This window comes from Brassica napus, chromosome C8 (genome assembly GCF_020379485.1).
Source record: "Brassica napus cultivar Da-Ae chromosome C8, Da-Ae, whole genome shotgun sequence".
Classification (NCBI taxonomy): domain Eukaryota; kingdom Viridiplantae; phylum Streptophyta; class Magnoliopsida; order Brassicales; family Brassicaceae; genus Brassica; species Brassica napus.
Window position 1 is genome coordinate 9714578 of NC_063451.1, and position 72089 is coordinate 9786666.

Below are 72089 nucleotides of genomic sequence, written 5' to 3' on the forward strand. Positions count from 1 at the left end.
TAATGATGCACCCGGATGATCGCGAGAAGACAGCCTTCATCACAGATAAGGGAACCTACTGCTATAAGGTCATGCCGTCCGGTTTGAAGAAAGCCGGAGCAACCTACCAACGACTTGTAAACAAGATGTTCGCAGATAAGCTGGGCATCACTATGGAAGTGCACATCGACGACATGTTGGTTAAGTCGCTCCATTCCATTGATCACCTCCGTCATCTTCAAGAATGCTTCGAAACTCTCAACAAATACGGCATGAAGCTGAACCCAGCAAAGTGCACATTCGGAGTCTCTTCAGGCGAGTTCCTCGGCTACATAGTCACGCAGCGAGGAATCAAGGCGAACCCGAAGCAAATATCCGCGGTCCTGAACCTCCCAAGTCCGAGGAACAGTAGAGAAGTACAACGACTCACGGGCCGGATAGCTGCTCTAAATCGTTTCATCTCCAGATCCACCGACAAGTGCCTCCCCTTTTACGATCTCTTGCGAGGAAATAAGAAGTTCATTTGGGATGAGAAGTGCGAGGATGCATTTACTCAACTCAAGCAATACCTGACAACACCTCCAGTACTCGCTAAGCCGGACGTCGGTGATGTTCTATCTCTCTATGTCGCGGTGTCACAAGCTGCTGTCAGCAGCGTTCTGATAAAGGAAGACCGCGGCGAACAAAAGCCCATTTTCTACACAAGCAGACGCATGACCGGACCAGAGACGCGATACCCGACTCTGGAAAAGATGGCTTTAGCAGTTGTCGAGGCAGCAAGAAAGCTTCGACCGTATTTCCAGTCACATTCAGTGGAGGTACTGACTGATCAACCTCTCCGAACGATACTCCAAAACACCAACAGATCTGGCAGACTCACGAAGTGGGCCATCGAACTCGGCGAGCTCGATATTACCTACAAGAACCGCACAGCGGCGAAGTCCCAAGTCCTCGCGGACTTCCTGGTCGAGTTGGCCCCAGAATTGGAACAAGATCTTATACTCCCAAGCTCAAACTGGACGCTGCACGTCGATGGATCATCGACCAACAAGGGAGCAGGAGCCGGAGTCCAACTACAGTCCCCGACCGGAGAGCTAATCAGGCAGTCTTTTAGCTTTGGCTTTCCCGCGTCAAACAACGAAGCAGAATACGAATCTCTGATCGCCGGACTCCGCTTAGCAAAAGCCGTAAAAGCTAAACGACTAAGCGCCTATTGCGACTCTCAATTAGTCGCCAGTCAGTTCAGCGGCGACTACGATGCCCGCAACGACCGAATGGATGCCTATCTCAAAATAGTGCAAAGCCTGACAGCAGAGTTCGAGTTCTTCGAACTCATCAAAGTTCCCAGAGGCGAAAACGTCTGCGCCGACGCCCTCGCGGCCCTTGGCAGCAAGCTTCGTGATCAAGTTAAACGAACCATCCCGATACATCGTATCGAGAAACCAAGCATCGATATTCCTACCGACCAAACCCTCGTTGCCCCGGTCATCGAACCCGCTACTCCAGATGACGACGGATTTGGTCCTGATTGGAGAACTGAGTTTATCGACTACCTCTCGAAGGGAGAACTCCCAAACGACAAATGGGAAGCTCGCCGACTAAAAACACGCAGCGCCCATTACGTCGTTCTTGACGATGAACTACACCGCTGGACCGCGAGTAAAGTACTCCTAAAATGCATTCATGGCGACGAGACAGCAAGGGTTATGGCAGAGACGCACGAAGGCGCTGGCGGAAATCATTCGGGCGGACGTGCATTAGCAATCAAAGTAAGGAGCTTAGGCTTCTTCTGGCCAACAATGAACGCAGATTGCGAGTCTTACGCGAGAAGCTGCGACAAGTGCCAACGGCACGCACCTAGTATCCATTGTCCAACCGAAATGTTGCGAACAACCACCGCTCCATACCCGTTCATGCGATGGGCAATGGACATCATTGGACCACTTCCCTGTTCCCGCCAAAGACGCTTCATCCTCGTCCTCACCGACTACTTTACCAAATGGATCGAAGCTGAAGCATACGCTCAAGTCACGGACAAAGAAGTCCGCGGTTTCGTCTGGAAAAATATTATTTGCCGCCACGGTTTACCTTATGAGATCGTTACCGATAACGGATCGCAGTTCATGTCAGGCAACTTCAAGGAGTTCTGTGGCAAATGGAACATTCGACTAAGCCCCTCCACTCCTCGTTACCCGCAAGGTAATGGCCAGGCAGAATCCTCCAATAAACTCATCATCGATGGCATTAAAAAGCGTCTGGATCTGAAAAAGGGTCACTGGGCCGACGAGCTCGATGGGGTCCTATGGAGCCATCGCACAACGCCGCGAGGATCGACTAAATCGACACCTTTCTCCCTCGCCTACGGTGTAGAAGCCATGGCTCCCGCTGAAGTCAACGTTTCAAGCCTCCGACGCTCCAAGATGCCTCAATACGTCGAACTCAACAAGGAAATGCTACTCGACGCCCTTGATGAGATAGAAGAACGACGAGATCAAGCTCTGCTGCGCATCCAGAACTATCAACACCAGATCGAGAGTTACTACAACAAAAGGGTCCGTGCCCGACCTCTGGAACTCGGTGACCTCGTCATGCGCAAGGTGTTTGAAAACACTAAGGAGCTAAACGCCGGTAAACTCGGCGCCAGGTGGGAGGGACCTTATCAAATCATCAAAGTCGTCAAACCCGGAGTATACCGACTTCAAACTTCACGTGGCGAAGAAGTTCCCCGATCATGGAACTCGATGCACCTAAGACGTTTCTACTCGTAGGTGTATCCCAAAAAAAAAAAAAAAAAAAAAAAAAACCGAGTAGATGCACCCCGTGGTCACTTCTACTCGACCGAGTAAATGCGCCACTCACGGCCACTTTTACTCAGGAAAAACGAACTACGAATGGCTTGATCCTCAACCGAGGTACGTAGGCAGCCTTAAACAGGTCCAGCTGTAACAAAATCTTGTTCTTTGTCTCAACTTCTACTGAGTGGATGCCTGTTATCAAACCCAACGGCTCCCGTGTCTCCAGCAAGAGATACGCGGACACTATCGTTCCATTTCCTGGCTATGTCCTGATCAGACACTTAGCCTGAGGACCCAACAGTCGCTAGTCACCTATGCCCAAGGAGCATTGACCGACTAAACGGAGTGAATCTTTAACCTTTCCTCGACTAAACGAGTAATGGACTAGCTACCCAATTACTCGATTGTCATTGAGGAAACGGACGAAAGAACCTTCCACTCTTAGATCCAATCCCTTGTTTTCGATGTAGAACGATGCGCCTAGACGTCGTCTCAATCGAAACGTGACAAGAGCTGAATAAATCCCCTAGCGGTTCATTTCCTTATCTATTTGCAAAAGCCAAAGGTCAGGAATCTATTGTTCCTAAGCGAACACATCGCGAGACACTAAAGATAATGACATTTACTTTAACAAAGTTTGCAAATACGGATGAGAAACACAACCCACAAATTTAAAGTCCGCTTAAAACAGCGACTTGCCAATAAAATAAAAGCATCTCTAATCGTACAACAACAGGGTCTATCAAGACCACAAACAGATAAGAACATAAGTGAAACGTCAAGGAACAGAATCTTGATCGTCAGGACCCTTGGTAGCGGCAGCAGTCGGGTCCTCCGCCCGAGTAGGAATAGAGGCAAGAGAGTCTACAACGGGAAGTGGAGGAACATCTGTATCCCAAGCTTCGTAGATCGTCTCCTCCTCAGCGGGACGTGGCAGCGACGCCTCCTCGATTCCATCGTTATCCTCCTCCCCATCCTCTCGTCCTTCGGAGGAAGAATCTGAGACAAGCACAGGATCCTCGACGCCCACGTTCTTGGTCTCTCCCTCTCGAACCAGAGTGTCGCCTATCTTGAGGCCGTCCTTTCCAGGAAACCCCTTCAGATTCTCATTCTCTGGGCGCTCGTCAAAACCGCTTCCCACCGGGGACTTGACAGGCTCTGTAGGGATAGACGTGACATCAACCAGTGGCTCCTCTGATGGCTCCTCAACAACTTCGAGCGAGGTAACGAGCCGAGAAGCCATCTCTGGCCCGATCAAATTTACGTTCGACCCATAGGGATCGAATGACGTTCTGAACCGGTCCTCGGCGAAACGAGAAGGAAGGACCAGCGGAGAAAGTGTAAGGTCACTATCGGACAGCGGCTCTACTCGGAGTTTCATAACCTCCGCCTCGTAAAGTTTCTCCTGCTCAGCGAAGACATCGATCATTTCTTGGGGGATCTCCGTCCCACTCGCCTTTATAACCTCGAGGCACTTCTTCGTTCCCGAAGCTTGACCATACAGGTTCTTCGCCTTCTCAAAAGCCTCCAGACGAGTAAAATGGTCGCGCACGCGATCAAAACGGCGACTTGCCTTCTCAGCCATAGCAGCCTCGACTCTTTCCCTCTCACGAGTAACCTCCAAACCCCGGGAGTCCCTCAAGCGTTGCCTCTCTCTGATTAGTTTGTCTACCGCGGCATCTCTCTCTTCGACTAGCTCGGTCTTCTCCTTCTCCAGGTTCGCAGCCGTTTGCTTCAAATGACTTTTCTCTCGGACGAGCTCCTTCCTCGCCGCGCTGGAAGACTTAAGCTTGCCCTCCAGTTCTTCGAACTTTACTCGAAGAATCTCTTTCTCCTCTGCGGCCTTCTCGTTGGCCTTCTTATGCTCCGCCCTTACTCTCTCGATGACCTTCAACCTCGTCTGGGCAAGCTTCTCCGAAGATCCCAACTGGATCATCGTCTGTTTCAGAGCACTATCGTATTTCTCAACGAGAAAGTTCATACTCCCGTCACTCTGCAAAAACGACAAACACAGACCACGTGAGACGAATAAACCCGACGAATCGAATAATGAGATAAAGTATGAAGGGTAGCGCAGTTACCCGAGCTCTCGAGGAAGCAGCGTCTATGTATTCGTTCTTAAAGTAAAGGTCGTCCAACTGTGGCATCTCCTTCATCCCACCACGAATTTGGCGCGTCAGCTCCGCGCACCTAAGAGGATTAAGGATTAGGGGGGTCGTCTCGTTGTAGGAAAACTCGATGCGATCGGGGAACTCGATCTTCTTCCTCCTCGCAGTAGAACCCTCTGAACGAGACTCTTTCCTCGCAGACGGATCAGGAATAAATCTCTCACCCGTAACAGGATCACTGCCCCGCGCTGAGACCTCTCTCTCCTCAGGAGGGGTTTCAAGAGAAACGTCGCCTCCCGCGACAACTTCGACGAGGCCCGTCTCCGCATCAGAACGACGCGGCTCTGCCTCGACGGACTTCTTCTTCTTCTTCTTCTTTCTGGGACGTTCTTCAGGCGCCGCTTCGGAACGGTCAGACTTGACGGAACCCCTTGTAGCGCCTTCTCGTCCTACTGCCGGCGCCTCGCCGCAATCAATGGAGGAAGTAGCCCCTTCGTAAGGTCTCTTCCTTCCTCTCTCTCCCTTCCTTGCTTCCAAACCCTCGGAGTTTTTGTCGAGAGAAGCGATCTCTTCAAGAGGAAGCCCTTCGGTTGCTTTCCTCCTGGGTTTCTTGCTCTTCTTCTTCTTTTTGGGACTTGAGGCAGGAGGCTCCGCCCCAACGTCTTTGTCGACTAAACCAGGAGCTCCTTCCTTGGAAGCTCGGCCTGCGTCAGAACTGGTCGACCCTTGCACATCGGCAGGAATCGACTTCTTCGAAAGCAATTGCAGCTTCCCCTTCAACAGTGCACTCAAAATCCGGCACTCCGTCCATCTTCCTAGCCTCGTCCAGCAGTTTCTGCTGTTTCCGAGTAAAAAGGGACAGACGCGACTTACGGGGCCCGAGTACAACAGGAAGCCTCGATTCCCAATCAGCTGTAAAAAAAAAAAAGAGAGAGACTAAGTTGTTGATAGAACTTCTTGGAGAAAGACCGATGAACTCACCTCTAGCAATCCGAGCTTCTTGACGTCTTATCCACTCTCGACTAAGATCAGGCCAACGAAGATGACTGTGAGCCGCGATCGCCTGAGCACTCTCGAAGAATTTCTCCGGGTATGCGATCGTATTCGGGTGATGAACTGCAACAACAAGATACACGCCGTTAGGATACTCGAATAAGGCATGATGACAACAAACACTATCTACCAAGCGTTTTGTTCCATAGAACGTGGTAGTCGTCCCCAGGTGGCTCCGAGAAGGCATGCTCGTCAGATTTGACGTAAAAATATGAGCGCTGCCAGTCCTTCGTCTTGTTCGGGTGCCCTGACAAGACGTTGTAGCTCGAGCACATCTTCACTGAAAATATTCCATGTGGCTCCGCCTTCGTAAAAGTTAACTCTTTGAATACTCTCACACTCATCGAAACATCTATCTCCGCTGCCATCACCATTAGCATAACCGCGATGCGCAGTGACCCGTTAAGCAACTGACAGATGGCGATGTCCCGACGGAATGCGTACGACGTGATCAGTCGGGGAATTGGAAACCAGAGCTTCGTATGGTCTCCAAAATAAGACTCATAGACACACTGATAGCCAATCGGAGGCGACCAAGGGAGCTGTCCCTTGGAAGGAATGATGTATGTAACGCCGGCGCCTCCACTTCGCCTCAATAAATCCCTCACCGTCTTGTGGGAGGAGCAAGAATCGAAGACATTCCCCCATGACTGAGCCCGCGGGTCACGAAGCAATTTGGACGGGAGTGGGCCGAGTTCTTCGAAGATCCCACCAGGATGATAGATCGTGGGTCGGCAGTCTATCTGGTCGAAAGGAATCTCCCGACTAGCTCGTCTCAAAGATCTTGAGGCTTGGCTAGACGCTTCAGAGCCGCTACCGCTCACGTCACTGCTCCCGACTTCAACGCAATCCGCGCGTTCGTCACGGATCATCTTATGAGCTTCAGCGACCAAAAGGCGTTGAGATAGGGTCATATTGTCTAAATCCCGAAGAGCATCGCGATGAATCAAGTCGAAATCATCCAGCGGTCTGTCAGCTACCCGTTCATCTCTAGTCGGACTCGGAGAATCTGCAACGCCCTTCCCTTTTTCTTCTCGCGACAAACGACCTCTCAGAGGCATGATCCTGGATTCACGGGACGACTACAACCGCCAGACGATACCGACAAGCCTGTGTGAGGAGAAACGTACCTAGAGAGAGAAAGTAAGAGTAGAGAGAAGGGAGAGAAAGCGGAATACCTGAACTTGCAGAGAAGAATGACGAAAGCGAAAGGGAGGAGCCTATTTATAGCAAAAACAAGGGCACATCCTCCGAAGCGAAATCATTAGGTCTACAGAAACCTAAATGGGTCTCAAAGGCCGCCTAAATACCCAAAGGCTTACTCGCGAGGGTTCGGTTTCTCGTTCAAACCGATCTCTAATCGAGATGCCAGACCGAAATTAATCCCCGATTTTGGTCTAAACCGGTTTTCTAACGTAAACCGATGAGATAAGCTTGAGCTCTTATATCGGGGTAATTCGCCTACCGAGTAAAACGTGCCTCCGTGACAAAAACCTCGGCGAGCAAAGCAGATCATGAAGAAGTACTACTCTAAGCGACTAGAAACGTCAATAAAACGGCGTGCGACTAAACACGCTAGGACCTGATATACGAACGAACCTGACCCACAAATTCACTGAGACCGCTATGCCGCTCACAAGTGAACTGGGGGGGGGGGACTTATTGTAGGAGATGGATTACATCCCTCCACAAGGCCCATCGAATAACAGGCCCTAGCCCAGCTAGCTTGACCAGTTTAGTCGGCTTAAGCGGCTAAAGATGTCGGCTCGACCCCAGAGTACTTTTAGCCGATCAGCTAAGCCGACTAAATACGCTCGGCTTATAGAGAACAGTACCAAGGCCCGCATACTCGGCCTTTAACGACAGGGCCCAAAGGACGACACGATTAGGGCATCACGGACGAGGACACTATAAGAGGGGATGAGGAGACAACGAAAAGGAGGACTTTTGGACAACACACGCAGAGGCGGCTAGATCTAGGGTTTCCTAATCATCTCTTTGATCATGTTGCTTAAACCTTTGATCTTGTCTCCTTATTTCCTGTCAATCTTGTAACCTCTTGTTTGATTCTAATAAAAGCGTCTTTAGCCACCCCATTCCTACGTTCATCATTCTAATCAACCGAATCCTGCACAAACATTGATCAACAATCTTTTTGATAAAATCCGTAGCTAAAGGCTAGCCTTTCAATCTGGATAAAGAAGCAGAAGCTCTCAAGAACACTACTCAACGGGTAGCGCGAATGATAACCCTTCAACTCCAATAGCCCGCGCAGCAAGATTCTAGTGCCCCCATATATCAGAAAAGTTATTATTTATTGTCGAAAATTCGACTTATTGATAAGATTACAATTGCTAAAAACTAGATAAATATGGTAAAAACAAGATATATTTAATTTCTTGAAACTAAATAAAGACTAAACTAAAAACTAGGTAAATTAAATATGAGATGCTAAACATTTTTGGAGAGGCCGAAAACAGGAGAAACTAGATACTGGTAGAGACCACCGTTCTTCTCTGGCTCTGAACCCAAACTAGCTAGCCCATGGCCAACGCAAAGATCACGACTAGCCATGTACCCTTCGATTCTGCAACTTAGCTCAAGCGAGTATGGACCCGAAACTTGAGACCAGTTGTGACCAATGTGCTTAACCGGGTTCATACCCCAACCAACTACCCCACAACCACCGTAAAGACCACAAGGATACATGAACATTTTGTGAAGATGTAAGATGTCCGCCCTGAAGTAGTCGCTGACGTAGTTGATGAAGCAGATGTCGTGTTGAGTGGTGAAGACCTTGTGGAGTCAAGGTGCTGAGCTGGAGTCGTGTAGACTTAGAGAGTAAGAGAGTATCTTGGAGATAAAGAAAGAAGAATAAACTTGAGAAGCAAGTTTATGACTTAAAGAAAGAGGAATAAGTGCATTCCAAGAAAATGAAAGTTGCACTTATTGTTATGGAAGATGTCCATACATGTTTCCTTGGAGACTAGGGTTTCGGGAACGTGGAGAATAACTATAAGATAGCTATGGGTTGTCTGTATAGAGACAGAGACACATAGGCTGATCTTATAGAGAGAGATAAGCTCTTGGAAGTGTTCTGGGTCGTGCTGAAGCAGTGGCTGAAGTACTTGACGGAAGAGAGACACAAGTGGGTAGCTTAGGAATCTTTCAGTAGCAGTTGTTAGGATGTAACAGAATGTGTAAAGCAGATTAAGCAAATCTTGTAATAGAGTGTACAATGCAATTTCTAATAAAGCTTAAGTATTACTTGTAGTTGTTTTTTCTCCTTGATTTATCTTATGCAGTACTATTGTGTTTGCATTTTGCACTTACATTTTGAGATAGTGCCTCCCGCTTAACCAGCTCTGTGGTCAAACCATCAATGCGTAATGATGTAGAAACCTTAAACAAGCTGCTGAAACAGAAATATACCGCTCTCGGAGGCATAGAAACCCAGACTGCTGGAGCAGTACATAGAAACACGGTGTATGCATTGATTTTTTATTTAAGAGAAAAAATCGTTTGATATAAAATGAGCATAACCAATGAATTTTAAAACTTTCAGGCAATATATTTAATCAATAATTATTTATAAAATGAAACATATTACGGGTAAGTTTTGTGATTTTTCTTTTTAATCTTGTTCGACCAAGGGCACGCAGTGTTGGACCTGACTAGAAGCTACTCAAGCACATTCTTCAGTCCGGTCAAAGATCAGATAAATAGTTTTAAAGGCCCAAAATTGTCCTCATTGGTATTCTAGGGTTTCAGGTTTGAAACTCAAGTAAAGGATTTTGAATATTTTTCCCGAAAAATAATAGTTTATGGGCCAAAACTTTTATGTTTAAGGGTCCAAAATGTTCAGATTCGGCTCTGAGGGCACTTTTGATGATTAAACTAGACTTTGATCCATACATCTGTACGGATAACTTTTCATTATAAATATATAACTTTGATAATATCACAAATATTTTAAATATATGATTTACGTTTTAATGTTATATATTGTGTACAATTATTGTTGAATAAAATATCACTGAATATGTTCTGATTATTGGATTTGCTATGTTATTATTATGGTTTTCAAACTTGAAATAATAATATATTAGAATACAATGACCAACATGATGATTAAAATGTTTAAATAATTATGTAAATTTTAACTTAAACAAATTTTAGTGAATTGCATCAAAAGATAAATTTATTAAATGTTTCGGGTTTTTTTTGGCAATCTTGGAAGGTTTCTTATGATAATAATTATCTAAATATCACAATTAACTGTTATTCCTTAAATATAGGTTTGTTTTGAAACACATTTAATATATAACAGATAAATGATTATTATTTTAGGAAAGCAGATTCTATCTGATATTCTAATTAAATGTTATATATTAAAATGTTAATGTAAATGATAAAATAAGACATGTTAAACAATTAATTAAATGGTTCTATAGTGATTTCTAAACAATAGATAAAAATTAGGACCATAAATTAATAGATTAGATACAAAAAGATACTTAGGAGAGTGTATTGAATATGTAATTTGAAGTGATTAGAATTTTAATGAGTTTGTAGATGATTGCAGGAAAATTGGAAAATTTGGTGTGATTTTTGTTAAAACACTCTAGAATCTCATCTAAAACAATGATATTTAGATTTTTATTTTTATAACTAAGGAACTCTTTTCAAACACTCTAGAAACACTTAGGAGGGTGTATTCAATTGAGAGTTTTAGGTTATTTGTGTCAAAATGACAAATCCACTGTTATTGAAACATGAATTTTAAAAACTCATTTAAAATCCAGTGTTATTGAACTTGACATTTTATAAAATACTCTGAAATCCACTGTTATTGAAAATATTTTAAGTTGTGGAGTTTTAAAGTTTTCAAGTGATTTTAGAGTGTTTGGGTGGAGTTTCTCAGTTTAAAAAATTAAAACTCAAATCTCATAGTTTTAGGTATTATTCTAGAGTGGTTTAACAAAAATCATTTTATTCTCTGCAATTCCTTAAAATCATCTAAAACCTCATTGAAAATCAAATCACCTCAAATTTTAAATTGAACACACCCCCCTTAAAGTACTCTATAATCTCCAACTTAAATTTTGTTCAGTAACAGTTGATTTCAGAGTGTTTTATGAAATGATAAGTTCAATAACACTGGACTTTAAAGCATTTTTTTTAAAATCCACGTTTGAATAACAGTAGATTTGTCATTTTAATATAAATCACTTCAAATTCGAACACCCACCCCCCCCCTCCCCCCCTATATAGAGATGGTAGAATAAGTGAAAAACTTCAAATTCTTATAAAAAGTGAAATCTATAATCCTTATAAAAAGAGTGAGTTTTTCTCGTGTTAACCCCCTAGGGTGAGCATGTGGGTTCACATACCTAATAATAATTTGAAACTTATATTATGTTTTTGGAGAAAAATAAAAAATCAGAAATAATAGTATCTAATGAAAAATAGTAGCCAATAAAAATTAACCAAGTTATATTTTGTTTATGAGAAAAAATGATAAAATAGTATTAATTGCCCGAAAAAAACTTTGACGTTGGTAACCCTTAAACCCTAAGCCATAAGCCTTAAACATTAAACTCTAAGCCATAAGCCTTAAACATTAAACTCTAAGCGTTAACAACCCTACAGTTTAGGGTTTGGAGTTTTTGCTGACGATGTGTAGAGTTTAAAGTTTTAGATTTTGGGTTTTGGGAACGGCGTTAACAACGTCCTAGTTTTTATTTCTTTTTTTCTAGCAATTAATACTATGTTCTGATTATTTTTTTTATCTTATTTTTATAAATAGAATATGACTTGACAAATTTTTATTGGCTATCATTTTTTGATAGATAATACTATTTCTGATTTTTTACCTTTTTAACAAAAGTGGAATATAAATCGTCATGAACCCACAAGTTCATCTCAACACAAGAAAAACTCTAAAAAAGTGAAATTTTGAATATCATTGAACTTTGTGTATAAATAAAGATGTATAATAGAAAACCCCCATGAGGGTCACAGTTAATAACTTAATATTAATCAATAGTTTGTATCCTACACAAATACAAACATATGATTTAACACAATTCCCAATCATAATATTCTATCTATTTTTCTGGTCAGATCCAAACTGATGGTGAAAACATCTGTCTGGTTTTCATAATACAGAGAGGTGACAAGTAGCTCTTATGTTATTTGTCTGTTCTTCAGTACCATTGGAGCCACCAACATCCAAACTGCCACAATCATTAGTTCCACATTAGAAACATCAAAAACCGTCTTCGTTTCATATGAAAACCGGTAAAAAGGAATTTTTTACTTACTGTAAATGCAAACCGCAAGCCATTCGTTTACTATCCTAACCCAAGTACTTGTCCACCCAACGTCAATAGTCCACCTAACAAGAAACGAGCTTTGTTTATCAAATTTGAAGTTTATTTTAGGAATATGAATAATGTTTGTTCCCAAGAAAACTTACCTTTTCATGGAATGATGAATATTCCAACCAATAAGTAGCATTGCAAAGTACATTGCTCCCGTAGCAAACACAAAATGGAAGAATCCGTATCCGTAAGGAATCGCGTCTTCTTCTTGGTTCTCATCTTTTCTAAACTGTAAGGCCACTCGCTATTAATGATCAATTTTGTGTATATTTGCTGCAAATTGACAGTTATAGATGACAATAAACCTGAAAGCATTGTGAATCTACTCCCGTGGAGAATGTCGCGATTACCATCGCAAGCAGTGCAACCACAAAGCTCTGCACAACAAATATATATATATATATAATATATATAGATCCTTAGTACCTTTTTTCAAAATGATCTAAAATTGTGACAAAAGATTCTTGAAAAGGTGCTGAAAACAAAAGAAAAGAAAGATTCTTGAAAACTTTTGAGATTGTTTACTATGATGGTAAGCCAGTCCGTTCTGCTAGAAGATTCAGCATTTCTGTTGCAAATTTCTCCTACTGGCTCACTGCAAAAAGAAATTAGTAATGTCACAAGACTCATAACACTTACTTTCTTGATCATGCATGTAAAGAGAGACTACGCTCTAGCTAATTGCTCCATGGTATTAAAGATATATAGATCAAATGAAACATGCCTTCTAATGGCGCACCAGCAGATGAAAACAACATAAAGCCCCATAAGCGAGGGAGTCAAGAATCCAGCATTTATCTGTTAAATGCAAAGCAGAAGGAGAAGTTTTCAAAAATCTAATCTACATATATGACCGAAATAATACTATTGAGGTAACCTCATTGACTCACTTTGGGATGTAGAGAGATACTTGCCATGAGTTGGATTAGGAACAAAGTCCATGTGATGAAAAATATGTTGAGAAGGCATGATGGATCAGGCACATACCATATGTACATCAAAATCACACCTAATATGCATAAGGTATACGCAATAGTTGCTAGTAGCATCACATGGACATGGCTGCAACATAAAAGTTAAATTAGAAAATTAACAGTCATTTTGATATGTGTCCCAAACTATATAAAGAACAATCTCATGTTGTCTCACCATCTCTCTGCGTCTTTTTGGGATAGGAAAAATTCATTGAGCCATGTAATGAAACTGATGATACTAATAAGCTGTATCAAGAGAAAGACCCTACAACAACAAGAAAGAGAAGAAGTTTTAGGAGATCTGGTAAGCTTTTGAGTTAAAAACATCACACAGATTCTAAGATAAGATTAGAAACCGTACCCTGCACCAAAATGTGCAATCTCCCCTGAGAAGAAAAACAGAACAAAGACAAAAGTCATGTTACACGTCAATAGTAACTGAAATTAGAAAGCGGAAAACGATTAAACTAAGATAATTGAGGACGATTAGCCTTATACCGTAAAGGTCAATGATAGAAGAAGGCAGCAAGAAAGGGAATATGATTAATCCAGGCCACATTAGAAGCTTAGCAAACCACCATCCTGAATGCCATTTATCTCTTGATGAATGCGTCTTTGACGTAGCGACGGTTGAGAGAAACATAATGAAATAAAATAGCTTGGGAAACAGTTAAGGCAAAAAAAATGTTTCGGAAGAAATCTTAAACATGTAGCATGAAAAATGTTTATACGCCTGGTCGAATAAGGATACAAAACATCCCAAGCTAACCCGTAAAACTCCTTCAGTCCCTAAACAGTTTAGCCCATCTTTACAATTCTTAAATTCTGCAATATTGAGTTAACACAATCATTATTAATCTGAAAAACATTATTATGAAAATTTTGTGATGCTAAGAATCAAGAAACCATACTTTTCATCTCTGTCAAGGCACCTCGGCCATAATCACGGACAACCCAAGCCAGCAGATTCACCAAGAGGAACATTAGACCATACACATATCTAGCCATCCATGGATTGTAGCCATTACGAAATTGGATAAACCATGAACCATTCTTGATTACTTCATAGCCATTGTTCTCACTGCTTGCACCGGTCTCCATAGGTATTTAAACTTAGCAGACTCTCTTCTTCACGACATTGGAATATCAAAAATATTTGGAAACTAAGCTGTTTAATACAATCAATCGCCAATCTCACTCGCGGTCTTCGGGAGATTATCAGTAAATTATATATTTTGAACAAGTATCAGGCTGGACTAAAAACATCCACGTATAAAAAAACCTAAAAAACATGAAAGTTATCACACATGCTAGATTCAATGAGAAAAAAATATATATATCAAAAGCCCTTTGTCAAAATATATATATATATATATATATATATATATATCAAACATATATACTATTGAATTCCCAAAATTCAATGTTTAGCAGTAACTAATATGAAACATTTTAAGTGTAAGGAATCACAAACCAGAGTAAAACAGATAAAAGCTCTTAATTAAATCCAAAGAATTTCCTCTTCTCTTTCTCGTGCTAGCTAGTCTGATAAAACTTCCGAAGCACCCTCTACCTTTAATGAGTAACAAACGAGTAATATAGAAATCTTAAGTACTTTCTTAAATGACTAAAATAGATCGTACTAATGAAAATGGAATATTAACTAATAATTATCAAAATGTTAAGCAAAATAAAAGTATCAAAATCAAAATCTCTGAAAAAGGAAGAATCCTTTTAAGTAAAAACCCAATAACTAAAGCTTAAAGTGAAGATAAAAAGAGAAACATGTTATGGAAGAATCCTTGATTTTGGGGGATCAATGTATACAATTTGCACTCCAAATGAAACGTGTACGTGCATTATTGGGCTAAAGAATCTTTTGCAAGTGAGCAAATTGTAAATGCTATCAGCGACATCACCTACGCTTTTTGCCTTTATTTTTGTTTTCTTTTTTACCAGAAAATCAGAAATCGTTCCCTTTATTTAATTTTAGCTTGAAGAAAAAGAAAACTTGATTTTTTTTATAGCTTCACAGGTCCACTTCACGCCAACAATTTAATTGCATTTTTAGGATATATATTATAACAAAAAAAAACATGTTCTAAAACTCGGCCGCCTAGCCGAATAAACGTCCGACTAAGCGTTCGACGGAGGATAACCGCCGTGATTTTGGTCCAATCGGTTAAGCTAGTCGGAAACCCGAATAATAATCACTTAATAATCCGATTAATCGCCTTTTAGGCGGATCAAAACCGAAAATATTGCTTATTTAAAAATGTTTGGACCATAAAAACAAGCCCAATAATTTTAAATGAGATGAGACTTTGTTTATGTATTTACAGGAGACTCTAAGAGCCTTCTTAGTGTTAGTTTGTGGATTTTTAATTTTCTTTTTTCTAATTCGTGTGAATTAAAAAACATAAAAAGGTTGTACGCCCGAGAATCGAACCATGTACCAGTAACAGCAACAAATGTGTCACCAACCACCGGACTATGTCGTCCAAACGTCTTATTTTTACATGTATTACTATATATTCGCATATTTATAATTAAAAATATAAAAACTAGGCTCCGCGTATATACCGCTTAATCCCTGATTTTTCAGTAACTCGTTAGGTCCGAAATTGCCGCCCGACTAGCGCCTAGTGTAGTTCCGAACATGGCAAAAAAGTAAAGGACCAACCGTAAGTCGATAATGATTTTATGATATATTATCAATACAAATAATAATACTCCTTTTACTAAAGCTACATATCTTAATTATTTTATTTTCATGATATATACATATTTCAAATTTTCCCAATTTACCCAAATTAATCAAATGTAATTTTGAAAAATAACAGTGAGGAGGTTATTATTAATACTAAAACATATTCCTATATTTTATATTCCTTACTATATGTAAGAAAATAAAACAAAGATGCATCTTTGAAATAGATAGGAGGTATCAATTTTCTATTGCATATGGTGATGAAGTAGACTTAAGATAAATTCCAAAGTTATTAGTTTAGTTTTAAATTAAACCACATCTAAACAACATATTTGCAAGAAAATTAAATCCGTAAACTATTAATACCCTAATTTGAAAAACTACCATTAATATTAAAGTACAAAAGTAAGTAATTATTCTAGTCCTACGCTCATCACAAGTAATTATTCTTTTACTGAAGGTTTACATCGTGTTTGTTAAAAAAGAAAGTTACATAATATGTTTTATTGTTATATATATAAGGAAACTGAAAAGAGAAAAGCTTAAATGAAGCATAGAGAAGAGAAGAACATGCACCTGGAATATCTGGCATGGGTCTTACTAACACTACATGTCTATATATAATCATTACCCATAAATTGAGGTTTTAATTATGTTTAAGTTACGTCTAATCTGTTCGAAAAGCTAGATAATTACTTTACTTAGCAGAAAGCAAAGAGGGAAAGAGTGGAAAAGTGAGAGTATTGAGTGGTCCCCCTCTGCCTCAAATTCTTTTGAAAAATTAATCAATATTTTGAGTATCACAAAAAAAAAAATATTTTAAGTGTTTCAGTTCCAAGAAAACGTAGGAAAAATATACAAAACTCGAATCCCCATTTCATTTTCCCAAGAAAATTAGGGACTCGCCAGATTAAAATATCTAACTTGAAAATCATTTTATCGTCACCAACAGCAAAAGCACTCACATGCATGTATGTTATAAGTCGAGAGATTCAAACAAAAACGAAGGGAGATGGAAGAGAACCTGTAATTTTTCTGGTGCAAAAAGCTTCTTGAATCTATGAAGCGATCGGATCTGGAGATTTAGAAAAGGTTTATTATATAATCTTTTACCTATAAATGAGAAACCCAAAAACGACTTGAGAGAAAAATGGAATTAATGATTTTAGGTTTTGTTGTATCGTCTGAGTTTTTGATATTTAAGCCATTGCTCTCTCTTTAAACACTTGTTTACTATATATGATGTGTATGCCTGCTTAAAATATAATTTGTGAAGCTTATTTATTACTTTTACAATATTATTTATGCTTCTTGATCGTGAGCATATTCATTTATGAAGACCCTCAGTCTATTTTTCTTTTTCCATAAACGTTAATTTTACTTGTACACCTCTCATTGGGTTGCCTAATGCGTATGATTCTCTCGAAACTTTTTAACTTTCAAGTAAAATAACAATATCTGACCATGATATAAAAATTCTAGAATTTATGCTCTAGGTTTTTTTTTTTTTTTTTGTCATCAACTTATACACATTCATATTTGACTCTGTGAACCATGTTGGGAGATCTGCATCCATGTGAACGAAGAAGGACGGTTGCTTCCATACGCTGCGTGCTAGGCTGTCCGCCTTGGTATTGTGCGTTCTTGAAACATAGATGATCTCTGATCGGAGGAAACTTGCTTTCAGGATTTTTAAATCTTCCAAATAACTTGCAAAAGCTAGCCATTCTTCTGGTTCCGAAACCATCTTCACCAGTTGAGAACAATCCGTTGCAAACGTAACCTGAAATTGCCGTAAATTCCTCATACATTTCATTGCCCAGATTAGCGTTTCAATCTCTGCATGAAGAGGAGAGAGACAAGCTCTAACATTTCTCGCCCCCATCAGTCCATCAAATCCTTCTAGTGTATACTAAACCATCCTTGTCTGGAGAAAGTATCATTCTCTTTCCAGAAACCATCTGTGAAACACCATCTTCCTGGAATTGTCGGTAGTATCGTAACCTCCACGTTTTGTGCAGTCCTCTGTTCTTTCAATATTTATGCCTCAGCCCACAGTGTTGATTCTGTTTCTGACCACTTAAGAGTTTCCCTAGGATCAATAGCCAGGTTGCTGAAGACTTTATTATTCTTTCCTTTCCAAATATACCATAATATCCATGCAAACTGATGATCGTCCATTTGAGGTAAGACTCTCCAAAAAAGATGATCCATGTTTGTGAAAAGATAAGATGTTGGGAAAATATCTGGATTTGATGGTATCTTCGAGAGAGCCCAAACCTGAAGTGCTGGAGGACATTCGAAAAACACATGATTTATCGATTCTTCAGATGCTCCACATCTTGCACAACATATGTCCCCTTGTAATCCTCTTGCATATAGATTTTTCTTGACTGCTATACATACAGTCACCAATTTCCATAGAAAATGTTTTAACTTTGGTGGACACCTTATTTTCCAACAGAACGCCTTTAATACATCAGACTGTAGGTCCAAAGAGTAATAGCGGTCTTTCCTTGTCTGGATAAACTCGTTCTGCCTGATATCCAGATTTAACTGTATATTTCCCATTTTTTGTGAAATGTCATCCATCCTTGTCTATCATCTGAGTCCTGCTCAGTAGTATACTGTCTATAATTTTCGCATCTTATGGGTCCACCAAATCCCTAATCGCCTGCAAGTTCCAAGTTCGCGAAGTGGAATTAATGAGAGAATCCACTGTGAGGTCTGGGTATAAATTGTGTTGGTTTTTATTGGCTGGTCTCAGGTGAGTGGTTGAGAGCCATGGATCGTTCCATACTGAAATAGATGATCCTGATCCCACCCTTTTGATTAGTCTTTTGTTTACCAGAGATCTAGCAAATACTATACGCCGCCAGCCATATGACAGAGAATTTGAACGGATCGGTTCCAGGGGTGAGGAATTCCTGAAATACCGACCATTGAAAGCTCGAGAAAATAAGGTGTTTAGCTTCTCTATCAGCCGCCACAACTGCTTAGCTAGCATCGCTGTGTTGAAATCAGTTATATCTTTAAACCCCAAACCTCCATCATCCTTATCGACACATACTTTGTCCCAAGATTTCCAGTGCATACCTCTTGTACTTCCACCTGGGCTCCACCAGAATTGTGCTACCGCACTCGTCAGTTTTTTAACGGTTGCCTTAGGTAAACGATAGCAAGACATCACGTGATTTGGTAATGCTGTAACCACTGATTTGATAATCACTTCCTCGCCTCCTTTTGTGAAGGGAGGCATAATTTCAATCGCTGACAAAAACCTTTGAAAAAATCTTATACCCCACATTACATAGACTAATTGGCCTCAGCTCCGTCATTCTGGTGGGCCTCTCCGTTTTTGGAATCATACAAATGTTAGTAATATTTAACCTTGGATCCAAATCTCTAGAAACCAGAAAATTATTCACCATGTCAACCAAATAATCCTTAATAACATGCCAAGAGTGTTGGAAAAAAAGAGCAGTCATGCCACCTGGTTCTGGCGTCTTCTCTGGATGCATCATAAACAAAGCCTCTTTGACCTCGGATTCGGTTGCTATTCTTAGCAAGCGTTGATTCATCATAGGTGTAATACCGGGTGTTACCTGTGTGAGAAAATTATCAAACTCTGATGGGGTAGTGGTACTAAATAAATCTTCAAAGTAGTCTACTGCCACCTTTTCCACCCCATTGTCCTCTGTAATCCAATTTCCAGCAGCATCATATAGCCTCACAATCCTATTATGTACCCGCCTTTGCTTGGTTAAAGCATGATAGAATTTTGTGTTGAGATCCCCAGATGAGTACCACATATTCCTACTTTTCTGATGCCAATATTCTTCTTCATCCTTATATGCATCTTGTAACTTCCTGGATACTTCCAAAATATCCTCCTGTGACCTGTTATTATCTGTTTGTACCTCTTCGAGAGCTTTCTGTAAATCATATATTTTTTCCTTTCCATAAGGGAGATTATTTTTTTCGCCATTTAGCAATTTCATGACGACAATTGCCAATTTTTTCCACTATACCTTCAGATTGTCCTTCTCTATAATTTGACCAACCGATTGTAATTGAATCCATAAGTCCTTCTTGTCCAATCCATCTCTTATCAAATCGAAACTGACCTTTCCTCCTCGAAACTTTATCTTCTAAGTTGGCCACCACTGGACGATGATCAGATGCCACCATCCCTAAATATTCTATGTAAGAACATGGAAATAGAGTGTGCCACTCCTCGTTTGCAAAAGCCCGATCTAGACGACATCTGATCATTATTGCTCCTTTTCCTTTTCCTCTTCTTCCTTGCCATGACATTTTGTTTCCCCGAGCCGGGAACTCCAATAATCCACTGTTTCATATCATGTTGTTAAAAGGAATAAATGAATCCGAACTTCTCAAAGATCCTCCCTCTTTTTCATGGTTTCCAGTGATCTCATTTAAATCACCAACAATGAACCACAGTTCGGATCGTGAGAGCCCATACCTAGTGAACCTCTCCCACATTTGTTCCCTCCGTTGTTGAACAGGGTCACCATACACAAAAGTTAGATAAACTACTTTTCTAAGAGCCACTGTTTCCGCATCTATCATCCTGTTGCTGGATTATAAAATCTTGACTTGATACTCATTATTGTAAAAAAGAGCTAATCCACCACTCCTCCCAACTGGGTCCACTGTAACTAGGTTATCAAATCCAATATGTGATTGAAAGTTTTGGACACTCTAAATCTTGCTTGGTTTCTGATAAAAATAAAAAACCTGGTTAATGTTTATACCAAATTTCCCTTAGATAACTGATAGTCCAATTGCTTTCCATCCCTCTACAATTCCAACTAAGTACTCTCATTTAAAAAAAAAAAAGCGTTTCCAAGCTAGAGAAGCAGGTGTAAAGAAACTTTAGAGCACCATCAATGCAGGTGCTTGATGGAGTGCTTGTTTTTGGAGCCCACCATAAAAGAAGAAAATGGAGCGCTAAAAACACCAGATTTGGCGTCGATGCTTGAGCTGTTTCGTGGACCCCACTGACACGTGGCGGTCCGCGATTGGTTCGTTTTTAATTTTTTTTTTAAAGAGAGAAAAAACCAAAAAAAAAAAAAAAAAAAATTAAGCACCCCAACTGGGGTGCTAGGGTTAATGGTGCTCTTATATGATGAACAATTTTATACAATCCTGTGAAAAATGATGTCATGAGATACCCATATTGCAAACCCGATAACCTGAAATATTGCATTTTCTTTGCCATTATAAACCAAGGACCCTTCAAAATATTTGCTCCTTTCGAGAAACCTCTTATTTGACAAGCTCCATAATTTTTGTTGAGATGAGCTGAGTATATGAGTATGAAGAGATAAGGAGTTGGAGAGAAGAGGAGATGTAGAAGCTTAGGGGAGTTTGGGAGAGCACGGTACGGCCATCCGTACAAGACCGTACATACCGTACAAGCCGTACCATTCAGCATAGACCAAGACTCACCTTGCATTGCCCAAGTAACACGGTAACTAAGGAGGAGTTAACTTGGAGTCTCATGGAGAAGGGATCAGACCGTTGAGAGGATAAGGGAAGAGCATGACAGGCTGTGACAGGCTGTAAAGAGCCAAATCATGTAAGGCTTCCCATCCGCTCATTCAAAAAGCAACCCTTGACTCCACATGCTTCAATAGTGCTCCTTTCACCTCTTGTAAACCCTTATGTCTCTCTTATAAATATGTAACCTCACTCAGTAATAAGATTAAGCAATTTCCGAGTCTCTCTTACCTCTTGAGACAATGATTCTCTCTTAGACACTAAACCTCACTTAAACTCTTATAAACTTTCACAAACTCTCTCTAATCTTTACTTAATCTCTTACTAGTTCTTATTACTCTAAAGGATCTATAGAAATCATATGGTATCAGAGCCAGGTTCATTAGAATCTGGGGTTGATCTTTAGAGTATTACAAGCTGACGGTGTTGAAGCTACACGCGGGTAGCTTTGAAGGTGGTGAAGCTGTGATACGTTCTGGTTGAAGCTGTATTACGATCTGTGTATTTACGTGATTCAAGACTCAAGATTTCATCAGATTCAAGCTGTTCAAGTCAAGCTAAGCAAAGATGGAACATGGGATGAACATGAGGATGAAGGTAGCGGTTACTTTCAAGGGAAGCAACTATCTTGTGTGGTCTCGGATGGTGAAGACTACGGTGGGAAGTAAGGGCTTGTGGGGGCATATCATGACAGGAGAGGCTCCGAAGATCATTACTCAGGGAGGAGATCAAGAAGAGGTCTCCAATGAAGTGGCTGTAGAGAAGTGGCAACAAGAGGACATGCTGGTAATGTCGGTTCTTCATGAATCCTTGGAGCCAGCTATCTTGGATGCCTACAGCTACTGTGAATCAGCTAAAGAGCTGTGGGACACGCTGAAGAAAGTGTATGGGAACACTTCCAACCTCAGCCGTGTATTTGAAGTGAAGCAAGCTATCAACAGCTTAGTTCAAGAGGATATGGAGTTCACTAAGCACTTGGGCAGGTTCAGATCATTGTGGTCCGTGTTGGAGATGCTGAGGCCAAGCACAACAGATCCTGATCAGTTAAATGAAAGGCGTGAGCAAGATAAAGTCTTTGGGCTTCTTCTTACACTGAATCCGTCCTACAATCATCTCATCAAGCACATGTTGAGGGCAGACAAGCTCCTGGATCTTGAAGATGTGTGTGCGCAAGTCCAAAGGGAGCAGGGGTCTATGGGATTGTTTGGGGGCAAGGGGGAGCTATCTCTTGCAAATCAAGCAGCTCATGACGATTCAACTGAGGCTCCACAAGCAAACAAGGCATCTCACGGGAAGTATGAGGATAGGAAGTTCAACGGCAACTGTGATCATTGCAAGAAGCATGGCCACAAGAAGAGCCAATGCTGGATACTACACCCACACCTCAAGCCAGCCAAGTTCATGAAGGAGCGAGAGGCAAGGGCAAATGTGACTGAAGGATCAAGCGGAGCTGGCACTAGCAAGTCAAGTGAAGGGGATGGGCATGGAGGCAATGATGGGAAGTCTCTTGTTGCTTATACCGGTGCATCAAGCTCACATGACTACATAAAGAGATCAGACCTTGATGCTCTCTTCAAAATGCTTAAGGAGAATGGTAACACCTATGGTTACTCTTTTGGTGCATCTATGATTGCATATAAGGATGATAAGTTGACTAGGAAACTAGTGAATGCTAAGGATGATTATAGAATTGCGCATATTGCTAGAACTGATAGTATGCATCAATCACTTAGTAATCTATGTCATAATGCTAAAAGAGTGTCTAAACCATTGATTGTTGATTCTGGTGCATCACATCATATGATAAGTGATGAAAATCTAATTAAGGATATAGAACCTACTCATGGGCATGTAATGATTGCAAATGGAGATAAGATACCTATTAGAGGAATAGGAAACCTTAAACTGTTTAACAAAGAATTTAGAGCTTTTTATAAGCCTGAATTCACATCAAACCTATTATCTGTTAAGAAATGCACTAATGATTTACAATGCAATGTCATCTTTAGTCCTAATGATGTGAAGTTTCAGGATATTGAGAGCAGCAGATTGATTGGGAAAGGAGTGACTAAAGGAGATCTCTATTTGCTTGAAGAGCTTACTTATGTTCCTGATTTTAACTGTTCATTTACTACTGCTTCTTTGTTGAATAAAAATGCATTGTGGCATTCTAGAGTAGGACACCCTCATGTTAAAGCTTTGAACTTAATGGTACCAGGTGTTGTGTTTGAAAACAAAGATTGTGAAGGTTGCATTTTAGGCAAACATTGTAGAACTGTGTTTCAAAGGTCTACTACTGTTTATGACAATTGCTTTGATTTAATTCATTCAGATGTGTTGACTGCTCCTTGTTTACCTAGAGATAATTATAAGTACTTTGTCACATTCATTGATGAAAAATTAAAATACACCTGGTTAACCTTAATCCAAACCAAAGATAGGGTACTTGATGCATTTAGAAACTTTCAAGCTTATGTAACTAACCATTATCATGCTAAGATTAAAATTTTGAGATCAGATAATGGAGGAGAGTACACAAGCCATGCATTCAAGCAACACCTATCACAACATGGAATCTTGCACCAGACGAGCTGTCCCTATACTCCACAGCAAAATGGTGTTGCTGAAAGGAAGAACAGACACCTTATGGAAGTGGCAAGATCACTTATGTTCCAAACCAATGTTCCAAAGAGATTCTGGAGTGATGCTGTGGCCACTGCTTGCTACTTGATAAACAGAACACCAACCAAGATTCTGGATGAGAAGGCTCCATTTGAAGTGTTAAACAAGTACAAGCCAGCTCTGGAATACTTGAAGGTCTTTGGCTGTCTATGCTTTGTGCTCAAACCAGGAGAGATGCACAACAAGCTAGAAGCAAGAAGTACTAAGGCTGTGTTCATAGGGTACTCAGCTACACAGAAAGGATACAAATGCTATGATCCTATAGCTAGGAGAGTGCTTGTATCTAGAGATGTGAAGTTCTTAGAAGATAGAGGATATTATGAAGAAAAGAATCAAGAAGACTTGAAGGACTTAACATCAGACAAGGCTACAACCTTGCAAATCATACTTGAAGGTCTTGGAATCAGTACATCCTAGGATCCGAGAACTAGTGATGGAAGACATCACGCAACTACACCTCCTGAAGCTGTTTCACAATCACACCTTGATCATGAGGGAGGAGAGGAGCCTATGCAAGAGGCTAACAGTGATGAAGGAGGAGTAGAGAATGAAGGAGAAGAGAGCATAGGCTCTGATGATCATGATCATGGTGTGATACAAACACCTTCTCAAACTGAAGTAGTAGAAGAACAAACACAGCTGCAAGAAGAAGAACCGGTTGTGCAGCCATTGAGAAGGAGTACAAGGATAAGGAAGGATCCTTCTAGCTGGGTAAACACGATAGTGTACTACAATGCCTAAGCTGTGGAGCATCCTTCTCAAGCCGTGTGCTCCTTTGCTCAGTATCCTGAAGAGCATTGTGCTTTCATGATGAACTTTGATGAGAACTACATACCAAGAAGCTATGAAGAGGCAATACTTGATAAGGAATGGAAAGAATCAGTAGGAGCTGAGGCAGGAGCTATGATGAAAAATGATACATGGTATGAAAGTGAACTACCAAGAGGGAAGAAGGCTGTATCTAGTAGATGGATTTTTACAATCAAGTACAAGGCTGATGGGCAGATTGAGAGGAAGAAGACTAGACTTGTAGCAAGAGGATTCACTCAGACCTATGGAGAGGATTACATTGAGACATTTGCACCAGTGGCCAAGTTACATACCATTAGGATTGTTTTGAGCTTAGCTGTTAACCTTGGATGGGGATTAAGGCAAATGGATGTAAAGAATGCATTCTTACAAGGAGAACTTGGAGATGAAGTCTACATGCATCCTCCACCAGGTCTGGAACATCTAGTAAAGAAAGGGAATGTGCTGAGACTAAAGAAAGTTATCTATGGGTTGAAACAGTCACCAAGAGCCTGGTACAACAAGTTGAGCACAACACTGAATGGCCGAGGCTTCAAGAAGTCTGAATTGGATCATACCCTCTTCACTCTCACGACTCCCTCAGGTATGGTCGCACTCCTTGTGTATGTGGATGATATCATTATCACAAGAAGTGATAAGGAAGGTATCAAAGCAACCAAGGAGTTTCTTAAGTCCATGTTTGAAATTAAAGACTTGGGAGAAATGAAATACTTTCTTGGAATTGAGATTTGTAGATCCAAGGAAGGATTGTTCATGTCCCAAAGGAAGTATACACTTGATCTCTTGAAAGGTGCAGGTGCTTATGGAGGCAAGACAGCAAGGATGCCTATGGAGGATGGTTACAAAGTACCAAGAGAGGGGGAGATTGAAGACAGCAAGCCATTTCATGATCCTAAACTCTATAGAAAACTTGTTGGAAAATTGATTTATCTCACCATTACAAGGCCTGATATATGCTTTGCTGTGAATCAGGTGAGTCAACACATGCAACTCCCTAAAGAACATCATTGGCGCATGGTGGAGAGGCTGTTGATGTATCTGAATGGCTCGCCAGATCAAGGAGTATGGATGGGGTGTAATGGAAGCACTGAAGTGGTGGGCTATTGTGATGCTGATTGGGCAGGAGATAGAGCTGGCAGGAGATCAACAACTGGCTATTGTACATTCATTAGAGGCAACTTGGTGACTTGGAAGAGCAAGAAGCAGAAGGTGGTATCTTGTTCAAGTGTAGAAGCTGAGTATAGAGCTATGCTGAAGCTTACTAACGAGCTAGTATGGATCAAGGGTATATTGAAGCACTTAGAGATTGATCAAGCCACACCAATGACCATGCATTGTGACAATCAGGCTGCGATCCACATTGCCTCCAACTCAGTGTTTCATGAGAGAACAAAGAACATTGAAGTTGATTGCCACAAACTGAGACAAATGATTGTGCTTAGAGAGATCTTGCCATGCTATACTAGGAGTGAAGATCAGTTAGCAGATATATTCACCAAGGCTGCAAGACAAAAGACTATGGAGTCCATTCACATCAGATTGGGACTCATAGATCTTAGGAAGAAGAAGAACTTAGCCCCTTTGTCATGAGATCTTTACTCTTTTTCCCTTATCAAGGTTTTATCCCAATGGGTTTTCCTTGGTAAGGTTTTTAATGATGAAGGTCTCATGGCTGTCCAAGCTTAGACTTTCACAAAGCTAAGCTTGAGGGGGAGTGTTGAGATGAGCTGAGTATATGAGTATGAAGGGGCTGTTTGTTTCCCCATTTGCCATCTCCATCCAAATGATTCATTTTTATGATCTATTCAAATTATTCATTCAGATTTTTGTGATTGTTTGTTTGTCCATCCACATAGCTCATCTAGATGAATCATCTTAATGGATCTTAAGTTTGTTTCTTTATTTTCATTTCCATTCAAATGAGTTTAGTAAAGAAATTACCAAAATATCCTTGTGTTGATTTAATCATATGTTTAATATTAATTTTAACTATAGTACACTTAATTATTTAGATTAATATATTTACATTAGAATTATTTCAAAATTAACGAGTTTTCTTTTTGCGGTTTAGGCGGGAAAATAAGTTTTTTTCGGTTTTAGCGAGAAAACATATTTTTTATGTTTTGGCGGAAAACAAGATTTTTCGGTTCTGGCGGGAAAACGATATTTTTCGGTTTTGGCGGGAAAATACAAATTTTTGGTTTTGGCGAGAAAACAAGTTTTTGCGGTTTTGGCGGGAAAACACGTTTTTGGCGAGAAAACACGTTTTTGCGGTTTTGGAGGGAACCACGCTTTTGCGAATTTGGCGGGAACCACGCTTTTGCGATTTTGGCGGGAAAACACATTTTTGCGATTTTGGCGGGAAAACGTATTTTTGCGATTTTGGCGGGAAAATGCGTTTTTGCGGTTTTGTCGGGAAAACACATTTTTGGCGGGAAAACGTATTTTTGTGTTTTTGGAGGAAAACACATTTTTGCGATTTTGGCGGGAAAACATGCTTTTGCGGTTTTGGCGGGAAACCGCGTTTTTTGCGGTTTTGGCGGCTTTGGCGGGAAAATGCGTTTTTGCAGTTTTGGCGGGAAAACGCGTTTTTGCGGTTTTGGCGAGAAAACGTGTTTTTGCGGTTTTGACGGGAAAATGCGTTTTTGCGGTTTTGGCGGGCAAACACGTTTTTGGCGGGAACACATTTTTACAGTTTTCGCGGGAAAACGAGATTTTTCGGTTTTGGTGGGAAAATACAAATTTTCGGTTTTGGCAAGAAAACACGTTTTTTGGTTTTGGCGGGAAAACACATTTTTTGGTTTTGGCGGGAAAACACGTTTTTGCAATTTTGGCGGGAAAACACGGTTTGCGACTTTGGCGGAAAAACGTGTTTTTTTTTTGTGTTTTGACGGAAAAATGTATTTTGGGGTGTTGGCGTGAAAACATTTTTTTTTTGTGATTTTGGGATGAAAACATGTTTTCGGTTTTTGCGGAAAAACACGTTTTTGCAATTTTGACGGGAAAACATTTTTTTGCAATTTTAGCGGGAAAATGCGTTTTGGGGTTTTGGCGTGAAAAAATAGTTTTTAGCACGGGAAAAAGCGTTTTTATAGTTTTGTCAGTTTTCGTTTGTGACAAAAATGATATTATATTTAGGTTTGTAATTTGTGAATTACATTAGGGGTATAATAGACATTATACCATTTTGAATGAACCATCTCCATTCAAATGATCCAAATTGGTTTAGCTGAATAGACTTTAAAATTAAGCCTAAATTTCCAAAAGTCATCCGGATGATCTATCTGAATGAGTTGCACTTTTGGTGCCTAAACAAACAAAATTTTCATCTTCATCCAGATGGCCCATCCAGATGGAGAAACAAACAGACCCGAAGAGATAAGGAGTTGGGGAGAAGAGGAGATGTAGAAGCTTAGGGGAGTTTGGGAGAGCATGGTACGGCCATCCGTGCAAGACCGTACAGACCGTACAAGCCGTACCATTCAGCATAGACCAAGACTCACCTTGCATTGCCCAAGTAACACGGTAACTAAGGAGGAGTTAACTTGGAGTCTCATGGAGAAGGGATCAGACCGTTGAGAGGATAAAGGAAGAGCATGACAGGCTGTGACAGGCTGTAAAGAGCCAAAGCATGTAAAGCTTCCCATCCGCTCATTCAAAAAGCAACCCTTGACTCCAAATGCTTCAATAGTGCTCCTTTCACCTCCTGTAAAACCTTATGTCTCTCTTATAAATATGTAACCTCACTCAGTAATAAGATTAAGCAATTTCCGAGTCTCTCTTACCTCTTGAGACAATGATTCTCTCTTAGACACTAAACCTCACTTAAATTCTTATAAACTTTCACAAACTCTCTCTAATCTTTACTTAATCTCTTAGTAGTTCTTATTACTCTAATGGATCTATCGAAATCATAATTTTCGCATAATATCTTGTTTGAAAACGTGAGACATGACAGTCCCAATCTAGCTTGCCTATCGGCCTTTACACATACATGACGTTGCCTACTAACCAGTAAAAGATGTATACAATCAATCATAATTCATTGACGAGCCTGCCATGAACGAGACATAGAAGAAATCAGATCATCTCCTTCTCCTCTCGTGTTACTTTCCACCGTCCAATATACGTACCATATGCTTTGACTTAAAGAGGTCATGCTACCAGAAGTATCATCCCATGCTGACCATAAGAATATATAGTGTTTGTATTCTGCAACTTCCAGTTTAATTCCAAACACAAAGAGTTCTCGATGTTTCCAGCGCCCCTGTACACCGCCAGCGTAACCCTTAACATGATTCTCTTTGAGTTGATTCAACCAAAAACATTGTAAACAAGAGACCCATGAACCAGAACCACCAACTTTATTCCATAAAAGAACCATGAATGGAGCTCTAGGCCAATACAAAGAACTCAAACTAATACTTAACCATAAAAACCAGATATTACTCAATGAGCTTATTAAAATAACAGAAATGAAAAAACCATAACATAAAACCATCACACGAGCCCTCACTTCTTCATGTTTGTAATCCATTAAAATCTTCAGTTTGTTGATAGGAGGTTTAGGGTTTGAAGTACCCTGCTCCGCTCCGTGCTTCGTACCATCGCCAAGCTTCGTACCCTCTCCTTGCTTGGAAGTAGTCTTGCTCTGGATGCGTTTGCGCGGTGAGATTAAGGAATGTACCATTCTCATCTTAGAAGTGCCTACCACAAGTGGAACGCCTTTGAAAAGCTTCTTTTTTGCTCCTTTGTTCTTCTCTCCCCCAACTGCATTCTCTATCTTTTCCAGCTCTCCCTCTTCACCCTTCTAAATGCTAGCGACAATATCACCTTGTACAGGACCCTGGTTCCCATCAGTCTCCTCATCCGTAACATCCTGAAACTCTTCCTCTCCCTCATTGGTCACCACCCCCTCTTTCAGTGAAGGATTATTCTCATCAGTGTCCATTTCATCCGCTTTCACCAAATTCTCCTGTTCCAACATAACCTCATTGACTACATCAATTCCATTCTCTACCTCCTCATTCCCCATACATACCTGATCGGCTCCTAGCCCTTTGACAGGTGCCAATATCACGTCGCCGTCTCTCTGGATAGACGCTTCCCGGTGTGTTTCTCTTAAACTATAATCTAATCTCTCTTAATACATTTACATAAGTTACTTATTTATGTTATTACACAAAGAGTTGTAACTCTTCATGTTGTGTCTTTTAATATAAAGAGTTGTGTCTCTTATACTTGCAATGATTCGATCTCTATATAAAGATCAATCATTTGTTGTAAACAATATCACAGAATCTCAATAATACAAAAGTATTTTCAGAAAAGTTTATAAGCCTGAAACGTCTATCTTATTTTTTCTCTTGAACTCGTGTGTAACATACAGTGATCGTTGTGTAACACAAGCGGTTGGTAAAAGATTAACATGGTATCAGAGCTTTACGTTTGAGAGGACGAAGAAGAAAGCACTAGTAAGAGAAACACTTGGCGTGGAGAAAAGGAGGCTAGAGGATTTTTGCATACGATTTCGGAACCACACGAAACGATGAAGAATCAAGTAATCTCCATATTTGATGGAGAGAAGTACGACTTCTGGAGCATTAAGATGACAACCATTCTCAAGACCAGGAAGTTATGGTCTGTGGTTGAAGAAGGCGTAGGAGCCCCACCAGCACAAATGGATGAAACCCCTGAAACAGCAAGGGCAAGATCGCTTAGAGAAGAAGCGATGATGAATGATACATTGACTTTGCAAATTTTGCAAACTGCCGTATCAGATCATATCTTCTCACGGATTGCAGCAGCATCAACATCCAAAGAGGCATGGGATGCATTGAAGGAAGAGTATGAAGGCTCTCCTCAAGTTCGTTTGATTAAACTTCAAACGTTGCGAAGGGAGTACGAGAATCTGAAGATGTATGAGAATGAAGACATTAAGGTCTTCACGGATAAGATAGTTGAATTGGCAAATCAATTAACTTATCATGGTGAACAGAAGACAGATGTTCAACTCATACAAAAGATACTCATCTCTCTCCCAGCCAAGTTTGATAGCATAGTCAGTGTGTTGGAGCAAACAAGCGATTTGACTTCAACAAAGATGGCATAGTTGATCGGGATTTTGAAGGTTCATGAAGCAAGGCTGGCTGCAAGAGAAGAAAGCACCAGTGAAGGAGCATTCGATGCTCGTGTTAAACACAAAAATTCTTGTGTTACACAAGACAACTCAAAGCTCTGAGGAGGCAAAAAATGGTGTGGTTACTGCAAGAAGAACAACCATACCGAGAGCGAGTGTCTGAAAAAACAGAAGAAGGATGATGCAAAGAAGGATCAGAAGTAACAAGGAGTGTTACAATTGTGGCAAGTTAGGCCACTTTGCAAATCAGTGCTACTCAAAGAAGAAAGAGAAGGCACATGTAAGTCTCGAAGAAGACTTGAATGAAGATCACATGTTGTTCAGTGCAAGCGAAGCATCAACAACAGTGATGGAAGGTGTCTGGTTAGTAGACAGTGGAGCAACTAATCATATGACAAACGAGGAGAATTACTTCTCAAGGCTTGATAGGAGTATCAAGGTTCCAATAGAGATTGGAAATGGAGGCACGGTCATGACAGCCGGTAAAGGAGATATTACTGTCATGACTAAAGGTGGCAAGAGGACCATCAGAAATGTGTTCTTGGTTCCGGGTTTGGCAAAGAATTTGTTGAGTGTTCCACAAATTGTTTCAAGCGGATACCGGGTGAAATTCCAAGAGAAGAGATGCATCATAGAGGATGAAAAAGGAAGGAGGATAATGGATATCCCAATGACTCATAAAAGCTATCGAATCAAGATGAGTTCGGCTCAGGTAGAAGAAACCATGAGCGCTAGTGAACAAGGAAAGATGGAGACATGGCACAAGAGACTTGGTCATGTAGGCAACAAAAGGTTGCAAAAAATGCATGACAAATACTTGGTAAAGGGATTACCAAAGTTTAAAGTTAAGAAGGAAGCGTGTGTGGTGTGTAGACTTGGAAAGCAATCACGCAAAAGCTTCCCAAAGGAATGTGGGAGCCGAAATTTGCACTGTCAATTTCTGTTTAAATAAAGAAACTAGGAAAACCCTAATTTCCCAGAGGTCCCGGATATCTGCTAATACCACACGCCAAGCAAATCAGAACACGATAATGACAACGATAAAATATAAAAATCGTAAGAAGAGAGCAAAGAGAAGTCTTATTTCGAATTTGCGTATGAGCTTTTACAACAAGGTATAACCTGGGCTCGAGAGCTGTCCGTGAGATTCCTAGTTTTAGCAACCCTAAGACGGCTAAACCTAATTGACTCGCAGCTCGAAATAACAAAAAACGGAAAGTTGCCTAATTGCTCTAAGTGCTAAGTTTTCTCTGAAAAAGTCCCCTCCATGCCTCTCGCCTAGGACCCCTTATATACTAGCCCCAAGGTCGGTTTACGCCTTTCCTCTTCTGCACTTAAGCCGCCATAGCATAAAAATGGAGATATTCCATTTTTTCCGATCTTCGTAATTATCTTCAAAATTTCGTACTTATCCGCGGAAACTTGACATTTATCTTCCCTTGCGAACCAAGCGTAAACCGACATGCGGTTTACGGGCTGTTGGTTAAGAAATCGTAAGTTGGGCCTCGAGTCATGTCTTAGGTCCCTTTGGGCCGTCTTTCGACTCGAAGCGTTTATTACGGCTTCTTTCGATAAAGAATGAACTTTCCACTGTTTTTACGGTAAAGTTTTATTGATAACTTAGAAATGGCGGGGAACGTGAGATGGTTTCGCTACGGTATTCGGGAGATAGCATCGAAGGGTAGATGAGAATGCATGGACTGATGTCGTATTGACGTTTCGGAAGAGCTTGGTCGCTACGTAGCGACCGAGCACTTTGGTTCGAGCTCAGTCGCTACGTAGCGACCGAGCTTCGGCTCGAGCTCGGTCGCTACGTGGCGACTGAGCTCCTGCTCGAGCTCGTTCGCTACGTAGCGACCGAGCTTTGGCTCGAGCTCGGTCGCTACGTAGCGACCGAGCTTTGGCTCGAGCTCGGTCGCTACATAGCGACCGAGCGAGCGCTCAGCGACCGAGCTCCTGCTCGAGCTCGGTCCCTACGTAGCGACCGAGCTTTGGCTTGAGCTCGGTCGCTACGTCGCGACTGAACTTTGGCTCGAGCTCGGTCGCTACGTAGCGACCGAGCACGCTACGTAGCGACCGAGCACGCTACGTAGCGACCGAGCACGCTACGTAGCGACCGAGCACGTTACGAAGCGACCGAGCTTTGGTGAGAGCTCGGTCGCTATGTAGCGACCAGCTTTTGCGCTGGTTGCTACGCGGCAACCTTGTTCGCGTCTTTCTTTGATTTTTCGTAAATGTGTTTTCTCTGCAAGATTCTTCGTAAAAATAAATCTTTTTCTAAGATTTATTTTTCGTAAAAACGTTCAGGCCAATTTTTACGGACTTTTAGACATTGATTCCGTCGTGACCGATTTTGACCCCAACAGTTAGCCCCCCAGCTCGTTAGAACCATGAGCTTCTAGCATGAGGCTTTAGCGAGTGGCTTGGCAAGTTAAGTGAGTTAGGCGGAATTAATGGTCGAAAAGGTTTGTGGTAAGTGGTCTTCTCGCTCTTCTAAGAGTAGAACGCGATAAGATTGGGGCTGCGCCTTATGACGGCTGCCTACGTACCCTTGTTGAAGGGATCAAGCCTTTCGTAGTTCGTCTTGGAGTTAAGGTTCTTATGACTTGTTTTCCAGCGAGACCTTTACGGTCTAGTTTTTATGTAGCGGTTATCAGGCGTGTTGGTGCCGATGGCATTTTATATGGGTGTAGAAGGAAGATTACGAGTTGTCATCTCGTAATCTAACTCTGTGTGAACTTTTATATCCGTGATCTGTTTTGGGAGTTTTCCGCAGTGTGTAAATCTTGCGGGATTTCTGAAGACGCTCGAATATTGGCAAAGAGACAAATTTTGGGATCTCATATCAAGGTTTTTGATACTATGCCTAGAGATGTTAGAGACCAGTGCGCTGGGTTTAGGGCAAGACCTAGGTTTACTCCTGGTTTTAGAGGGTGCGATGACTAATTCGACTTACGTATCCCGTTTCAGTTTCATCCTGATTCCATACCGATTTAAAGTCCGCGATAGGTTCTCGGCTTATACGACTTGTATGGTTGGAACCGAGCATCTCTCCAAGGACAATTTTTAAGCCTCCTTGAAGTGTTGACCAACAATTTTGGGTTTCTTTTATAGCGCTATTATCCTTGTGTCGGATGTACGAGAGTCATCTCCACGAGATGGCTAAGTCTGTTTAGGACGTTAAGAGTTCGTTGTGATCAGCAACAAATTTAATGGTAAAAAATACCGTTTCGGGTCTTCGCGAAGGATATGTTTTGAGAAGATGTTAGTGCGTACAACTGTCTGGTCTTCCAAGAAAGTGTTTTTATCGAGGAAGGAAATTTCATCGAAGAACGAATCTTCAGGCGTCTGCGACGTCTCGCGAGGCTGAAGATTTGTTATTCTTTCGTATGCTGCGTTTCTTGCATGAAATGTTCGCGGGCTTGAAAATGTTTTGCGATGTTGCAAGGGCTTAGTCTTAGCCTTGCGTTTGAGAAACGTTCTTGTTTGACTACGGATGTTCGCAGCCAAAATTGTTGTTCCGGTTTGGATGCTAATAATTTGATTTGCGATCGAGGAATTAGGACTGAGGTGTCGCGTAAATTTTTTTCATGGGAAGAAGCGTTTTCCTTCATAGTGCTTTGTGAAGTGTTGGCTTTCCGAGATCTATTTCGTGCATTTTTTTTTTTAGGATGTTTCGTATAGCTCTAGAGGCTTTGTTACGGATTTTTCCTTACATGCCGCGTATTATGGGTTAAACGTTGCGGGCTTAAAGTGAATTGTGGAGCGTATTGAACTCGGTCAATTTTCGAAAAGTTTAAATCCTCCTTTAACCATTAGGTTGTTAGGACTGAGTTTCGTTACGAAGAATTTATCATATGACTTCTGACTGTAGGCTATACGATAATTATTCTCTTAATAGTCACACGACGTTTTTAGACAAATCGTAGATTGTCGTTTAGCCGTTAAGTGATGGAGCTATGGTTTCTCAAATAGTTTGGCTTGGCGTGAGGGATGTGTTCACTCAGATAGCCGAGGATGTTGTAGGTCAAGGATTAGACCATGGTACTTTAACATTTAAGGTCATGTTAGTTTACGATCGTCCTTAAAGGGGATGGCAAATATTGGTTTGGACCTTTAGTGGAAGGCGTAATTGATCGAGGGCCAAAGAGAGCTTGTTGAGATTGATAGGCCAAGTTTGCCGGGGTTATCCATGCTAATATGGCCGATAGTCGTAGAAAACGATTCTCCTCTCTAGGTTTCAGTTATACGACGAATATTTCATACAATGTGACCTATAGTCTTATGAAAATCGAATCTTTTTTTGCTTGAGGAAGACGAAGCCCAAGAGGTTTGCTACATAACCAGTGTGGAGTCAGTGGCGGGACGACTGCCTTCTCGGATGTGACCGAGGGAAAAGAAAAGAAGAAGCCAGCGAGCCGCATGGTTCTTCATAAGCCTGTTATGTTAACTTTAGAAAGTTTCTTCGTAAGACTTGGCCTGATTGTACGAAGGATTTTTCGCGTAAGTAACGGGGACCGGTTTTACGAAGTTTGTAGATCGGTGATATGTAAACATATGTTAAAGTAGCGTTGTTTCTGTGGGTATCACGAGAAACGTTTCTGCCGTGATTTTGATCCTAGGTGAAAGTTGCTTGGAGTTACTCATGGAGTGTTACCGAAGTTTATTTCATTACGATCTAGTCGCAGAATGTTTTTCATAGGTTTTATGAAAGGATTCTCATGACACATTCGTTTCTGGAACGAACTGGTCGACCAGAGGTGGATCTAGCCACCATCGGGAGGAAAGCGTCTCTTTGTGCACGATGCTACATCTATTCTCGAGTTTTCTTCGTCACAAATGTTTTTGATGCTTTTCCGTGGCTAACTTGGTACAACGGAAACTGAAAGAAAAGCTTTGGTGAATGAAGATTTCTCGTAGAAATTTTTAAATGAAACTGGCTTTCTAAAACTGGAAAGGGCTTCAATAATTTGGCTAATCGTCGAGTTTCAGTTCGATATTGGTATATGTTTTCTGTACGCATGATTGCGACAAGAAATGATGTATAGTCTTTGAGATTATATTCATGATCGTATGGATATGTTGCTAGCGTTTAGACGAATTTTAGATTGTCGTTTGCCTATTTGAGACGATTTGCTTTGACAAAATCGTTTTCTTGACGATTTGCAAAAGTTTTTGAAGTTTGAGAGTATACGAGTATAGTATACGTACCTACTCCCCCTTTTTTTTTTTTTTTTTTAACGAAAGAAAATAGTTGAACCGATACTTTGAAGGGTTGTGTACGTTTCCTCTTCTAAGGTTTGAAATGATCAATAATCATGGACGATTTAAAGACGACGCTTGGACTGTGATTTGGTTTGTTTCCACTTTGACGACTTTGAATATGTCGGTTCCGAGAAAATTGCTAGAAACGAATCGGTTTTAAGACGACGTTCAGGTCTCTAGTTTTTTCTCTCTTTAGGAAGCGAGCTTGATATGCGTGGCGATCGTTTCTCGATTTTCGGAGAGTTTAGATCGGTTTGCAAGATCTGGCTGAACAGTTATGGAACGATATATCGAGACAAGAAAAATCGCCTAAGACTTAGTTTGCTAAACTATCCACCTAGGTTTTACGTTCCCTAAAGTTCTATGGCAGTCTCAAAGACGTTTTTATTTCTTAGTAATTTGAAAATTCCAAGTCTGATTTCAAAAATCTCAAGTCGGAAATACCTTAGTTCTCTTGAAGACGCTGTTTTGTCTCTTCTCAGTTTTGCTTGCTTATTTCCCCTTCCTCTTCTCGTGTATGTTCGCCATTTTCGATATTGGTCTTTATCCTTTAAACTTGACTTTTATCTTCTCCTTAGATACGACGTTAATTTTTATAAAAAGGTTCAACGTAATCATATAGTTGAGGCGGCTAAGTTGTTAAGTTAATCGTTGCCGTTTTATATGATTAATCTGAATCCAAGCGAGAAAACAAGTCTTTGCGGGTTTTTTTTATCGTAAAATTTCAATGGTAACTCCAATCAAGACGAAACAAGAGACGTTTCAATCGAGATTTTAAGGAGAACACAAAGATGGAGGTAAGGGCGAGTAGGAGCAAGCGAAGGAGTTTAGACGAGTCCTACTTGTTTTTGTCATAAAATCTCAACGGAAACTCCGATTGAGACGAAACGAAAAGCGTTTCGATGAGGATTCAAAAGAGAACCTAAAGGAGGACCTTTCTGAGGCCTGACAGGTTCCTATGTAGCGAGTGAAGGTCAGACAGGTCGCTACGTAGCGAGTGGAAGCAAGCAAAGAAGAGTCCTACTTGTTTTCGTCGTAAAATCTCAACGGAAACTCTGATTGAGACGTAACGAAAAGCGTTTCGATGAGGATTCAAAAGAGAACCTAAAAGAGGACCTTTCTGAGGCCTGACAGGTCGCTATGTAGCTAGTGAAGGTCAGACAGGTCGCTACGTAGCGAGTGGAAGCAAGCCAAGAAGAGTCCTACTTGTTTTCGTCATAAAATCTCAACGGAAACTCCGATTGAGACGAAACGAAAAGCATTTCGATGAGGATTCAAAAGAGAACGTAAAGGAGGACCTCTCTGAGGCCTGACAGGTTCCTATGTAGCGTGTGAAGATCAGACAGGTCGCTACGTAGCGAGTGGAAGCAAGCCAAGAAGAGTCCTACTTGTTTTCGTCGTAAAATCCCAACGGAAACTCCGATTGAGACGAAACGAAAAGCGTTTCGATGAGGATTCAAAAGAGAACCTAAAAGGGGACCTTTCTGAGGCCTGACAGGTTGCTATGTAGCGAGTGAAGGTCAGACAGGTCGCTACGTAGCGAGTGGAGGAAAGCCAAGAAGAGTCCTACTTGTTTTCGTCGTAAGATCTCAATGGAAACTCCGATTGAGACGAAACGAAAAGCGTTTCGATGAGAATTCAAATGAGAACACAAAGGAGGACCTTTTTGAGGCCTTGCAGGTCGCTACGTAGTGAGTGGAGAGTTGGCTTGAGCTCGTTCGCTACGTAGCGACCGAGCTATGTGCGTGCTCGGTCGCTACGTATGTTGGGGTCAAAAACGGTTACGACGGAATTACCACCCAAAAATCCTCGGAGATCGTATTTCCAAAAGAGATAGTAAAAAGGAAGATGTAACTTTTAACCAAACACGAAATTTTTACGAAGAAGTATCCTTGAAGATTCAAACCAAACTAACCAAGCTCGACCGTTGCGTAATTACCACGCATACACGCTGTCCGGTCGCTGCGTGGCAACCAAGTCCGAGCCAAAGCTCGGTCGCTACGTAGCGACCGAGCTCGGCCAAGCTCGGTCGCTACGTAGCGACCGAGCTCGAGCCAAAGCTCGGTCGCTATGTAGCGACCGAGCACTCATCCCGCTCGATTGCTACGTAGCGACCTAGCGATCGTCCCGCTCGGTCGCTACGTAGCGACCGAGCTCGGCTCGTCCCGCTCGGTCGCCACGTAGCGACTGAGCGTTCGTCCCGCTCGGTCGCCACGTAGCGACTGAGCGTTCGTCCCGCTCGGTCGCTACGTAGCGACTGAGCGTTCGTCCCGCTCGGTCGCTACGTAGCGACTAAGCATTCGTCCCGCGCGGTCGCTACGTAGCAACCGGGCTCGAGCCGAAGTTCAATCGCTGTGTAGCGATTGAACCCTTCCGAACATCGATACGACATCAATCCATGCATTCTAGTCAAACCTTCGAATGCTATCTCCCGAAGACCGTAGCAAGCTCAGTCCATGTTTTCCGCTATTCAAATTCATCGATCAAACTTCGCGGATTAGAAACCGCGGAAAGTTTGTTCTTTATCAAAAAGAATTCGTAGTATACGTGTCGAGTCGGAAGACGGCCCAAAGGGATCTAAAACACGACTCGAGGCCCATCCTACGATTTCTTAACCAAAAGCCCGTAAACCGCAGCACGGTTTACGCTTGGTCCACAAGGAAGGATAAATGTCAAGTTTCCGCGGATAAATACGGAAGTTTTGAAGATAATTGGAAGATCGGGAAAAATGAAATATCTCCATTTTTATGCTATGACGGCTTAAGGGCAGAAGAGTAAAAGCGTAAACCGACCTTGGAGCTAGTATATACGGAGTCCTAGGCGAGGAGCATGGCAGAGGACTTTTCAGAGCAAACTTAGCACTTAAAGCAATTTAGGCAATTTTCCGTTTTTGTTATTTCGAGCTGCGACTCAATTAGGTTTAGCCGTCTTAGGGTTGCTAGAACTAGGAATCTCGCCGACAGCTCTCGAGCGCAGGCTTATACCTTGTTGTAAACGCTCATACGCAGATTCGGAATAAGATCTACTTTGCTCTTTTTTTCGATTTCTTATTCTTATCGTTGTTATTCTCGTGTTCTGATTGCTTGACGTGTGGTAATTAGCAGATATCCGGGTCCTCTGGGAAATTAGAGTTTTCCTAGATTGGCGCTAGAAGGAGGGGGGGGGTACGGATCAATCTAACCCGCAAAAGCCACATCACTCTCGATCAAACATGTCAACTAACGAAGCGGGTAACGTGCAAACTCCTCTTAACGGAGGCAGCAGCACCGATCTCCACACTCTAGTAGCGGACGTATCCGTGGCCAACGAACAAGCCAACGCCGCGACGCTCTAGGGGTTTAAAAAGATGTTCGCCACCTATGAGAAAAGGTCGGAAGAACAGGATAAGCTCCTGAATACCTTGACCATACAGGTTGAAACCTTAAGGGCAAGGACCCAAGCAATCCGCCCCCGCGGAACCACCAAAATCCGCGGGAAGAGGCTCGACTTCGCTACCCCACTCGACAGATCAGGAGTCGCGCGGGAACGACCTTCCGGTCAAAACCCTAGCGAGAAATCTCCCATCGAAAAGGGGAACCCTGAAAGTCTTCCGCCCCCTACAAAGGACTCGGAGGATAACGAAGCCGAACACATTGAACTGGATCCTAGCGATGTTTCCAACGACACTGACGAGGACGTCGACAGACATCCGAGAAGGACCGGAAGCCGATCTGCTCGGGAAGGCTCCCCGTTCGAAAAACCAATGACGGAAGAGGAAGAAATCGCCTATTGGAACGAACATGAGGAGCTGGCTGAAAGACAAACCGAGCACACTCGCAGTAAACGCCGACAGGCTCGGAAATCTACTGACGAGACATCGGATATCGCGATCTTCGCGACTACATCACCAAGACTGCGGCAGAAGTGAGGGCCGTAAAGTCTCAAATCCATCATGCTACTAGTGCTGCCCTCGAAATCGATCGACTGTTGGAAGGAGCTCGGAAGACCCCTTTTACCAATCGCATGTCGGACATGAGGGTGTCCGATCCGGGAAAAATCAAAGTACCGAGTACGATGGTACGGCCGATCCAAAAGCGCACCTTCAGGCTTTCCACATCGCGATGGGAAGAGCTAGACTGAAGGACGGCGAAAAGGATGCCGGCTACTGCCGCCTGTTCGTTGAAAACCTGGAAGGGGCAGCACTTGAATGGTTCGCACGCCTTCGTCGTAACACCATCGGGAGTTTCCGACAGCTCGCATCGGAATTTCTCAAGCAATACTCTGTATTCATAGACAGAGAAACTTCCGATGTTGACCTCTGGAGTCTCTTCCAGAGGAAAGACGAACCCCTCCGCGAGTTTATCAGTCGGTTCAAGCTGATAATGTCAAGGGTCAGTGGGATAAGCGACAAAGTGGCATCGACGCGCTGAGAAAGACGCTCTGGTACAAGTCGAAATTCAGAAAGTTGATAACTCTCGACAAACCACGAACGATCCAGGACGCCCTCCACAAAGCAACGGACTACATCATAGTAGAGGAGGAAACTAAAGTCTTATCGCAAAAACATAAGGCGGTAAGACCATCCTCGAAAGACGTGGACCCGAAAGGGAAAAAGAAGAACTCTCGTAACGGCAAGTACGTCCATCACGAGGGGGAAGATCTCCAGGGGGCGCATAACTATGCGATCAACTCGGATCAGGGTCGGACCACGGGCAACACATGGACTTGCAATCAAGGGTATGACGAAAACACCTTCTATGAGTTCCACCAATCCCGAGGACATTCCACAACCAACTGCAAAGTCTTGGGAGCAAGACTGGCCGCGAAGCTACTCGCTGGAGAGCTCTCGGAAGTAACTAGCGTCAAGGATCTGATCCTCGATTCTGATCTCCCTCCAAAGACGGACAGAAATCCATCCGCTGAAAAATCCCCTCAACAAAACCAGCCTGGGGATAAACGTGGCAGGAGGCCAGACGACAAAGGGAACGATAACAATCGCCGCAAAGTCAATATGATCATCAGAGGATCACAATACTGCGGCGACACTGTGTCGGCCATCAAGGCTTACTAACGGAAGGCGGAGTCGAGCGCAAATTGGTCTACATGGTCTCCTCCCCGAGATGGCCAAAATTGCTCGATCACCTTCACAAAGGAAGAGGCCGGCGGCATCGATCAACCTCACTGCGACCCGCTCGTCATAGATCTCGTTATACGAGACTTAAAAGTCGGAAGGGTACTCGTCGACACGGGAAGCACGGTCAACGTAATCTTCCGCGACACTCTCAAACGGATGAGCATCGAACTCGGAGAAGTAATTCCGACGCCAAAACCACTCACGGGTTTTTCAGGCGAAGTATCGATGACTCTTGGATCGATCCAATTGCCAGTCATGGCCAAGGAGATCACGAAAATCGTCGAGTTCGCGGTGGTCGATCATCCCGCTATCTACAACGTGATCATGGAAACCCCATGGCTCAACGCCATGCAGGCAGTTCCGTCAACCTTCCACCTGGATCTCAAATTCCCAACCCCAAGCGGAGTCGCGGCCATCTGGGGGTGCCAAAAACAGTCGCGGCTATGCTTCCTCGCAGAGCACAAGTTAAGGCAAATCACGAAGATAGACCAATCTTCGGCCAAAAGCACCCCGGGAAAAAATGAATTAAAAACGTCTACCAACGCAAACGCATCGGACGTCGAAGCTCGACACAAGTCTGAAGCCCACGCTACAACTCAACCGGAACATCCAGAAAATAGCGTTGACCCAGCCACGATCGACAAGGTCAAGGCGGACATCGCGACATCTACCGCCGAGTAAGAACACTCGCGGCATGAAACAGAACTACGAGATGGCTTGATCCTCGAAAGGGGTACGTAGGCAGCTCGTCAAAAGACGAGTTCAGCTATCCCCCTCTCTAAAAAGGGGGGGGAGTGGGTGCGTATACTCGTATACTCCCACTTAAAAAATCGCCATTATTGTAATCGAGTTTTTAAGAAACTTCAAAAACTTTTACTACAATATACGTTGTCCTTTTTATCGGAAAACGTTTACGCTTCAGTTAAACACAAAAATTTTTCAGGACACGCCTGGAAACATTAAGACTCTTGTCTGCAGCCTCATCCGGCCCAAAAATCGTAAAAAAATCATCATCCTTCAAACGCACAAAGATACACGTATAATCCTCGAAACAACTGCGAGACGTCGCAAAGTTAAAATTCGAAGATAATACGAACAAATTGTCCGAACGCGACCACCAAAACCTTACACCCCGTTCGTCGATTGGCCCCGACGAACACGCCAGCCGTCTTAAACAAACGTAATTCGATCACTCTTTTGATCTTTAAAAACGTCCAGCACAAGGACAAAAGCGCGCTACAACAAAAATCCGAAATTTTGGTTTAGCACTTTCAGTTAATTCTGAGAAGATGCTCGATTCGTACCATACAAGTCATATAAGCCGAGAACATATCGCGGATTTTAAATCGGTGCGAATCAGGAAGAAATCGCAACAGGAAAAACGATAGCCCGCTAGTCACCGCATAAACCTTAACCGAAAGTAAACCTAGGTCTTGCCCAAAACCCAACGCTCTGGTCTCAAACATCTCAAGGCATGATATCTAAAAGATACGAGATCCTAAACCATGTCTCTCCGTTCGTATCTCAATGTTCTCGAAAATCGTAAAGATAAATAATTTTTACGAAAATCACGAACGAACCAACAGATTGAACGTCTCATCGGAATTAAATATGAGACGACAACTCATATTTACTTCAAACCTACTCAGGAAAACACGAAAACGAAAACATTCATCATATAAATAACCGCGTAAAGCGGTAAGGGGATTCAAAGCCACCAACGGCCAATAAACGATAAAAACGGCCAAAACAGGCCCGTACAAATCTCTCGGCCACAATCGGCCATAAACATGAAACAGAAAGACGAGCATCTCTCTTTCGATAACTATTCCACCTCTCATAATCCAAAGTCAAAGTCCCCGGACAACGAAGCACCGAACGCATCCGCGGGACGATCCACTTCCTCGCCATCATCGGGAAACCCAGTCGAAACCTCCTCGGTATCAGGGGAAACTGGGATGGAATCCCAGAACCCTTGAATCCGCTCGTCGATCGGAGGGATAAGCGCCTCAGCGTGGGCACGTTCATTCATCCCACTCTTCATCAAGCTCATTTCCTCCTCAAACACATAGTCATCGGCTAGCGTCCTCCAAAGACTTCCGACCGAACCGCGGCACTCACGAAAGTCACCCACCAAGGTAAAGGCATTCTTGAGGTTCCCATACTCAACCTGGAATTGAGAGGCACGAGTCTTCATCACCTCGACGATTTCCCTCTTGCCTTTCCTTTCCGCTTTGCGGATGGCCCGCGCATGATCACGAGTAAGTTGCGCCTCTCGCTCCAACATCTCGCCTTGCACGCGAGCGAGATCCCGCTCCGCTTTCTCTGCTTTGAAGCGGTAGACCATGGCTTCTCTATGGCCCGCCTCAATGGCCGAGCCCAGCAAGCTCAGGCCCTGCAAAATAGATTGACATGTTATAAAAATATATATACATAGGACAATCACCAAAAAATTCTAAAAAAATTAACCCCATTGATGATGCGAGATCTTTCCGCAACGACTCTCGGCCTCGACGATTCTTTCGTAGGAGGAGGAGCATCGAAACCCGGTGGCAGATCAGCAAAGAAATCATCGAAATCCGGAATAGGGACCTCGCTCGAACCACTCCCATCGCCGTAAGCAAGGTTCGGATCCCATCCTGGAAGCATAGAGTCATCCATCGAAAATTCTATGTCGCCAAGATCGACATCTTTTCCCTTCCGAGAGCTCGACTCCGGCACAGCTGTTGGAGCTTCGACGGGATTCTGGTCGTCAGATTCGGAGTCGCTTCCCGTGTCCGCAGCCAAAGCTGGACCGGGTTGCACGAATCTCAGTGCCTTCCGAACCCTCTTCGGCGTAAAAGAAGTCCAGAAGAAGGGACCGTTCCTGAGAAGATCCCTCACCGCAATGATGTCCTCAGGGAACGGAGCAAGAAGGTTGATGAAGGGACGATCATTCGGCAACTTCCGGAACAGTGGAATGCAACTCTCTTCGACGGACGCAGCGTCTATACGAACCAAGAAAAAGAACTTCTTCCACGAGTTGAAGTTCGAAATGAACTTCTTAACCACTGACATAAATTTCCGAGGGACCAACCTATGCTTATCCATATCTGTGACAAGTTGAAGCCTCAAAAGCGCTTCATAATGATCGACGGAAAGGGAAAGGCCATGCTCGTAGCTTAGGATCAGGATCCCAATAAGATGCTGAATGGCAAGGGGAGTCAACTGGCTTATCGCAACTACGAAACGGTCCAACACTCGGACGAGAATTTCGGGTATTGGGAACCATAGGCGATAATGCACTACGAACGCCTCGTAGCAAGTGAAGTAACCCTCTGGGGGGCTGTTAGCACATTCCCCACGGCGAGGAACCCGGAACTCCACAGCATCCGGGATATGGTAGAACGATGGCATGATCGCGAGAAACTCGTCGGTACTCCTGCTTGCATCCCCTTTCTCGACTCCACGATGGGTCAGGACCGGGAACGACTTCTCCTTGGGAGGGGTCAACGAGCCATAATGAGCAACCCACCATGCCTCGTTCTCGGCAGGATGTACCGAGTGAGGCACGAACTCCATCTTCAGAACAATGAGCTCTTCGTAAGCACTCGCGGATGAAGACCCTTTTTTCGCAATCTTTTTCTTGCTCGACATCTTTAAACTTCTCCTAAGAAAATAGAGGTAAAGGGTGGAGAGAAAGAAAGAAAATTTTTTCTTAAGAAAGATCTTAGAAAAAGACGAGAAAGTGAAAAAATTATGAAACAAGTTACCTCCCTTCTTATAAGCATGAGGATTTACTGTTCAAGCTCGAACTTTCGGATATTAATTCCATCCATCACGCCTAACTTGCCGAACATGCCTAACCGCACGCTAGGATCCTACGATGCATGATCCTAACGGGCTGGGGGCTAACTGTTGGGGTCAAAAACGGTTATGACGGAATTACCACCCAAAAACGGTTACGACGGAATTACCACCCGAAAGAGATAGTAAAAAGGAAGATGTAACTTTCGTAAAATATAACCAAACACGAAGTTTTTACGAAGAAGTATCCTTGAAGATTCAAACCAAACTAACCAAGCTCGACCGTTGCGTAATTACAACGCATACACGCTGTCCGGTCGCTGCGTAGCAACCAAGTCCGAGCCAAAGCTCAGCGACTGAGCTCGAGTCAAAGCTCGGTCGCTACATAGCGACCGAGCGCTCGTCCAGCTCGGTCGCTGAGCTTTGGCTCGGACTTGGTTGCTACGCATCGATCAAACTTCGCGGATTAGAAACCGCGGAAAGTTTGTTCTTTATCAAAAAGAATTTGTAGTAAACGTGTCGAGTCGGAAGACGGCCCAAAGTGATCTAAAACACGACTCGAGACCCATCCTACGATTTCTTAACCAAAAGCCCGTAAACCGCGCTGCGGTTTACGCTTGGTCCACAAGGAAGGATAAATGTCAAGTTTCCGCGGATAAATACGGAAGTTTTGAAGATAATTGGAAGATCGGGAAAAATGGAATATCTCCATTTTTATGCTATTACGGCTTAAGGGCAGAAGAGTAAAAGCGTAAACCGACCTTGGAGCTAGTATATACGGAGTCCTAGGCGAGGAGCATGGCAGAGGACTTTTCAGAGCAAACTTAGCACTTAGAGCAATTTAGGCAATTTTCCGTTTTTGTTATTTCGAGCTGCGACTCAATTAGGTTTAGCCGTCTTAGGGTTGTTAGAACTAGGAATCTCGCCAACAGCTCTCGAGCGCAGGCTTATACCTTGTTGTAAACGCTCATACGCAGATTCGGAATAAGATCTACTTTGCTCTCTTTTTCGATTTCTTATTCTTATCGTTGTTATTCTCGTGTTCTGATTGCTTGACGTGTGGTAATTAGCAGATATCCGGGTCCTCTGGAAAAATTAGGGTTTTCCTGGTTTCTTTATTTAAACGGAAATCGACAGTGCAAATTTTGGTTCCCACAACGTAGCGACCGAGCTGCGTGCGTTCTTGGTCGCTACGTAGCGACCGAGCTGTGTAATCGATTTGATGCGCTTCCTTTTTCCGCGATTAACCTAGGGGTTCTCTACAGTTTTTGGGAGAACAAGTTTTACCTTTCGAAAAGTTTTCGGAAAAAGTGTTTTGGTAAAACTCATAAGCATTGAAACTTCTTTAGCTCGGAAATGAGCCAAACGTACGGGGTTTGATAAAATTTATCGTTTCCCTTTAGTTTAGACAGAGAAATCGCGAGCTTGTTTCATTGCACTTCCTGTGGCTAAGAGTCGCGGCTAGGTTTTCGATTTTCTCAAGAACTGTGGTGTTTGCCTAAGCGTTCGCCGTAGGCGCAGTGGCGGCTGGAGTTGTCTTACAAGCGTTATTGCAAACTATGATTTTGTCTTTCGTGTTTCCAGACATTGTTTTGATCAAGCGTTTTGTGGCTGAGAGTTAGATTGATCCGTATCCCCCTCCTTCTAGCGCCAAACTGTGGGAACTAAAATTCGCACTGTCGATTTCCGTTTAAATAAGGAAACTAGGAAAACCCTAATTTTCCAGAGGTCCCGGATATCTGCTAATACCACACGCCAAGCAAATCAGAACACGATAATGACAACGATAAAGTATAAAAATCGTAAGAAGAGAGCAAAGAGAAGTCTTATTCCGAATTTGCGTATGAGCGTTTACAACAAGGTATAAACCTGAGCTCGAGAGCTGTCTCCGAGATTCCTAGTTCTAGCAACCCTAAGACGGCTAAACCTAATTGAGTCGCAGCTCGAAATAACAAAAAACGGAAAGTTGCCTAATTGCTCTAAGTGCTAAGTTTTCTCTGAAAAAGTCCCCTTCATGCCTCTCGCCTAGGACCCCTTATATACTGGCCCCAAGGTCGGTTTACACCTTTCATCTTCTACACTTAAGCCGCCATAGCATAAAAATGGAGATATTCCATTTTTTCCGATCTTCGTAATTATCTTCAAAATTTCGTACTTATCCGCGGAAACTTGACATTTATCTTCCCTTGCGAACCAAGCGTAAACCGACATGCGGTTTACAGGCTGTTGGTTAAGAAATCGTAAGTTTGGCCTCGAGTCGTGTCTTAGGTCTTTTTGGGCCGTCTTTCCACTCGAAGCGTTTATTACGGCTTCTTTCGATAAAGAATGAACTTTCCGCGGTTTTTACGGTAAAGTTTGATTGATAACTCAGAAATGGCGGGGAACGTGAGATGGGTTCGCTACGGTATTCGGGAGATAGCATCGAAGGGTAGACGAGAATGCATGGAATGATGTCGTATCGACGTTTCGGAAGAGCTCGGTCGCTACGTAGCGACTGAGCTTCAGCTCGAGCTCGGTCGCTACGTAGCGACCAAGCTCCTGCTCGAGCTAGGTCGCTACGTAGCGACCGAGCACGCTACGTAGCGACCGAGCACGCTACGTAGCGACCGAGCACGCTACATAGCGACCTAGCTCGCTACGTAGCGACCGAGCTCGCTACGTAGCGACCGAGCTTTGGTGAGAGCTCGGTCGCTATGTAGCGACCAGCTTTTGCGCTGGTTGCTACGCGGCAACCTTGTTCGCGTCTTTCTCTGATTTTTCGTAAATGTGTTTTCTCCGCAAGATTCTTCGTAAAAATAGATTTTTTTCTAAGATTTATTTTTCGTAAAAACGTTCATGCCGATTTTTACGGACTTTCAGACATTGATTCCGTCTTGACCGATTTTGACCCCAACAAGGAATCTCAAACTAACACAAAAGAAAAGCTTGAGATTGTACATACAGATGTATGTGGGCCGATGCAGCACCAGTCTGTTGATGGAAGCCGATACTTTTTGTTATTCTTGGATGATCATACTCACATGTGTTGGGTATACTTCATGAAGCAAAAGTCAGAGACATTCTCACTGTTTAAGAAATTCAAAGCAATGGTGGAGAAGCAATCGGATTGTACCATCAAGACACTGAGATCAGATGGAGGTGGTGAGTTCACTTCACGAGAATTCAACCGGTTCTGTGAAGAAGAAGGAATCAATAAGCAAGTCACCTTGCCTTATTCACCACAACAAAATGGTTCAGCGGAGCGCATGAATAGGACCTTGGTGGAGATGGCTAGATCGATGTTGGCAGAGCAAGACTTACCGCTCAAGTTATGGGCAGAAGCGGTATACACTGCCTCATATCTTCAAAACCGTCTGCCATCAAAGGCAATAGAAGAAGATGTCACTCCTATAGAGAAGTGGTGTGGACACAAGCCAGATGTGTCACACATGAGAATGTTTGGTAGCATATGCTACATACATGTCCCGAATCAAAAGAGGAGGAAGCTAGACGTCAAGGCAAAGCGTGGAATCTTTGTTGGATATAGCAACCAATCCAAAGGCTATAGAGTTCTCATCTTGGAGAATGAGAAGATTGAAGTATCAAGAGATGTCGAGTTTGAAGAAAGCAAGAAGTGGGATTGGAAAAGGCAAGAAGAAGTGAGGAAGACATTGGAGTTGTCTATGTAAGACTCTCACTCACCTGAGGAACAAACCGAAGGTACTTTAAGTCCTGTTTTCATTCAAAATGATGATCATGATACTAGTAGTGGAGATGAAGAAGCTTATGAGGCACCAAGGAAGTTCAGGTCCAAGGTTGATATCATGGAAAGGGCACCGAGAGTAGAGCTTGATGAAGCGGCACAAGATATAGAAGCGGCACAAGCTATAGAAGCTTGTCTTCATGCACATGAAGAACCATACACTTATGATGAAGCGTGTGGTACCAAGGAATGGAGAGAAGCGATGAATGAGGAAATAGCCATGATTGAGAAGAACAAGACGTGGGAACTAGTGGACAAGCCAAAGAATAAGAATGTGATAAGTGTGAAGTGGATCTACAAGATCAAGACCGATGCAAACGACAATCACATCAAGCACAAGGCGCGACTAGTTGCAAGAGGGTTCGCTCAAGAGTATGGTGTTGACTATCTTGAGACGTTTGCCCCTGTCTCAAGACATGATACAATATGAGCCATACTTGCCTACGCGGCTCAGATGAAGTGGCGATTGTATCAGATGGATGTTAAGTCAGCTTTTCTCAATGGCGACCTCAAGGAAGAAGTGTATGTCACACAACCGCCTGGGTATGTGACACACGGGAAGGAACACGAGGTGTTAAGGCTACACAAAGCTTTATATGGTTTAAAGCAAGCCCCAAGGGCATGGTATGGAAGGATAGATTCATACTTTCTTCAAAACGGCTTTGAGAGGAGTATGAATGATGCGGCCTTATACATCATGAAGCAAGGAGGAGATGTGTTGATCGTGAGTCTATATGTAGATGATATAATCATCACAGGAAGCAACATTCAGAGCATCAACACATTCAAGAAGAACATGAAGAAAGAATTCGAGATGGTGGATCTTGGATTGTTGAACTACTTTCTTGGAATGGAAGTAATTCAAGACGATGGAGGCATATTTCTTTCACAAGAAAAGTATGCAAACAAACTTGTAGACAAGTTTGGGATGCGAGAAAGCAAAAGTGTAAGCAACCCACTTACACCACAAGGAAAAGGAGTTGAGGATGACAAGGAGTATGGAGATCCGACTAAGTATAGAAGCATCGTTGGAGGGCTTTTGTACTTGTGTGCATCAAGACCTGATGTAATGTATGCAAGCGCCTATCTCTCAAGATACATGTCATCACCTCACATGAAGCACTACCAAGAAGCCAAAAGGGTGCTAAGATATGTCAAAAGAACATCAAGCTTTGGAGTGTACTTCACAAGCGTGAAAGAACCAAGACTTGTAGGCTACTCGGACAGCGATTGGGGTGGTTCTAAGGAAGACAAGAAAAGCACTTCAGGTTATGTGTTTACTCTTGGATCAGCTATGTTTTGTTGGCAATCAAGCAAGTAACAAACAATGGCGCAATCAACGGCTGAAGCGGAGTACATAGCCGTATGTGCAGCAGCAAATCAAGCCGTGTGGTTACAAAGACTATTTGAAGATTTTGGTCAGAAGTTTGAAGGAGGCATTCCGATCTTATGTGACAACAAATCAGCAATAGCAATTGGGAAGAATCCGGTGCAACACAGAAGGACGAAGCACATAGAGATCAAGTACCATTTCGTGAGGGAAGCTGAGCAAAAAGGAATCACTGAACTAGAGTATTGCAAAGGGGATGATCAACTCGCAGACATTCTCACAAAGGCAATGGGCGGTTCAAGGTTTGAAGATCTAAGGAAGCAGCTTGGAGTCAAGTCGAGATATGATTAAGGAGGAGTGTTAAACTATAATCTAATATCTCCTTAATACATTTACATAAGTTAATTATTTATGTTATTACACAAAGAGTTGTAACTCTTCATGTTGTGTCCTTTAGTATAAAGAGTTGTGTCTCTTATACTTGTAATGATTCGATCTCTATATAAAGATCAATCATTTGTTGTAAACAATATCACAGAATCTCAATAATACAAAAAGTATTTTCAGAAAAGTTTATATGCCTGAGACGTCTATCTTATTTTTTCTCTCGAACTCGTGTGTAACACACAGTGATCGTTGTGTAACACAAGCGGTTGGTAAAAGATTAACAGTTTCCACTGACTCTGACAGTTGAGGAGATCTCATGGTGCCCTCATAGGTGCGCCCCTTACTCCTCTCCTGGTATGGAAAGTGATCTTTGCGACTGCGTTCTCTTCTCACGCCTTGGAACCCTGAAGACCGGCAACGCCCATCCTGAATGGAGTTCCTTGTAAGCTCATGTCTGGGCCGGCGGTGGCGTGAATCTAAATCCTCTCCCCTAAAACGGCTTCCGTCAGTACTCGGCCTCCTATTCTCTCTTCCTGACACACGGACCCATTTTGCCTCATCATCCTCGTACATTTTCCCTTTACCTTTCCCTTGATGATCTCTTTCCTCCTTCTGTTGATTGTTTGAACCGAAAACGGTGTGTTTGTCGGATTCATACAATGAAGAATTTAAGAAATAGATTTCTTAGATTCTTGAGGCTTAAGAGAAATCAACATAGAAATCAAATGGAAAATGAACATCAAAAAGAGTTTATTTATCAAAGATTGTATTACATGTATGATTACAAGTGTAAAGTAAATCTAAGAATCCATAAACTCTTTGTAATAGAGTGTTCTAGGTCTAAAATGGAGAAGAGAAGATCATCCTTGATAAAGAGAGGTATCTCTTTATTTATACAGGGAATAAGTTAGGGCTTCATAGTAAAATGAGCTTAATTTATTGTCTAATGGACTTTGATGGAGGATGTAAATCCACCCCCAACAGTAAGCCCCCCCCCCCCCCCCCAAGTTCGTAGAAAGAAGAAGTCGATCTCTATGAATTTTACGAATAGGGTTTATTAGACAATTAACTAGATACATTAATGCCTATTACGATTTAGGCGAGTTTACTTTGAACTTGTGCCTAGTAAAAAGCGAATTTGCTTTAAACTCATGCTTAGCAAAAGACGAGTTTACTGAACTCATGCTGAGACAAAGGCAAGTTTACTGAGAACTCGTGCCTAGTAGAAGGAGAGTGTCTGTAAACTTATGCCTAGCCAAAGATGAGTTTTGGTAAACTCGTGTCTAACGATAAGCGAGTCGACTGCAAATTCGTGCTTAATAACAAGCAAGTTCAATTTAAACTCGTGCCTAAAATACAAGTTTACCGAACTATTACCGACCCGAAGTCTCGTGTTAAGATCGTGTGTGCCGAGCAAGTTGTTGGTATGTACGCTCGTCAGGCTATGATAACGTTGCTGTCAAGAGAAACGTGGTGTGTCCGAGATCACAGTCACCAGCAAGAGCAGCCTCTCGTCGAGCATAGTCGCCGGCAAGAATGGCGGTGAACACGAGCAGCAACGCTCTGTCTTACAAAAAACATGGTGATGATCAGATCAAGATAAGCCATAAAAAATAGTCAAGTTTTGTGTAATGGATAAGCAAGCGGTGGTTTAACTCATGTTAATGCTCGGCTATTGCATATGATGTTAGTAATTTAACAATTACTAATCTTTATGCACATGTTGCAAACAACAAATCAATCAACGGTAACTATCTCATAAAGGTTATAGGATACTTATCTTTGAGGATGAGCTGTCGTGAGTTTTGTATTTTCACTTGTGCTGAAGGTGTGTCCTACTCTCATAGGGCCTGAACATGGCAATCCATATCATGCTCTCCACTTTAAATATTTTTCTTTTAAGATCGCTAGTGGTGGAGAGCTTGGATACGTCACCGTTGATGGAGCATTAGAGGTCGAGCCTTGTTTGTAACTTGACAAAGAAGTTATTGTGGACGTGGTTAAAGATCTCGTTTATTGTCCTAACCACTTCCCTCGTCGGCAAAGCTTGTGTTGTCGCAAAGACTCAGTATTTTCCTCTCGCAATAAGCATGACTATGCAGAGAACTTGGGATTGAGCCGGAGATAGAGATCACGTGACTGCCGAGAACTCTCAACCTCTAATAAAACATGCGTTTAAGGAGTCTGATCTCAAAGCTTGGGTTGATGACATGGCAGTGCTCGACCTTCTCTTTTGCTCAAAGGGTCGGAGCACTGATGGAGCTTGGAGACGTTATCCCTTGTTACATCCAGGCAACACTTCTGTAGGTTTAGACATCGGAATGGCAGTGGCGGTGAGAAGATGTGGTCATGTCTCGTGTACTTGTGCTCGTCAGCGAAGAGAAAGTGTTAGTATACAATGTATCGACACAACACTACGTTGGAGCCACATGTCCTCGTCTTCTCTTCCCCGCTTCGTTAGAAGATCTCAAGTCAACGTTCTTGAGCCATCAATCTAAAACCAAGTTTATGGTTACTCCTCCCTTGATAGAAAGCGACCGTGAAAAGCTTCTGGTGATGAAGACGTGATGACATTTTGTGCTGACAATCTCAATGGATCGCTCTTGTCAGAGCTGAGATGATGGTGAGCTCAAAGCTGATGACTTTATCCAATCAGGTCTACGAGCTGGTTACGGATCGAGATCAGCGTGGCTAGATGAAGAGAAGCCTCTGGATAGAGATCACAACTGAGTCAACTTGCCCTGAGTCCGCTCTCACCTCTTCAAATTTCCCGATCACAATCCCAACACTGTGCTTCTCTGTCGCGAACAACTTCCTCGTGAAGAGCTGAGGACGTGCCTGTGCTGTTGTCTGAGTCGTATCAATCTTAGATGGCCTTTTAGCCGGACCATTGACCCTCGCCGGTGAACCCAAACCCCTTGAGACGAGTTCTGACTCCGTCAACTTTGGGCTGAGAGTCGCTTAAGGTCTTTATCCGGACAACAGCGAGAAAGCCTCCAGCTTTACCGGAAGTGGCGCAAGCTACTGCTGATTTCCCGACGAGAGTGGCGGAGATTCTTTTCTTAGCGAATGATGGGGACGAGGTGATTGGTTAATCTTCTTCTTCTCGCTGAAATCGAACTGAGTGTATCGAGGCTGAGTCATGGTCGCTGAGATCGAGTCATATCGCCCAGAGAGGAGAGATCAGTTTCTGAAGATGAAGGGCTCCAGGATCCAGTTCGTGAGGTTGGGCTTGGAGCTTCGTCGAGTAGGTTTTGGAGATTGTCTTCTTCTTTAGACGATGAGTATGACGAGGATCATCTCTCTGTCATTGATGCGTCGCTAAGATCAAGTGTTGAGCTTTTTGCAAGTGACGAGACGGAGACGGCAAGCCGAGAGTCTTGGTCTCGTTGGTGGTTTTTTTTTTTTTTTTTTTTTTAGAAACCAACTTTTTTTTTTGTTTTGCCCAGATCTTCCTTGAATATACTTGTCCTTATCCCCTCCTTCTAGCGCCAACTGTTTGAACCGAAAATGGTGTGTTTGTCGGATTCATACAATGAAGAATTTAAGAAATAAATTTTTTAGATTTTTGAAGCTTAAGAGAAATCAACATAGAAATCAAATGGAAAATGAACATCAAAAAGAGTTTATTTATCAAAGATTGTATTACATGTATGATTACAAGTGTAAAGTAAATATAAGAATCCATAAACTCTTTGTAAGAGAGTGTTCTAGGTCTAAAATGGTCGAGAGAAGATCATCCTTGATAAAGAGAGATATCTCTTTATTTATACAAGGAATAAGTTAGGGATTCATAGTAAAATGAGCTTAATTTATTGTCTAATGGACTTTGATAGAGGAACATTGCTCCCGACGACCATCGTGACATTGATAAAAACCCCCTGTATAACTTGCTGCTCGTTCTCTACCCCTCTCGGTTCTTGCCTCCCGCACTTCAATCTTCTTCTTCGGACTTTCCTTGTTCAGTGAACACTTTGTCATATCATGACATAGGCTGAAGCACATAGAACAGTAGCCGACGAGTTTCTCATATCTCAATGCGATCATCTCTTCCCCTCCTCCATAGAATTCCCCACCGCGAGAGTCCACTGATGTCTCAAAACAGAGACACTGTGCTCCATCGACGACAACTTTAATTCTCCCGTAATCAAGGTCCACCTCCACGACATTACCTATAGCTCCTCCAATACTTTCGAAAGTCGGCTCCGCGCAATATTGTAGTGGAACCTCTTAGTGTTAACAGAGTAAAGGAGAGAGACGATGTAACAAACTCATTCTTTCTTATATATCGTTAAAGGAGAAATGTTTACATATATAGTAATGTGTAATCCGGTTATCATAACAGACATATGAACCGGAGATTAAACCAACAATACTAAACCGGTTTACTCTAATATTCCCTCTCAAGATGGCAGGTATAACGTTTTGAGAGCCATCTTGCCAACCAGAGAATAGAACTGAGGAGAGAATAAAGGTTTAGTGAATATGTCAGCAATCTGGCTATTAGTTCGAACATGAAGAGTCTTGATCCAACCAGCTTTAATCCGATCACGTATCAAATGACAGTCCCGTTCGATGTGCTTCGTACGCTCGTGAAACACCGGGTTGTTGGCAATGTGTATAGCTGCAGTCGAGTCACAGTAGTATGGAATAAGACCATCCTGCGGAGCTTGTAACTCAGCTAACAAATTGACCAACCAAATAACTTCACGGGAACCAAACTCCATGGCTCTGTATTCGGATTCAGCAGAGGAATGAGAGGCAACTTGTTGCTTCTTAGATTCCCACGAGATCAAAGTATTACCAAGAAACATACAATAGCCAGATGTGGATCGTCTTGTGTCTGCGCAAGAGCCCCAGTCCGCATCAGTGTACCCCTTTAGAACAAGATCAGAGTCCGAGGAATAGAAAAGACCCAAGCCAATGGTTCCTTTTAAGTAATGAAGAACCTTATAGGCCGCAAGAAGATGAGAAGGCTTCGGAGCTAATGTATACTGACATAACTTGATCACCGCAAAAGTAATGTCAGGGCGAGTGATTGTCAAGTACATCATCTTTCCAACAAGGCGACGATAAGCACAAGCATCGTCAAGAAGCGGTTCTTGAGAGTCTTGAGTGAGCTTAATACTAGGGTCCATTGGTATAGGAGAAGGTTTACAAGCCATTAGACCTGATTCTTCCAAAAGACCCAAAGTATATTTTTGTTGACAAACCGAGATGCCTTTAGTAGAACGAACAATCTCAAGGCCTAAAAAATATTTCAACGGACCGAGATCTCTGAATTTGAATGCCTTCTGTAGATCATCTTTCAGCTGATCAACGTCTTCTGTGACATTACTAGCAATAATAATGTCATCTACATATACCAAAACAACAATGTAGTGACTGTTGATGTTACGAGTGAACAAAGTGTGATCTGAGTGTGATGGCTTAAATCCCAAACTCAAGAGAGTGCCACTGAACTTCAAAAACCACTGTCGAGAAGCTTGTTTTAAGCCATAAAGAGACTTCTGAAGTTTACACACAGCATTCTCAGGTAAAGATTCCCCCTCTCGTGGTGTGTAGCCTGGAGGTAACTTCATGTAGATCTCTTCATGAAGATCACCATTCAAGAAAGCATTGGAAACATCTAACTAAGTGAGATGCCAATTTTTAGCAGCTGAAACTGCGAGAAGAGTCTTAACGGTTGTCATTTTGGCGACGGGAGAGAAAGTCTTAGGAAAATCGATACCTTCCTTTTGGGTATAGCCCTTAGCAACCAAGCGAGCCTTGTACCTTTCCAAAGTACCATCTGCGTTTATCTTGATCTTATATTCCCACTTGCAGCCGATAGCATGTTTGCCTGGTGGCAATGAACAGACAGTCCATGTATCATTCTTTTCCAAAGCAAGTAACTCTTCATTCATGGCATGTAACCATTCATCAAAACGTTTAGCCTGTGTGAAAGTGGTTGGTTCTGGATAAAGAGCAACAAAACAGATGTAGGCTTTTTATTCTGTAGAGAGATTATCATAAGACAAATAAGCTGACAAAGGATAGGGAATGTCCTTATTGAGCTCATTAACATTGCAGTAATAATCCTCAACGGGAGATGGCAACTTGGAAATTCGCTTGGTATGCTCAGGTCTGTTAGTAGAACTAGAAGCACCAGCTGAAGAATCAGAGGATGTGACCGTAGGAATAGCGATATAGGAACAGAAATTCCATTAATGTCTTAAGTAGAAGAAGATGGAATGTCTGATACCGGAGTAGAAGAAAAGACATCAGTATATAAACTGGGTTGTCCCTTCGCATAAGGAAAAATATCCTCATGAAAAATCACATTACGTGAGATATAAGTTTGATTGGTTTCCAAATCCATCACTTTGTAGCCTTTGTAGCCGGCTGGATAGCCAAGGAACACACAAGACCGTGAGCGAGGTTGAAACTTAGTCCTCTGCTTCGGAGATGTAGAACAATATGCCAAACAACCAAAGACACGAAGACCATTATAATCCACCTTTTTGGAAGTAAGAAGTTCCAAAGGACTCTTTTCTTTCAACAATGGAGAAGGAAGTCTGTTGATAATGAAAACCGCAGTGAGAACACAGTCTCCCCAGAATTCCAATGGCACCTGAGACTGAAACATAAGAGCTCGAGCCACATTCAATATGTGTTGATGCTTGCGCTCCACCACTGAGTTCTGCTCTGGTGTCTCAGGACAAGAGTGGTATGAAAGAATACCTTTCTGTTTGTATAATGCTTCAAAACGAATTTCTGGTGCATTGTCTGACCTTACCGCTTTGACCACTGCTTTATATTGACGTTCTATCATCGTCATGAAATCAGGGAAGATAGATAAGACATCATTCTTTGCTCGTAATAGATAAATCCATGTGAGACGTGTATGATCATCCACAATCGTCAAAAAATATTTGTAGCCTTCAACTGTTGAGGTAGAAAAAGGACCCCAGGCGTCGATGTGTAGGAGATCAAATGGATTATCAGACATGTTGTTGTTAGATTTGAAAGGGAGGCGTTTTTGTTTAGCTAGAGGACATATTTCGCAATGAAAAGCATCTTTATTCCTTTATTTTAATCCAAGTGCATCAATGATTGAGTATGTTTTTATCATTGAAGGATGACTCTCTATTAATCAGTTCTCTGCACTTTGTAAGTATGATCGAAGACGATCACAAACAAACATTTGGGTAAATCTTTAATTTCTTCCTCCCTAATCTTCTCTTCTACCTTTGCTCTTCGTCAATCTTCTCCCCTTTCTGTCTCTTCAGATAAGCTCAATCCATGGGCTTATCATTGGTATCAGAGCTCAAGCTTCTATCGACCTTGAGATTTAAAAAAAAAAAGAAAAAATGAGTTACAGTGAAGAAGAAAGTCTACGGATGTGTCGCTTTGAACGCCTTGAACTCGCAAGGATACAAGCATCATTCCATCAGAGGGAAGTGGATCGGAAACTTCGCGAGGAGCAGATGGAAGTGGATCGAAGATTACGTGAAGAGCTTCGGCTGGACAGTCTGAATCTGCGTATGAAGTTTTGGACGATGCAGTATGGTAAATCTCAAGCTCATAACGCTTTTATCCCTAAGAGGTTTGAAGATCTAAAGCTCAACGGAGGTATCAGGCTCAGAAAGATTCTGAGCAAGCTAATCTACCACAAGGCTAGGCTTAAGAAACGGAAAAGATGGCTGATGAGGGAAAACGGCAAACCGTCGGTTACACAAAAACCAGAGATATCAACAAGCTCTTTGCGATTGGGTGTGAAGATTGTGGGAATGAAGAAACAATACCATCAGAAGAAGAGAATAGCTCAGGTGAAGCTTGCGCAAGCGTGTAAGAGCTTGGGAATGTTCCTACACTCTCCAAGTTTTAGGGATCCAAAAGACTGTACGAAGATCTATGTGGTTAAAAGGCAGATCGTCGATACAGGAGGGAAGCGAGAGACTTATCTCTTCCGGTATGGGTTTACCTCTCTTGATCCTACGGATATAGATTGTCGTGTTGATATGTGGATAGGAGATCATTGTCTCTTTGCTGAAGAGGTTAAAGCTCTAAAACATGATGATCCTGATGCTGCCGTGGAGTCCTTGCCGGATGAAGCAATACTGGTGTCTGAATCAGAGAGAACGAGCAAGTATAAGAGCCAAGTTGAACTCTGTCATTTTCAACAACAGAAAGAGCAACCAAGATTTCATAAGGTTTGGTTCAAAGGTATACATCACCTAAGGAGAGCTCTTTACACATCACGTGTTGTGCTCCAGAAAAAGGTCTCGGTAGATTGGTGTTCACAAGACTAGAAAGAAGGAGTTGATTAGTCTGAACATTCCCATTAAGGCACTGAGACGGTTAGGCAAAGAATTAGACGGTAAGAACGCTAGTGGGAAGCCAGGCAGGTTATCTAAGAAGCCTCCAGAACCCTTATGGAGTTTCGTTGATGATAGCTTAAAGGAGATGAAAGTTACACGATGTTCAGTATTTTCAAAAATCGCAAATGAAGATGTGTGGGATCCAGGCCAAATCAAGAGTTGTATAGAGCTGAGACAAGACAGTGAACTCAAGGAAAAATGTCAGTTTTTCACTCTACCTGTTTCAGCTGTCCTTGTAGTTGATAAGGATACTTCATGGATCTCAAGATATGACGACGTGAGGCAAGTTCCAATGGTAATTCGAAACAGGAAGCAAACAAGTAATTGGTCTTGTGTTGCGGGCATCGATTTTGAATGGGATCCAGGAGATTCAGATTTTGTTATGGCGAATGGATTAAGGACAGATCACAGTGAGGATGTTTTGAGGGTATTAACTGGGCTGGGAGTTCGAAACAATAGGTTGAAGAAAGAGGGTGACGTTAATGTATATGTGAGGTATAAGAGGTCTTCGTGTAGCTCACAAGGTTGTGCATGGGATCCTGGAAAATCCATTTTTGATCATCTTGTTGGGATACAGAGATTTCAGGCGATAGTAGTGACATGATCTGGAGTGGTAATAAGAAGATACATTTTCAATGGAGTGAAAACGTCCTGAAATCAAGTAAAACTGAAGTGTCAAAGTATGGGAATAGTTTTAATGCTGGGTCCAACTTGAAGACAAGTCGGTTCTTCAGCGGGGGAGTAGTGATAAGCATCTACTATAGAGTTTCTGAGTTCTCATTAGAGAATATCTTGTGGCAGTTGGCTTGTTATACGGAAAGTCTATTTATGATGGAGGTGACTGATGATGTCAGGTGCTGGAGAGATCAAATGTTTGTCTCTACACGGGGGAATCTTAACGGTGAAATGTTTCATTTTCCAAGACCACTGGAGCTGCTAGTGAATCCATGGTTTTGGCATACATTGGGTTTGTGTGGGCAAGGTCGTTTCAGCAGGAATGGTTATGGAAGTGGTGCGTATTCGAGCCGTGGGATGGTGAATATGGTTCTGGTACTGTTTTTTACAGGTATGGAAGAGATAATGGAGTTCTTTTTCTATGGGTGGGTTCAATCACCAAGGCCACCAGAGCTGAATGACGACAAGGAACTTGATATGATTGATGGAGAGTTTAGGCCAGTTGCAGTCGTTTGGCTGGCCGGTACACATGCATTAAGTGACTACATGATGAAGATATTTGTTACTGTTCATGCTGCATTCTACCATACTTTGGAGCTGATGACATTGATATCCACAACATGTGAAGCTGGTTTTATGGCTTTGATAAATTCTGAAGGAGAGAGCAATGGAGATATTACAAGTGGCTGGAAACGTTATATGAGATACTCCAGGGATTCAGACATCTACGACGTTGACTTGGGGTATATAATGAGTCTGGCGCTATTGATGATGCGGGTGTTTTATAGCCAAGCTAAAGGAGCTGAAGTTGTAGTCAGCGCTTAGAGACAAACTCTACACTACACTCAAGAAAGGTTCCATTTGCCAAGGCCTCCGGAGCTGTACACAAGGATTAACGTGGTGGTCAGTGACAAGTTTTTGGTTCAAGTCTTCAAGATAACAAGCTGCTACTGTATGTTCAACCTTGAGGACAAGGTTGTCGTCAACCGGGGAATATTGATAAACTTGGGCTTGGTAAATTCATATTGGGCTTCGCTGTGTTAGTGAGCCCATTAGTATTACTCTCTATTATTCAGTTCTCTGCACTTTGTAAGTACGATCGAAGACGATCACAAACAAACATTTGGGTAAATCCCTAATTTCTTTTTCCCTAATCTTCTCTTCTACCTTTGCTCTTCGTCAATCTTCTCCTCTTTCTGTCTCTTCAGATAAGCTCAATCCCTGGGCTTATCAACAGACCCTCTTTTTATTTCCAAAATCACCAATATCCAACCAAATCCCTTAACACCTTTTTCGAGATCGAATCCCAATGTCGCCACCTTACGATTCCTTTGTTTCCCGATTCATTCCGTAGATTCCCAAAAACTTTAAAGAAATCAAGCATCGAACCCTAGATCCCCTTTGTCTTTATGCTCTAGTAGTTTGTGTATTGTTCATATCTAACTAAATCTATTGATCATATTACATCTGGATCTATGCATAATGATAATAGTGGAAAAGATTCCGAGCATATATATACTTATGGACATGATGGCATATCGTAGAAGAGGACTTTGCTAGCAACGGCGAAAATAATATTGGGACTTGCCGAAAACAAATGATGTTAATCTTGGATTATGAACGTGGGTTAATAATAATATATGAATGTGGTTTATGTAAATACGGAGAATATAATTAAGTGTTTTTTTATCGACGGTGAAAATATGAAATTTCAGTTAGCTAAATCAGGTGGCACTAAATCGAAAAAGTGAAAATAACTATTCTATGTTATAAATCAAGTAATGAATGTCTATAACCGGTCCGGTCCATAAACCGGCCCATACCAAAAGAGATAACCGAAACCGTAGAGAGAGGAGAGAGAGCAGCCGCATGTCCTAGAGGAGAGAGAGAGGCGGCCACAAGCTTAGAGAAAAGGAAACCCTTTTCCTTTTCCTAATAGATGTAATATTTCCATTTATGTATTTAGTAGTTATCCTAAATCTAGTAAGATTAGGATTTGTACTATTTCTATTTATCTCTTCTTGTAATCCTTATATAAGGAACCTCATATTATGAAATAATAACACAGAAATATTCATTCTCTAAACTCTTTAATTACAACACGTTATCAGCACGATTGTTCTCTGCAATCTAAGCTAAAAACCTAAAACCCTAAAATCCCTAACTCAGACGGCGACCACCCTAAACCCTAAGGCGTTTCCTGTCCGTCTCAGACCTCAACGATCAGCCCAACTCCATGGCGTTCCCTGCTCGTGTCCTGACGTCCTCAGCCAGCCCGTGTTCGTGATCAACCAGCTCGCACCAGACGACAATCAGCTTCAGCTCGCAGACGAGTGCAGCCGGCGAACGTTCCCGGACGATCAGCGATCAGACAGCATCCGTCTTGCATCCGAGGTCCATCCGTTCTCCCTAGGTGGTCCGGCTCAACCCAACAAAGACTAAGGTATACCGTTAATCTGAGAACGTTATGATCAAACCCTAAAACCCTAATCCATTATTATGGAATTCTATGATCTTGATCAAACCCAAAAAATCGGTATAACCTCAAAACAACAATCTCATAACTAGCAATTGAATCGATTCCAACTAGAACATGTTTGATTGTTTATTTGTTTCTAATCTGAAGTTATGAAACCCTAATATTGGAATCGAAACCCTAAACCCTAGAAACTTGAATTCGATTTTAATGGTTCTTATTTTGATTGTTTGATTGATGATCTGAGGTTATAGGATTGATATATTGATTGTATAATCTGAATCTTGAATTTGAATCCAAAAAGGCCTTGAAACCTTGATCACATATTGCTAAAATCAACTCCTAGCATTGTTTAAATCAAAACCCTAATTCCATAAATAAGAAATCGAATTGGCTAAGATTGTTTGCATAAGTTATGAAACTGAATTTGAATTGCATTCGTCTTGTTTCTAAATATCGACAAGCATATAGATTTTACAAACTTGAATTGTTTGCATCACAAAATTGTACGGTCGTGTGGCCTGATCTATTTGTTACTATGTTTGATCCGCACCATGGTCGATTAGATTGATTGAAACATGATTGTAATAAGACTTGATTGTGGCCGATTTTATTTGATTGACTTTCGGCCACATGATCACATTGTGAAACCCTAAATTTCGAATGACAATGTGATTCAGATGTCAAAAATCTCAAACCTAGACTATGTTGCCCTTAATCTCTCCAGAGACAACTATTTGCAATGGGCACTTGACACAAAGATTAAAGGTCAAAGGAACTAGGTGATAATATCATCAAGGGTAACAATGAGACTGATAAGAATCGGTACAGGGCTATAAGTATTATACGCCACCATCTCATTGAGGGTCTAAAAGATCAGTACCTCACCATGGAGAATCCACTAGACCTTTGGACCGCTTTACAGCGTAGATATGATCACCAAAAAACAGTGCTATTACCATAGGCTAGACATGCGTGGAAGAATCTCAGATTCATGGTCTATAAGTCTGTGGATGAAGACAATTCAGTATTGTTTAAGATAGTCTCAATGATGAGATTATGTGGTGAGGAAGTAACCGAGAAAGAGTTGCTTGATAAAACATTCTCCACGTTCCATTCGACGAACGTGTTGCTGCAACAGTAGTATAGAGAGAGAGGCTTCGCCTCATACACTTATCTGATCTCGTGCCTGCTCCTGGCCGAGGCTAATAATGAACTCCTGATGAAAAACAGTGAGATGAGACCCATCGGAACATCAGCATTACCAGAAGCCAATGAGGCTGAAAAGAAAGATCCCAAAGAATGCAACCACGTTCATGATAATAAGAAGTCACACGGCAAAGGCCATAGTAGATTCAAGGGACGTGGCTGTGACAGCTATGGTCGGCAAGGAAACCACAATAACCGTGGTCGTGGTTCTAGCCGTGGCCGAGGCAATTATAGCCGTGGTCGAGGTGGCATATCCAAACCGTCTTACTCGACCAAATCAGCTTGTCACAGATGCGGGATGAAAAACCATTGGGCAAAGAATTATAGAACCCCTAAACATCTATGTGAGCTCTATCAAGAGAGCCTTAAGAACAAGAACCCAGAAGCCCATATGGTTCATGATACTGGGTATGATGCTGATGATGATTCCGACCTTGAAAGGGACGACCTCTTGGATTTTGAGACTTCTGATTGTCTCAAAGACTAAAATCGACATCTTGTCTTATTGTTTTATGAATTGCTTTGATTTCATTGCTATTATATCTTGCCTTAGTTTGTTTGATAATGTGAATGATTTTATTGATACAAAGAATTGCCTGAAGGGCATTATAGTACGGGTATAGTAGCCTAGTAAGAAACTATGGCCAGGGCATTGCCTTAAAAGGCATTATATACACCCAATAATATGTGACCCATTGTGTTATGATAATATGGTTTCTAAATAGAAACAATGGGCAAACAAAAGGAAACAAGTTCCTTCAGATTTTGAAAGAAAAATCGCCTAAGACCTTATAAGAAAGTGGTCAAGATTATACATGTGTACTCTACTGATCAAAACTATGCTACAGATCAGTATGAATAAGAGGCAAGAGCCGTGGTGACTATACTCATATATATCCCACGAAATTTTATACACTATATGGCAAAGACCGGATTAGCCATCTTGGTCCACAACTGATGAAAAGGTTGAAAGTTGAAAGGCACAAAGAGTTATTCCCATTAGAACTCACGTTGTGAAACATTTACACAAAGGGAAACTCATTAAGGCTTTATTATCCTAAGCACCACGAAATTATAGTATGTTCATGAGGGGGAGAGAGGATAAAAAACCCTAAATCCATGATCACACTACAAATTCGTGAAACATGGTCTAGAACCATGATATAAACGGCTTGGCCGTGTTGTGCAGGCTTGGCCGCACAGTCCATTACCTATAAAGGTTCGGACATCCATCCTAGAGCTTAGGGACATTATGGATTTACATGTATAAAAATTTCAACTACATCAGGCCATATAAGTGAGCATAGATATTCTCATCTCAGATTGAATACGGGTCATAAACCAGACATACACCATCTTAAGAGATTTTGAATAAACCACCACATAAATATGTGTGCCGTCTAAGTTGGAATCTCAGAAAAGGATTGGGAATATATGTTGGATAAGCGTATGACTTTCTCCACGAATTCAAAGAGACCGTGAGCCAAAAACATGGGTGATCAAATAGTGGCCAGGTACGGATTGCATGACCAAATGGATCCGGCTATCCAACATTATGAAGAGAAAGTTATAAGCTGGTATAAAGAGCAAAGAAAGAATGATAAGAATGAATGGTATCAACCATCATGGTCTTGGCAAGATCCTCGGATTAGAACTGTAGACGTCCAAAGAAAAGGTTATAAAATGCTAGCTAATCGAGATGCCAGACACTGACCCGAAAAGAACAGAATGACTATGTCATAACCAGCTTAGCACCAAACGAAATCTGATGTCCTTGAAAGAGACACAATCAAGTTGCTATAGAGTCTATACAAGATAGACCAAGTGTTCCATAAGATAAGGAACCTCGGAAAAGAAAGAATGGTGCATAGAATGACAATCCAAGTTTATAAGGAAACCATACTAGACATTGAGAAAAGGCTGCGCAGCTACACATCTAAGGTACCAAACCATGTAGCTTGGTACGCCAAGCTACTAGGTAACAAAGGTCCTGGATAATAAGATCTCAAATCTATTAGATCATGTCTGGAACATAATGGAACCACATACATATATAAGTGTCGACACACACATTAAAGATATTTGTATAGAAATACATAAAGAGAATAGCACTTGAGTTTAAAGATATAAGCGAGGATCATGTGCCCACGAAAGAGTACTCATAAAGATTAAAGAAAAGATAAACATGGGGTTTAAAGTATCTATAGAAGAGATTGGCGTATTGGCCATTGAAACGCCATCTGATATAAACCAGTGAAATAGATGGGTCTTGTGGGGGAAAAGAAACCGTGAGATATGATACATGATCACGAGGTTTAAAGGTGTTCATGTTTCCTACTAACAGCATTCGATCATAGCTTGTTACACAAGGATACTCACATAGACCAGGGAACAGATTATAAGGAGATAAACTCCTATGTGGTGGGTGCTGCTACAAATTTCGAAATTGACAATGGTCTGGTCATATGAAAGAATTAGATTCACATATAAAGATGTAGTAAGCAGCATATGGATCACTGGATGAAAGAACAGCATTGTTCCTAAGCTGTTCATGGACTGAAACATAAAGCAGTTGCATGTATTATGAAAGGGAGTTCTATAAGAACGATCAAATTCAGTCCATATGAGAATTTATAAAGAAATTCGAAATCCCTTGTGTTTATACTAAACCAACCTAAAGAGAGGTTTATACATATTATCTATTAATCTGTAACCCTAGCATGAACCGACAAGATCATAGTACGGGCTAGTAGAAAAGAAAGATCAGCCTAAAGAAAGGTGATTGCCTCAGCTTACTATCTCAATAGCATGATCTCCGGATTGACCAATCCGACATCAGATCCTTTAGTAAGGATCCGACATAGCAGAATAGTTTGCTACTGCTGTTACTCTCACGTGAAATTGCCGCGAGGCAGAGAGAAGACGTTTAAATCTATCCCTCTCGATCGGATACCAATAGGTTGCAGTCCATAAGAATGTACAATCGAGATCCATGACCTAATAGATATATACCAGTGCGTGGTATGGTCCAATGGAAAGATAGGTCATAGGACGCCATCAAGAGATGGATAAAGGACTGCAATGTCCGAGATTGATATATATATGGTATTGCCTAAGGCAAGAAAGATCGATGACCATATGTATGGGTCCATGAGTATATTCTGGCCAATAAGCCATAGTATGATAAAATTATAAAGCCATTGATATACATCCGTGTATAGAAGATACACCGAGACATAGGTTCTTGATAACCATGTTTAGTATATTGTCCATAAGTACTTAGTTTGTCCGACCAAAGTAAAGAGCAGATGACAGTACACGATCACGTCTAGACCAGGGACACATGCAAACACGATTTGCAAAGACCCAACAGTGATCTCCGAGGACAATGTGGTTCACATTGTTTAGCACACATGCTTTACCGGGACACTCTATGTCAAAAGACATGAGAAACGACCTAAGAGGTCGAAGTGGTCTAGTTACGGCTTAGTAATGAAACTGGCTGAATTCCCCACCTGCATGTTCAGGACAGTTCACGCATCAGATGCGTAGACTAAAGAACTTCCACTGAGGTTCACATCAGGGGGAGTAGTGCGTGTTGTACTCTTTTTCCTTCATCATGGTTTTGTCCCACTGGGTTTTTCTGATAAGGTTTTAATGAGGCAACGTGAAGCGTATTACGAATCCTGTATGGTTATGGCATCCAAGAGGGAGTGTTATAAATCAAGTAATGAATGTCCATAACCGGCCCGGTCCATAAACCGGCCCGGTCCATAAACCGGCCCATACCAAGAGAGATAACCGAAACCCTAGAGAGAGGAGAGAGAGCAGCCGCATGTCCTAGAGGAGAGAGAGAGGCGGCCACAAGCTTAGAGAAAAGGAAATCCTTTTCTTTTTCCTAGTAGATGTAATCTTTCCATTTATGTGTTTAGTCGTTATCCTAAATCTAATAAGATTAGGATTTGTACTATTTCTATTTATCTCTTATTGTAATCCTTATATAAGGAATCTCATATTATGAAATAATAATACAGGAATATTCAGTCTCTAAACTCTCTAATTACAACATTGTAGGCTTTTTTTAAAATTATGGATTCGGCCCAAAGAAATGGGTGACACTTAATCTTTATTTCAAGCATTTCACAAACCCTTGTCGTATGGTTTGCTTTATATCATTTGGGTCTCGGCTTGGATGGTACATCACTTTTGAGCACGAAAGTAATGAGATTAGCCGTAACCAAAAATTTCCTCGACTTTTGTTGAGGAGTGATCGGTGAGATTCTTTCGAGGAGGAGTGTTGTTAGAGTCATTAGTCCACCCGAAGGCTGTGCGTTACCCGGGTGCCGTACGAAAATTAGTTCCAGGCACGACACAAAGACACAATGATAGTGTATGTATCGTTAGCCGTGTGGCTGCATGACTATGCAGCCTTGTTATGCCTCTTCAGTTAGCATTTTAAGACTTTGTGACTGGTCAATGTGGACGGATATGGACGTAAAATTATTATATTTTCCCAACTATTCCGCATGCATTTAATAATTATCGAGCTTTGTTATTAAAAATTTGATTATTTGGTAATATTCACGAAAGGTCATGATTACACACGGGGGACAATGTGCTAAATTCGAATTTCGTCCAACATGGATTTAATTGTTAGGTTATGAATACTCTGTTTGTAATAATGTTAAGTACTTTAGTTTATGGAAGCGAGCCTCCATTTTAAACCCTCTAATATAAATTACATTAAAATCTAAAAATTTTAAGTTTGTTAAGAGAATATGGTTTTGCAATCTAACGTATGTAAATTGAAGTCTAAACATTTCCAACCGTCACAAATATAGTCTGCCAAAGTATATATTTATTATATTTTGTATCCAAAATATAGAATTACATATTGATAGAAATGTATTTTGTAGTCATTATATCAATGAAAAATATATATCAATGATACTATCGTATCAAACGAATAATATAAACAATATATTATTCTTAGCCTAATTTATAAAGCACATTCTCACAAAAATCTTATATAAACACTGCATAAACGACAGAGGAAGTAGATTTTAAAATATCATTAAAATGTGTATCGACAACTTAGAAGATTAAATTGTAGAGAAACATATTGGATTGTTCGTGTGAAGATTAATAGTATATGTAAAGAACATATCATTCACCGAGGTCGAACACTTAGTTTGATGTTGATTGACGAGAAGGTACAATTAATCTTTAACTACTCTATAAATTATATTTTATCTATGTATAAGTAACTGATTGGACTTTTTATAAGAGTCTTAAAATTCAAGCAAGAGTTAGAAACAATTTTATTCGTCGGTGCGAACCTCTACTCATCGAAGGAACTTGGGTAGAGATTGAAGATTTATGTCTTGCTACTAAAAATGTAGATGAAGAACATGATGGTTACATACCATTTATTAGGTTGTTTATCATATCTACAACTATCAAGAGAATTCAATACATGTAAGGTTAAATATTTACACTCTTTTTATGTTAATTTGTAAATCTTTTAAATGATCTTTGGTATATATTTCACTGGTTTGTAGTCACGAGAAAATATATCAGTGGAAAGAGGTTGATAAGTCATTCTTAAATTAAACTAAAGAATAGTTTCACCTTCTTTGACAGTGTCAAACTAAATGTATTATTTTTAGATAATGTCTTTATTCAACGTTAATGTTAAAAACGGTTTTGTTTATTAATTGGTGGATTATTTTTGTAGTTATTATACCATTCCTTTGTCTTTCAAAGCAACCTTTAAAAGTAATAGTTTCTCCTTTAGTAAGTATATCATCAAGTAAACCGATATTTTCTCATGAACATGCAACAAAAAGAACAGTTTCAAATGGCTGAGAAGATCGACTTGAAAATGATACATCCTTTTGAAGAAGAGTATGGCTCAACTCCTGAAGTGATCCTGGATAAGTTGATCACGTCCCTGAATGCTCTCCAACGATTGTGATGATGAACTAAGCAGTGGATTGAGTTGATACTTCTAAGAGTTGCGGAACGACTCTTGGCCTATCAAGGGTTTACTTGCAATGTAAGGATCAAGGATCCGAAATAAACTAGACAAGCTTGATCAAATAAGATTCAGAGAAAATTTTTATTAGAAAAGAGTTTGATAGATTGCATAGAAGTGAGTACAACATACTTATAGAGTTTCGAAACACTTAGGAAATAACAAGACAGCAAAAGACAGCTAATACAAAGACCAAGTTTGAAATCAAAAGTTAGGCTCCTCTCCTTCCTTGCTTATGGACAAAATTGTTGATAGAAATGGGCCTGGTTTGGTTTAGTTTCATCAAGAGGCTTATATGTAGTGTTGTGTCCAAACCTCATTAAAAACCTTGTTTGGAAAACCCAATGGTACAAAACCAAACCAAGGAAAAGAGTGCAAGTCACAACACCTCTCTTGATGAAGATCTATGCTGCTTGAATCACAAACAGTGAGGTTGGATAAGCACACTCTAGACTGCCATGGATAGTGTGTAGAAGTTGATGAAGAGCTTCATGGAACCTCGCCTGCTTGGACCTAGTCATTGGATCAAGGGGAACATTTAAGTCCTTGTCCTTTGTTTCTTCAGTAACCAAAGGGTCTTCTTTCTGATCTTTGGAGTAAGACATCCATTCAAGTTCATTCACGGATTCGCATCCACGGGGTTGCATCCACGGGGTTAGATCTTCAGAATCATATTCACTGAGTTGCATCCACTCAGTTGTATCCACATAATCACATCCATGCGACTTCATGGTTCTTTCTTTGTCTTCCTTAATTCCTGGTACAAGCTGTTCCATCTCTTTAGTCATATCAGTTCCTTTGCTTGCCAAGATCACATCATCCTCTCCCACTTGAGAAAAGATTTGACCTCAAATCCATTTCATATGTATGAAAAGAAACAAAATCAGTAACATCAAATTCATTGCTCACATTATAGTTACCTTGCAAGCCTCTTTCATAGGCATTGTTGCTGGCTGGTTCTGAAATGTGGAACAAACTGATCTATTTTGCTCTCCTTATTTCTGATGCATTCCTCAAACATGATACATTGAAAAAAAACAAGTTAGCACATGCAAATTCATCATAAAGTAAGAGTTTTATCCCAAATTTGTGTTTTCTCGGTTTTGGCTTGTATGCTGCGTCTGGAGGGACTTCTTTGATGAGGATGAAGAAAGTGACGTCCTGATGTCTCTCCTGGTTCAAATCAGGTGGTTTGAATCTCTAATCTTCCTTACGCTTGTAGTTTCTTCTTGTATGCTTCCAAGCTCTTTTAGATGTACATGGCTCTAAGCAGCTTTGGACATGATTCCAATTCGAGGTGAGACCCTGTTGAGTTAAGTTTCCATTGCAGTCGAGTTTGTTGCTTAATTCCTTTTGGTTGTTGAGATATGATCCTTGGACTGCTCCTATGTCAAAGCTGACGGCTAGACAGTTTTCAAGGTTTGCTTGTTGTATCTCCAACTTAGTCAAGGACTGATCTTTAATACTCTGATCATTATAGCCCCTCTTTTCAACTGTACCTTTCTCAGCTTGTTTTGGACAAATAAAGTGTGTTATCATGTCAAAGAAATTATTGTAGACCAGAATGTCTCCAAAGCACAAAACAGTATGATTCCTCCATCTATGATCCATATCAAAGAAAATATTACAGACCCAGATATCATCAAAGATCAAGTTCACATATTCAGAATCAGTGAAAATTATTTTCAACTGTGCAACAGGTTTATCAAAGAAAGTGTTATACACTAGAATATCCTCAAAGAACAATCCTACATGTTTAGAATCATTTTCAGCACACAAACAATCAATCTCAAACTCAAAGATATTTGCAGACTTCAAAATTTCAAACCTAATAATTGCAATTTCGGTTCATGAAATTTCCTAGGTTCTTTCGAGACATATGTGGATGCAAGAAAAACATCAGTGACCAGTTTATGCCTAGGAAAGTCAATAACAAAACTTTCTTCTTCAGTTCTAGCAAGTGAATCACAAGATTTTCTAAAACAAAAATCATATTGTTTCAACTTAAGCTCAAAAACCTTTTCATAGCGATCAAAGCTTTTATTATGTGCAAACTCCTCTTAACGGAGGCAGCAGCACCGATCTCCACACTCTAGTAGCGGACGTATCCGTGGCCAACGAACAAGCCAACGCCGCGACGCTCGAGGAGTTTAAAAAGATGTTCGCCACCTATGAGAAAAGGTCGGAAGAACAGGATAAGCTCGTGAATACCTTGACCCAACAGGTTGAAACCTTAACGGCAAGGACCCAAGCAGTCCGCCCCCGCGGAACCACCAAAATCCGCGGGAAGAGGCTCGACTTCGCTACCCCGCTCGACAGATCAGGAGTCGCGCGGGAACGACCTTCCGGTCAAAACCCTAGCGAGAAATCTCCCATCGAAAAGGGGAACCCTGAAAGTCTTCCGCCCCCTGCAAAGGACTCGGAGGATAACGAAGCCGAACACATTGACCTGGATCCTAGCGATGTTTCCAACGACACCAACGAGGACGTCGACAGACATCCGAGAAGGACCAGAAGCCGATCTGCTCGGGAAGGCTCCCCGTT

At 41.7% G+C, this 72089-nt stretch overlaps 4 protein-coding genes and 1 long non-coding RNA gene across 8 annotated transcripts in view; 2 read left to right on the forward strand and 3 right to left on the reverse strand.

Moving 5' to 3' along the window:
* Nucleotides 1–2747, forward strand: part of LOC106393842 — a 4776-nt gene extending 2029 nt beyond the window's left edge. The window contains exon 2 of the mRNA XM_048766721.1: nt 1–2747. This exon is cut by the window's left edge and continues 260 nt beyond it. Coding sequence (XP_048622678.1) covers nt 1–2747 — 2747 coding nt within the window.
* Nucleotides 2748–11883: 9136 nt separating this feature from the next.
* LOC106423586 (probable serine incorporator) lies at nt 11884–54217 on the reverse strand. 4 transcript variants are annotated; one of them, XM_048765702.1, is made up of 16 exons: nt 52167–54217; nt 17030–17080; nt 15879–15937; nt 14770–14868; nt 14207–14423; nt 14047–14120; nt 13794–13953; nt 13657–13681; nt 13471–13560; nt 13212–13383; nt 13046–13119; nt 12847–12916; nt 12627–12698; nt 12417–12550; nt 12262–12335; nt 11884–12174 (listed from the first exon to the last, which is right to left on the reverse strand). In XM_048765702.1, exons 5-16 carry the CDS (start codon nt 14394–14396, stop codon nt 12125–12127), a joined length of 1185 nt encoding a protein of 394 aa, XP_048621659.1. In that variant the 5' UTR covers nt 14397–14423; nt 14770–14868; nt 15879–15937; nt 17030–17080; nt 52167–54217; the 3' UTR covers nt 11884–12124. The 4 variants fall into 4 exon arrangements, with proteins under 4 accessions (XP_048621659.1, XP_048621658.1, XP_048621657.1 ...); XM_048765701.1 differs by having other exon boundaries at nt 14207–14463; XM_048765700.1 differs by having other exon boundaries at nt 14207–14577.
* Nucleotides 54218–55053: 836 nt separating this feature from the next.
* On the reverse strand, nt 55054–56367 carry LOC125591449 (uncharacterized mitochondrial protein AtMg00810-like). The gene has a single exon (XM_048765703.1). It carries the CDS (start codon nt 56365–56367, stop codon nt 55189–55191), a length of 1179 nt encoding a protein of 392 aa, XP_048621660.1. The 3' UTR covers nt 55054–55188.
* Nucleotides 56368–63536: 7169 nt separating this feature from the next.
* On the forward strand, nt 63537–63995 carry LOC111210245. Its single transcript, XM_022710523.2, has one exon. It carries the CDS (start codon nt 63537–63539, stop codon nt 63993–63995), a length of 459 nt encoding a protein of 152 aa, XP_022566244.2.
* Nucleotides 63996–69260: 5265 nt separating this feature from the next.
* LOC106392422 lies at nt 69261–71812 on the reverse strand. The gene is made up of 2 exons (XR_001278796.3): nt 70466–71812; nt 69261–70374 (listed from the first exon to the last, which is right to left on the reverse strand). It is a non-coding gene; the product is annotated as an uncharacterized LOC106392422 (long non-coding RNA).
* Between the last annotated feature and the right edge of the window lie 277 nt (nt 71813–72089).

What these genes read in the sequence shown, in the direction of transcription:
- LOC106423586 (XM_048765702.1), bottom strand. Translation starts at nt 14,396, where the DNA reads ATGGAGACCGGTGCAAGCAGTGAGAACAATGGCTATGAAGTAATCAAG. An exon ending in GGGTTAGCTTGGGATGTTTT is followed by an intron (nt 13,954 to 14,046) that starts GTATCCTTATTC and finishes CTGTTTCCCAAG; the next exon opens with CTATTTTATTTCATTATGTT. An exon ending in ATTGCACATTTTGGTGCAGG is followed by an intron (nt 13,561 to 13,656) that starts GTACGGTTTCTA and finishes TTGTTGTTGTAG; the next exon opens with GGTCTTTCTCTTGATACAGC.
- LOC111210245 (XM_022710523.2), top strand. Translation starts at nt 63,537, where the DNA reads ATGAGACCCATCGGAACATCAGCATTACCAGAAGCCAATGAGGCTGAA.
- LOC125591449 (XM_048765703.1), bottom strand. Translation starts at nt 56,367, where the DNA reads ATGAAGTTACCTCCAGGCTACACACCACGAGAGGGGGAATCTTTACCT.